This window comes from Vulpes vulpes, chromosome 15 (genome assembly GCF_048418805.1).
Source record: "Vulpes vulpes isolate BD-2025 chromosome 15, VulVul3, whole genome shotgun sequence".
In the NCBI taxonomy this organism is placed as follows: Eukaryota; Metazoa; Chordata; class Mammalia; order Carnivora; family Canidae; genus Vulpes; species Vulpes vulpes.
In genome coordinates, this window is record NC_132794.1 from 81079447 (window position 1) to 81147427 (window position 67981).

A 67981-nucleotide genomic window follows, 5' to 3' on the forward strand; every position below is an offset into this window, starting at 1 on the left:
TTGCCCTGATGAGGAAATGGTCAAAGGGCATCCATGCAATATTGCCCAGTATCACCCAGCCCACTTGCAGTCTTTTGCTAAGCAAAAAAACAATCAAAAAAACAATTCAAGCAAGTAACAAGCTCAGAGAGGTGCCATAATTCCTCTTTCACTGTTTAATACAAAGTACTGTTTGAAATAACTGCAAAACCCCAAGGGTCCAGCCTTCTGGGGTGGTGACTTCTTGAAGCATTGGTGCTGCTTCAAAGGTGCATTTTTCTTTTTTTTTAAATGATGTAAAATTGGCATATAACATTATATTCATGTCAGGTGTACCACATAATTCATTGTTTGCATATACTACAAAGTGAAAACAATAAGTCACCATCCAACACCATACAACTGACCTTCTTCACAAAGGTTTATTTATTTTTTTAAATTTTATTTATTTATTCTTGAGAGACACACACAGAGAGAGGCAGACACATAGGCAGAGAGAGAAGCGGGCTCCATGCAGGGAGCCTGAGGTGGGACTCCATCCCAGGACTCCAGGGTCACGCCCTGGGCTGAAGGCCTTAACCGCTAAGCCACCCAGGTATCCCACAAAAGTTTATTTGTCTGTATAGATCAAGAAAATTTTCCAGATGAGGCAGCTGAACTGGCTTTCATCCCACCTGGGTTCTTTCATTGTCATCCCTGCCTGCTAGAGTACCTGGGTTCAAGGAGAAACATTACATCTGGACAGGTTCCATGCTCCTGCTGGGTAGTTCAACTTACCTTTTTTACATCATTCTTTTCTTCTCTCAGTGGGAAAGGAAGCCAGAAAAGGGGCTTGTAAGCCAGCCCAAGTCCCTCTCTCTTGGGTTCAAGGGTGCGGCAGTTAAGAGTGCATACCATAGGACGCCTGGGTGCTCAGCGGTTAAAGTGTCTGCCTTCAGATCTGGCTGTGATCCTGGAGTCCCTGATAGAGTCCCAAGTCGGGCTCCCTGCAGGGAGACTGCTTCTCCCTCTGCCTTTGTCTCTGCCTCTCTCTCTCTCTCTGTCTCTCATGAATAAATAAAATCTTAAAAAAAAAAAAAACAAAAAAACGAGCACATACCGTAGAACCAAAGTGCCTCAGCATGCCAACATTTACACCTGCCATCTACAAGCTGAGTGACCTTAGGAAAATTACCTTAATGACTCTGTACTTCAGTTTCCTTCCACTAAGTGGTGATGGTAGTTAACACCTGCTGCTAGCTTGCTATAATGTTTAAATGAGATTTAGTATTCAAAACCAGTACAAACCACAGTGAAGGTGTAATACATGCAAGCTATTGTTACTGTATTGCTATCTGATAGATACTGTAGCTTTGAATAAAAGCCATCTCTGAGCCTCAGGGATCCTGCTCATTGGCACTCTCCTAGGGAAGGGGGTGGGCAAAACTTAATGAAGTTTTCTTTCAAGGAGTGTTAACTGGAAAATTTTAATAGACTCCAGACAATACAAACTTCTGTACCATTTGTTATGGATGAGTGGCTTCCACAGAGGAGCTTATTTTTGAAACTTAAAAATATTTGTGGAAAGGCATTAAATTTGTGATAATCTATTTACATAAATAGGAAATTAAAAGGCAGGTCAGTCTCTCCGAGAGGATACATTTTGGGGTGAGCTTCATTTGTGGTGAATTCAATTGTTTTTAAATCACAAACCTTAAAGGTGCATGTTTCTGCAGGTACTCTCAACAACAACAACAACAAAAAAACAAAAAACCTACAACCATGTGGGGGTGGGGTGGGTGGCTCAGCCGTTTAGTGCTGCCTTCAGCCCAGGGCCTGATCCTGGAGACCCGGGATCCAGTCCCAAGTCAGCCTCCCTGCAGGGAGCCTATTTATTCTCATGAATAAATAAAAATGAGACACACATAGAGAAAGGCAGAGACATAGGCAGAGGGAGAAGCAGGCTCCATGCGGGGAGCCTGATGTGGGACTTGATCCTGGGACTCCAGGATCATGTGCTGAGCCGAAGGCAGATGCTCAAACCACTGAGCCACCCAAGCGTCCCAATAAATAAAATCTTAAAAAAAAAAAAATGTCTCTTTTAGATTTCTGAGTTTAGGTGAGACATTTTTGAGGTGAAAAGAATGGAGGTCCCTATGACCCCACAACTGAGGTGGTCCAGGAAGACAAGTGTGGGCAAATATTTTCCAGTTGGTGAGATGAACTGGAAATTGTGGGCAAGGCTTGGATTTGTGGTACCAGTATGAACAATTTCAGGCCTTATTGTGAAAGAGGGTCTACCTGTAATGTTGCTGGTTCTCATCTCTGAAAAAAACATTAATGGGCACCTAGGATTACTCCCAAGACCAGAGAGAGGCTCATAATCAGGCCAAGGCTCTAATCTTTCATTCAGGGAAGCCCTCAAAGATTATTGCATTGTTGGGCAGCCCGGATGGCTCAGCGGTTTAGCACAGTCTTCAGCCCAGGGCCTGATCCTGGAGACACAGGTTGGAGTCCCACATCAGGCTCCCTGCATGGAGCCTGCTTCTCCCTCTGCCTGTGTCTCTGTCTGTCTGTCTGTCTCTCTCATTAATAAATAAAATTTTAAAAAAAGGATTTTTTTTTTAATTTTTTTTTTAATTTTTTTTTTATTTATTTATGATAGTCACAGAGAGAGAGAGAGAGAGGCAGAGACACAGGCGGAGGGAGAAGCAGGCTCCATGCACCGGGAGCCCGATGTGGGATTCGATCCCGGGTCTCCAGGATCGCGCCCTGGGCCAAAGGCAGGCGCCAAACCGCTGCGCCACCCAGGGATCCCCTAAAAAAAGGATTATTGCATTGTTGATCAATAATGAACAGGGAGCCCCTTGAAGGGATCAAAGAGCCCGTGTAGTTTGAGTCTCTCTTAAGGGACTACATAAACATATCTTCTTGGACCTGGCTTCACAGTCCCTTAATTCTGAAGCACTATTTTTTGTTACCATTTTAATATTTGCCTCAGATTGGCTGCTTGCATTCTCTCTCCAGAACCAGACTTTTCTACAGTCAGCTATGATGAAGTCATTGTGGAGTTTTGTGGGAACACCTACCTGATTTTTGTAGGACTCATTTTCAGTAATTTTGCTTTAATTTTCTCCTTGTACATTTTCACCCCCTCTAACAGCTCTTCCTTTCACTTTTCCCATTTTTCTTTCCTAGAATCAGCTTTTGACAAACTGCTTTTTACTGTCATCCTCATAATCTGCCACTACTCCAAACATTCCCTTAGTTTAACCAGTGATTTTAAAATTATCTGTTCTGTGAAACCTGTGATGAATGCCTTGATCTCATCCTCTTTATAAAGAGTCTCCAAAAATTAAAATGGTGATAATTACTAACTCCAGAACACATCAAGAACAGTCCCCACTGCTCTCAAGCTGGGTAGCCACTTCCACCCAGCCTTTAGTTTCAGGTGTTCCCTTGGGTCTTCTGGGTCACCTTCAGAGACTGGGGGCTCCTCAACCCAAGCAATCAACATGGGGGCAACCTCAGTGAACATGTTAATCCTTCCCTAAATTCTGCAATCGGAGCCGCCTTTATCCGTCTCGCTGTTTTCGGTTCCCTATTTTCTCCTTGGCAGGAAATTACTCTTTTTTTCTCTCACGCTGATCTTCAATGCCGGCGTCCTGTGAGGTCCCTGTCTAGGTGGGAACTCTCCTAGTCAGTACCTCCCGGGGCTCAACACGGCGGCGGACCAGACCCTCCCCCGCACTGGGAAAGGGCTGGCCCGAGGCAGCCGCTCTCCTCTCAACAGCGTCCCCTTCCGCAGGCCCCGGCCCTGCCCCGCGCCCTGCTGACCAATCCCTGGCTCCGCTCCGGGAGCGGCACAATGGCGCCCTCGAGGCCCCGCCCCTGGACGCACGCCGCCGAGGCCCCGCCCCGCCGTGCTCCCCGCGTCCTTCCGGCTCCGTGGTGGAAGTAGCCCTTCGCCGCGTCTTCCTGGAGAAGAAGGTGGGGTTCCGCGGGGAAACCGGCCGGCGGTCACGCCAGCAGCCGGAAGTGGGGTGGGGGCGCGGGCTCTCCGGGCAGCGGCTCTCGGGGACTGGGGTGCGGCCGAGCGGGGACTGGGCGAGCCCGGAGCGAGCGGGCTGCGGGAAACGCCGCGTGCGCCCGACGGGCGGGAGTTGTGCGCTGGGGCCGGCCGCGCGCCAGGCCCCGCCCCTCGGGGCCCCGCCCAGGGCGCGCTGCCAGGGGTTTCCATGGTGATGGTAAACAAGCCTCAACTGCCTCGGCTACAACTGCCAAGTTCCCCGCGTTCCACCCTCCTCTAGGTGCTCAGAGGGACGATCGAGGTGCCGGATGTGAAGAGCGGGAGCGTGAGACCCGGAGCCCGAGGTGAGGGGCGGGACGGGCGGCGGGTCGGAGGCTGAGGGCCGCACCGCTGGGACGGACCGAGAACTGGGCCCTCTGGGGTGGGGACGGCGGGGCTGAGATACGGCTTTGGGGGAGGCTAGGTCTGAAGTCAGGGGCCTCACCCACGGGGACCGAATGGGCATTGGGCACACAGGGGCTGCGAGTTGGGGTCGGGAGAGGCAGGGTCTGAGGTCAGAGGCCGCTCACTCGGGTACGGGCCAGAGACTGGGCCCCCTGGGGCTGAGGGAGGTGGGGCTGAGAGTTGGGGTCACGGAAGGTGGGGTCAGGAGTCCACGGCCGTAGAGTCGGGGACTGGACCGCCGGAGGCCTGGGCGGACTCCAGGGTTGGCAGAGCTTGAGCGCCCCTGCCAGAAATAGCGCGCGGGCACCTGACGGCCGTGGGAGAGGGGCTTCATTTAAAAATGAAAGCAGTACTTTCACGTGGTTGAGTTGCGCCAGACTGGTTGGCAACTGACTCCTCCCCCCTCCCACGTTCCCGCTCGCTGAGCCTCCGCTTTCGGTCTTTGAGGCCTTTTCTTCCTCTCGGTGTGGCGTGTGAGCCCTGAGCGCCGGTCTCCGTTTTGTCTCCTGCTTTTAGAGGTATTGTGCCTGGTTTTGGGGTAGAAACTCTTTGGTTCTCGTTATCTTTGCCGGGTGACTACACTTACGCGAGCTTAATCGGCCGTTTCTTTTTCCCTTGCCCTTTATTTCTTTGTATCCTTGGATGTATTTTTTGCTGATTCTTGACTGCGCCTAAGAAACTTCTGGACTCTGCCTGCGCTTGCGCTGCGCCCTCTACCTTCGGTGTGCCCGCGTGGGTCACTGAAAGTGACGCCGGCGAGAGTCCGGGGACTCGCCCGACCCCCGTCTTTTATAGACCGGGTTAGGAGGCCACAGGCCCCTCCCCGTTGATCTGTTCCCTTCAGGAGCTCTCCGGTTCTCACCGGACAAATCCCCAGACCCCGGAGAGCCCCTTCCCCAGCTCCAGCAGGAACCCCCTCCCCCGCCGCCCCGCGTCCCTCGGGCCGGGCCCGCCCGCCGGCCGGACTCTCCTCGCAGTAGTTTCCTTCCCCCGAGGCCTTAGGACGCAGGAACGTGCTTCCTTGAGCTCTCACAGCTACTTGGGGGGTGTCCGGGCTCCTGTCTGCCGCCGCGGGCCGCGTGCGTGGCGGGAGCGGAGTCCGCGAGCGGCTCGCTGAGTGGGGGGAACCGCCGGGAAGGGGGCCCGGAGGTGCCCAAGGTTAACGCCGCGCCTCAGGTCTCCGGAAGTTGGTGGCGCTGGAAGAGCTCTGAACACTTCAGATACTCTTTCAGTTCACAACGTGGTCGGAATTCCCTATCTTAATGTAATTCTATTACTTACAGTCATTTTTTTAAAGGTTAACGGTTTCTGAATTTCTAGTAAAAAAAATGAAACTAGAAACCGGGTTCTCCGGTTAGACAAAAAAATGCGTTGGGGTATTTCAGTGAAAAGTGATGTTTTCAGTGTTAATTTCTAGTCAAGATTCTTCATTTTGGAGTAAATTTCTACTTATAATGAAGTTTGGGAGAGGTTGCTGATGTTACTAATTAATAGTCTTTTTTTTTTTTTTTAAGATTTTATTTATTTATTCATGATAGTCACACACAGAGAGACAGAGAGGCAGAGACACAGGCAGAGGGAGAAGCGGGCTCCATGCACCGGGAGCCCGATGTGGGATTCGATCCCGGGTCTCCAGGATCGCGCCCTGGGCCAAAGGCAGGCGCCAAACCGCTGCGCCACCCAGGGATCCCTAATTAATAGTCTTTAAGCAAGCCCATCTTTAGTCATCTCTTGTGCCTGTATGCATTTCTGTAATTTGATTAGATTTATTACATACTAGGTCTTTTTTATTTTAGGTTTTAAAATAATTTTTTTAAAGATTTTATTTATTCATGAGAGACAGAGAGGCAGAGACACAGGCAGAGGGAGAAGCAGGCGCCTCACGGGGAAACCGATGTGGGACTTGATCCTGGATCCTTGGATCACGCCCTGAGCCGAAGGCAGAGACCTTCAACCTCTGAGCCCCCCTAGGCGTCCCTAGTTTTTTAAATTTTAACATTGTTTTTGTGGGGGGTTTTTTTGATAATTTTTAAATTTTATTACTTTTTAAATTTTTATTTATTCTTGAGAGACATAGGCAGAGGGAGAAGCAGGCTCCACAGAGGGAGCCCCATGTGGCACTCCATCCCGGAACTCCAGGATCATGTCCTGAGCCAAAGGCAGACGCTCAACTGCTGAGCCAGCCAGGTGTCCCTGTAATTAAAAAAAAAAAAAAAAAAAAAAAAAGCAGGTGACTGGTTTTCATTTAAAAGTCTTGCTACAGGGCAGCCGGGGTGGCTCAGGGATTTAGTGCCGCCTTTAGCCCAGGGTGTGATCCTGGAGACCTGGAATCAAGTCCCATGTTGGGCTCCCTGCATGGAGCCTGGTACTCCCTCTGCCTGTGTCTCCGCCTCTTTCTCTGTGTGTGTCTCATGAATGAATGAATGAATGAATGAATAAATAAATAAATAAATAAATAAATAAAATCTTAAAAAACAATGGCCTTTATCAATGACAATTTGCTCTCCTTAAAAAAAAAATAAAAGTATTGTTACAAAGCTCACTGTAAACATAAAATATTCAGGTAAAAAATGTGAATTGATTTAAGTGAAAAGGTTGATCAAAATAGGTTAGTCCTCAGCTATGGCCAAAACTGAAGGTGAGTGTGGAGACATCCCGGGTCCATCCAGGATAAGTGCCTGCAGGAGCTGCAAAAATGTGAAGGGGTCTCCTCCTCAATCTGAGCTCTGGCACTCACTTTTTGGAGAGCACATTAATTGCCCCTTATTGGGTCCAGGCACAGAGCTAGGAATTTGACCATATTTTGATGGCACAGGCTCGTGACCAGTCTGTAAGAGGGGAGGGTATTGCTGTTATCCCTGTTGTACAGATGAGAAAATGGAGGCCGAGTGGAAAATGAAGTCACTTGGCCAGGGATAGAATAGGATTCAGATCTGGCTGACAGGGACAGCCCTCCTCTGCCAGGGACCCTGCTCTCATCTTACTGCCCTCATTTGGGGTTCTTGTGGAAAACCAAGAAGCTGATCTGAAGGAAAATCAGGCTCATCTAAGGCCAGTCTGGCTTACTTGACAGCAAATCCCAGACATAATGTTTATATCCATAAATATTGAAAGATTTTATTCATGAGAGACAGGAGGCAGATACATATAGTTCAGAGGGAAAGCAGACTCCTCACAGGGAGCCTAATGTGGGACTCCATCCCAAGACCCCAAGATCATGCCCTGAGCCGCTGAAGGCAGACGCTCAACCACTGAGCCACCCAGTAGTCCTATATCCGTAAATATTTTAGCTTATATTCTGTGGATTTAAAAAATACAACTATAGTACCATTATCACACTTGAAGAAATAATAATTCCTTGAGATCATCAAATACCCTGTGTTCAAATGCACCTGACTGTATAATTTTTTTTAATGATCTTTTTTTTGTAGCTGGCTTGAACCGGAATCCAAACAAGGGTCATACCTTATATTTGGTAGGTACATCTCAAATTCAGTTTATCACAGCAGTGCTGTTCAATGGAAATATAATGCAAGCCATGTGTAATTTCACATTTTTTAATAGTACAAAGAAACGTTCTAATAATTTAGTTTAACATATTAACATATATTCAAAATATTTCCTCGTGTAATTTTTAAGTTACTTTTTTTTTTCAAATTAAGCTTTCAGAATCCAGTGTGTATTTTATATCTACAGCACATCTCAGTTTGTACTAACCACATCGTAAGTGTGGTTAGTACAATCTAGAGGTTCTCTATCCTTGTTTAGTAAATTGGGTTGAGTGTCACATAGAGTTCCTTTCTTGGCTTTGGGGTTTTTTTCTGATTATATTCAATGGTGATGTTTGAGTCTCTGACCTCTACATTTCCTCTAAAGGCTGTTCGGGTTCCCTTGAGATTTTTTTTTTTTTTTTTGGAAAGAATACTTCATTGGAGGTGCTGGCTGTGGACTTCTTTGGAGAGAGGTACTTAACTCCCGTTGTGATGTTAGCAGCCTTTGATGGTCTTTCCCTGAATGCATTGTTTTGTTAATGTTTCCAAATTAGTGACATTTTAAATACTCCTCATTTATTAGTAGGAATACTTCTATAGAGAGGAAACTTTGTTAATCATTTGGTTATTCTAAGCTGTACTTTATAAATGACAGGTTGCTTTTGATTTCATTATTCCTGGCGTTTACCAGTATCCAGCATAATTTAGTGATCTCTAGCATGTGCCAAAGACACTTTTTCTAGTATCATTATGAAGTCGGGGGTTTTAACATATAGGATGTATTTTAATCCACTGTGGCTCTTATTCTCTTTGGTGCACAAAATATTTTTTGTGGCCAGTGGGAGCCCTTCAGATTGGTTTCTGACTTTTCTTGACCCAACCACAGTGATCTTTGATGCCTTCCTTAGTAAGGTGTAATACTTCCATTAAGTGTGTCCACTAGTTTATTCAACTGGCCTTTAGTGGTGGGCAGTTGGGTTGTTTCTAGCCTTTTCCTCTTAGAAATAGAGCTGAGATGAATGGCTTTTACAGGTGTCTTTGCTTTTTTTTTTTCACCATTGAATATATCCACAAATGGTAAGTGAAAGTGCCACAAAAGGTATTTATAACCTTGCCAAGAGGATGTGTTTTCAGACTTCTGTATTTTTTGCCAGTATGGTAGGTATTTTCAATGTTACTTCATTTTATTTTATTATTTTATTATTTTTCAAGATTTTATTTATTTATTCATGAGAGACACAGAGAGAGGCAGAGACATAAGCAGAGGGAGAAGCAGGCTCCATGCAGGAAGCCCAATGTGCGACTGGATTCTTGATCCTGGATCCTGCATGCTCTGAAAGGCAGCCGCTCAACTGCTGAGGCTCGCAGCTGTCCCAATGTTACTTGATTTAAAATTTTAATTTATCTTAGATGGGAAAGGTGGAACATCTTTTCATGTTTAAGGTCATTTCTTTTTCTGTTGACTCTCTATGCCTCTAGCCCATTTTCCTTTTTGGGTGGTTGGACTTTCTTATTTTAGATACTCTATAAAGGAACATATGTTAAAGCTTTAGGGAAAAAATTGGAAATATCTTTCCCTTTTTATCGACATATTTGCTTAGCTTGGTGTTCTTTTAGCTATGCATAAGAGGTGTGGAGGTTTTATATTTTATTTTTGTTTTTTATTTTGAGGTTTTATTTTTATTTATGTAATGAAATTTTTCGGTTTTTTCCTGTGTTACGGGTTTTGGGTCATGGTCAGAAAAGTTTTCCTGTTCCCAGTTTATCCATTTTCCTTGCTTTTCTTTATATTGTGTAGGCTATTTCTTAGCATTTCTTATAAAACATGAAAAATTCTAAGTTAACTTTTACCATCATAAATATGTCCGTGTGACAGATTGCAGGGACTGACTTTGAAATGATGAACTACAATTGCATTTTTGGAATAAACCCAACTTGGTCATGATTATTACTTTGTATATAGCTAGATTTGGTTGGCTGATAATTTCCTTAGGAGCTTTTCATCTTGAGTTCATGAGCAAAATTAACCTGTGAAACTCGATAAACTAATTTTAACACTCTTGAAAATGGAAAATCAATTCCAGGTTGATTGTAGATCAAAACAGAAATGTAGATGAAAATAACGAAGCTTATAAAGTTACATATAGGAATGCCTGGGTGGCTCAGCGGTTGAGTATCTGCCTTGGGCTCAGGGCATGATCCCGGAGTTCTGGAATTGAGTCCCACATCGGGCTCCCTGCATGGAGCCTGCTTCTGCCTCTGCCTGTTTCTTTGCCTCTCTCTGTCTTTCATGAATAAATAAAAATCTTTTAAAAATAAAAGTTAAATATATATCCATATGGCCTTGGCCTAAGAAAAAGATCTCTTAAACCTGGCACAAAAAGCAGTAATCCTTAAGGGGGGGTGGGGTGGCGCACAGGACTAAAATGAAATATTCTGAATGCCTATTAGGTTTCTCTGTATGCTGCTTTTACAAAAATTCTCACCTAGTGTGAATATTACAAATTCCTGGTCACACTCTCGTAAGTCTATCTACATTGCAAAGGCGATCCATTATTGACATCTCCATAGGTTTTTGTTTTGCTTTCCATAACATTTGTTTAGAATTAGGCTGTCCAACAGAGTATGAGTAACAAATGTAATTTGTTTCATTTTTTTTTTTTAATTTTTTTTTTTAATTTTTATTTATTTATGATAGTCACAGAGAGAGAGAGAGAGAGAGAGAGAGAGAGAGAGAGAGGCAGAGACACAGGCAGAGGGAGAAGCAGGCTCCATGCACTGGGAGCCTGATGTGGGATTCGATCCCGGGTCTCCAGGATCGCGCCCTGGGCCAAAGGCAGGCGCCAAACCGCTGCGCCACCCAGGGATCCCAATTTGTTTCATTTTTTAATCAAGATATAATTCACATACCATACAGTTCACCCAGTTTAAAGGGTACAAATCAGAGGTTTTTAGTATATTTACAACATTGTGAAAACCATCACTACTATCTAATTCAAGAACGTTTTCTTACATTGAAATACCTGTAAGCATTCCTGGGATGAATCCTATTTGGTCATGGTGTATAACCTTTCTTAGATGTTGGCTGGTTTCAGTGTGTAGTATTTTATTGAGGAATTTTACACCTTTACTCATAAAGGATATTAGTATGTAGTTATCTCTTCCCGTGATGTCTGTCTGGTTTTGCTATCAATATATGAGTTTACTATGGCTGCCATAATAAAATACTATGGACTGGGTTGTTTAAACAATAGAAATTTATTGTCTTGCAGTTACGGAGGCCAGAAGTCCTAGATCAAGGTATCAGCAGGGTTGGTTCCCTGTAAAGGCAGTGAGGAAATGATATATTCCAGACCTCTCTTCTTCGTTTGTTAGATGGCTGTCTTCTGTGTCTTAACGTCATTGGGTCTATGTCCAAATTTCCCCTTCTAAAAGGACACCAGTCATAATGGAATATGGCTCACTCTGATGGCCTCATTTTGTAAAAAGGCTATCCAGATTTCACATTTTGAGGTGCTGGGGTTAGGACTTAAGCATCTAAATTTTGGACACACATTTCAGCCCATAAAACAGGGTAATACTGACTTTTGTAGAATGAATTGGGATGTTTTGATATTTTTATTTAGTATTTTTAAATATATTTTGATAGGCTGTTATTCAAAATATTTCGACGTGTAATCAGTATTTTAATGTTGAGATCTGTTACATACTTGTTTTAATCTTTGCAGTTCAGTGTGCATTTTATACTTACAGCACCTCACAATTCGTAATTGTCACTTTCAAGTGTTCAGTAGGCACATGTGGTTAACGATCATATTTTTATCCTTTGTACCCAGTTTGTTCTTTTTCCAAATCTTTTTTTTCCTCTATACTTTAAATTTAGGAGTTTTAGCAACATATGCTTAGGTTGTGTCTTTTAAAAATATCTGTTGGGAACTACATGACCACGTTTATCTTAGCCAGGAAAATCTCCTTTCCATTCTTTATCTGTTCTCTTGCCTCCATTTGTGTCTTTTTCTCTTACTGGAATTCCTATTATTGACAAGTTACTTCTTTTGTCTCGTGTTACATCTTGTGTCCTCCAAATTTCATATATTTTTTCCCTTTATTATTTCTTTTTTTTTTTTTGAGATATTTTTTCTACTTGGTTTTTAGTCCACTATGCCTTCAATTCATTACTAACTTTATAAATTCAAAATTCAATTTTTAGAACTAAAAAAGTTTAGTATTCTGTAATTGAGTATCTGAAAGTGGTCGTTATTTTTTTCTCTTAAAAAAATTAGTGTTTCGTCTAGCACTTCTCATTCCCTTAAAACTGCTGTTAATAAGCTGTTGTCTGAATGCATGGTATTCTTTCTGGGTGCCTGAGCCACTCTTCTGTGCATTGTTGTGTTTCTTTCCTCTTGGTTCTGTTCTCCACTCTCCCAGGGCAGTATACTGTGGTCCCCTGAGGAGCAAACATTGAGCCCAAGATGCTATAGTAGTCTCAGCTCCTATGGCAACTGCATGGGGCCTGACAAGGTGTCAAGTCTCCATAGAGCCCCAGGAGGAAACTCTAGGCCCCTTGAGGGGCTGTGGGTTTGTACTACAACCATCTCTCTGGAGACCATGAGTGTAACCCACAAGGCGTCCTGAGGCCTTTGCCCAGCTCTAGGATCTTCAGCAAGGGACATCAAGTAGCAGTGTTTCTATTTATGAAAACTTAACCTGGTAACTTAGATTTTGATTCTTGAGTCACCTGCAGTATGCAATCAGTAGTACCATAGAGCAACAGTTGCTTGTTCTATGTTGGGTAAAAACTTGTCCCTTGTGATAACTTTAATACAGGCATTATAATTTACCTAATTTCACATACTAATTTTTGCCTTTTAGTTAATACAGCTTTTGAGAAGTGAATACTGAGGGAAAGTGTATTATTACCTCAGATTTAGCTACAGTATATAAACTAAAAGGCCTAATAATGAAAAGATCATGGAAAACAGCTTTCTTGTTGCATATGGATCATATATATCCTCTTTGATGGATAAAAATGTAGTAATAGCAATAAACATCTAGAATGTTAATAATGTATTTAATCCATCTACAGCTTCTCTCTTTTTTTTTTTTTAAAGATCTTATTTATTTATTCGTGAGAGACACAGAGAGAGAGAGGCAGACACAGGCAGAGGGAGAAGCAGGCTCCATGCAGGGAGCCCGACGTGGGACTCCATCCTGGGTCTCCAGGATCACGCCCGGGGCTGAAGGCGGTGCTAAACTGCTGAGCCACCCGGGCTGCCCAGCTTCTCTCTCCTTAATAGCTCTGAGGGAGCTTTATGTATTGAATTTGGGTTGTTATACAAATTAGGGTCAGAGTTCTCATACTTCAGATGCATGAACCCCTTGAAAATTTTGATACAGCTGTGGGAGTGTGCTTTCTTGAAGTGGTTGGTTCAGAACTTATATTCTCAAGTGAGTATCTGACAGGAGAAAAAGTTTAAGAGCCACTGAGTTGGGACTTCATAAATTGTTGGGTTGGAAGAGACTTTTGTGGTTTCCAATGTAATTTCCAGTGGAACAGGAAAATTATCCATCACAAATTAAGGGTCTGGGCTTTGCTCACATACCATCCCTAGACAGGGAATTTGCTTTTTTCCTAGGCCCATCTTTGCTCCTCAAGTGGAAAACAGACATAAGCAGCAGAAATATATCTAAAACTCTCGTGTGAATTTTCAAGATTTTATTTATTTATTTATGAGAGACACACAGAGAGGTAGAGACATAGGCAGAGAGAGAAGCAGGCTCCATGCAGGGAGCCTGATGTGGGACTTGATCCCGGGACCCCAGGATCACGCCCTGGGCAAACACAGACTCTTAACTGCTGAGCCACCCAGGCATCCCTCTCCCGTGAACTTATTAAGAACTGAGTGTGAAGATTAAAATAATTCACCATGGGTCACCTGGCTGGCTCAGTTTGGTAGAGCATGGGACGACTCTTGATCCTCGATGTTAAGTTCAAGCCCTGTTGGGCGTAGAGATTACTTTAAAAAATAAAATCTCTTAAAAAATAATAAAAGGACTCACCACAAAGTAAAATATTTATACAAAGCAACACAAAAACAGACACTGGCAAAAGGGCTGCATTTAAAACATATAAAGAGGGACACCAGGGTGGCTCAGTTGAGTGTCTGCTTTGGCTCAGTGTTATCCTGGAATCCGGGATCTGAGTCCCGCATCGGGCACCTTGCATGGAACCTGCTTCTCCCTCTGCCTAGGTCTCTGCCTCTCTCTCGCTTTCTGTGTCTCTTATGAATAAATAAATAAATTCTTTAAAAAAAAAACCTATAAAGAATTTGAACAAGTATTCAGGGAGGAGGAAGTAGGATAACCTACAAAGGAACAAAAAAATAATAGTCTTCTAAAATCTACTTTTTATACCTCAGGTATTTACCAGGGGAAATTTTCACCCCCCCTCCTTCTCCCACCCCTGCTTTGTGTCTGTTTAAATGTCACTTCCTCAGCTCCAGTGTAAGTTGATCCCCATTATTTAATTTTAGGTCATTCAGAATTTGTCATCATACATTTATTTCTTCCTTTCTTTATGGATTTCCTAGTCCACTGTTTTGTGGACCTAGCACAGTGGCTGCACTTTGTAAGTGCACAATATTTCTGAGTTAGCGAATAACTCCCAATTTCGGATAATTTTATCTATTGCACATCACTCATCCTTGAACAGTAGCTTCATTTCTACCACAGTGAAGGGCACCATTTATTTATTCATTCATTCATTCATTCATGATAGGCAGGAGACACAGGCAGAGGGAGCAGCAGGCTCCATGCAGGGAGCCCGATGCAGGCCTCGATCCCAGGACTCCAGGATCGCGCCCTGGGCCAAAGGCAGGCACTAAACTGCTGAGCCACCCAGGGATCCCCAAGGGCACCATTTTTATTGCAGGTTACCATCAGTTTTCCCAAACTTGTCTCATTGCTTTCCCATCCCCTCTCTATGCATCTGTTCCCACCATTTCTTTTCCAGATAGCTGCTAGGCTGTCCTGTTGAAAAGCAAAAACAAATTACACCACATTCCATTTTGAAACAAATGACTTCCCATTGGCCTTAGACTAAAGTACAAAATACCAAACCAGGCTTTCAAGGCTATGGAGGATCTTCCTCTGCTTTTCCTCTTTCACTGGTCTCAGTACAACATGCTCCCCCGTGTCTTGCGTACATGTTGTTTCTTCACCGGGCAGGAACCATATCATGGCTGATCAATTATTAACAGTCACCTCCCCAGTGTCACCAACCAGTTAAGCCAAGAAGGCATATGTAAGACGTAGTTATTTACTGCAGGAAACTAAAATAAGTGAGAAAATGCATACCAATTATATAAATTAACAAAAATACATTTTGAAGAGGTTTTCAAGAAGTTATAAATGCTTATGAGGTAGTCAGGGTACTTCAGTTCTGTAGAGATACTCTTTCCAAAAACAAGCTAATCTTGTGGCTTAATTTTTCTAAAGAGTATTGTTTTCTCTTGAATTCATGAGTTGTGTCTTTCCATGAATGGGTGGATTTTGAATCTTGTCGCCCAGCTTCCACAATTACCAATCAGGTAATGTGACAGTTTTTCTTTATATCCCCTCCTTCTAATAATTTTCAAGCAAATTCTAGCCAATGTATTCTTTCATTCACAGATACTTGCAAGTGAATGTCTAGAAACTAATTCCCTTATATTTAAACATACCTACAGTTATATATCTAAAACAAGTAAATACACTTTAATATGAAAGATTTTAATAACAAATTTTTAGTCAGTGTTTAGATATAAAATGTTTATAAATGTCTCAAAATCCAAATATGCCCCATGTATTGAGAATCCTTGATAAATGTCTTAAGTTTATTTTATTCGGTTATGTGCTTACTTGGTCTTTTCCCTTGGAGCTGTTTTGTAATGAAGCACTGAACTCACTTGTTCTTGTAGAATTTACAGTCTGGGTTTGCCTACTCTCATCTAGTAGGTTCCTCTTCCTTGTAAATCCTATTAATTTCATAGTAAGTAGATTCATTCGGCTTTTCTTAAATAATTTCATTACTTAAAAGTATTTAGCATACAGAAAATACTCACAAAAGTATAAGGAAGCTCGACGTACCCTCTCACCTAGTTTCAAGTGTGTGAAACTAGGGGTGTTCACCTAGTTTACTAAATCATCACCCTTTCATCTGTAATCCTACTCCATCCACTTAGAAACTAGACCTTAAATATATTTCTTAAGTATTGACTCCAAAAATAAAATCACAGCACCATAATTAAAATTAAAGAATTTAAATTCCTTAATATAATTGTCCGTTTGAACGCGGATTCACGGGTTCATGGAATTAATTCTTTGCTGGGTATTAAAAATTGCGAGTTTTAAACTGATGCAAAATATTTACACGAGTTTGTGGCGAAATATAAAAAACAAGGTACTGTATGTACAAAGAAGTTCTACGTTTTCTCCTTTAGTTTCCATTCTAAAATCTTCCTACTTTCAGAGATTTTTTTCCCCCAAATAAACCGAGCCTGTCCACCCCTCCCCTGCGCTGGGACTCTGGACTTTTCCCCATCCTGGCACCTTTCCTGAGAACTCACTCGGAACGGTCTTCCTCGTTGCTGCTCTTCCTTCCCTCCGTCCTCCCACTTCCTGCCTGGGCCGACCGCGCGGGCCGCGGGCCGCACCTGCAGGACGCGTTTCCATTGGTGACATCTTGGCGGGCCCGTCGGTGGCACTTCCTCCTCTACACCCCGTGACCCACGTCCGGCCCGCCGCCCTCAGTCACGCGGCCTCTGCCTCCGGGACGCAGCCCCGCGCGTCGGCCTTCCGGACTCGGGACCCGTCGTGGTGAGCCGCCGCGAGCGGACGACCCCCCCCCGCCCGCCCGTCCACCCCCCCAGCCCCCAGTCCACCCCCCACCTCGGCGAGCCCCGGGAACTCGCCCCCTCCCCCGCGGCCCCCCATCCCGCCCGCTCCAGGAACTCTTTCTTTACCCTCAATATCGTAGCAACTCTTCCTCTCTCCCCCCCCCCCCCCCCGTAGCCCCGCTGCCCCAGGAAGTCCCCCCGACCCGACAGCTCCGCCCCCCACGGTCCCGGGAACTCTTCCCTGGTCGCCCCAGAAAGCCCCCCCCCCCGGCTCGGGAGCTCCGCCCCCTCCCTGCGGCTCCGGGCAGCCTGGCCTGGAACTCGGCCCCACCCCCACCCCGGCGGCAAACTACCCTCCCCCCTCCCGCTCGGCCGCCGCGCTTCTCCCCCCACCTCCGCTCGTTCCGCCCCCGCCCCGGAAGCTCCCGCTGACCCCGCCCAGGCCCCGCGGAGAGGCGCACTGGGCTCCCATTTTCCTGTGGGGCCGGGTGGATCGTACGTTTTCGGATCCACCAAGTAGAGGCCTGGTGGGCCCCCCGCCCGGCGAGCTCGGCGCCTGCGACCGCCGCTGCGCTTCCCGCCGAAACCGCTCAGGCGCGCCCCTGGCGGCCCGCGCGGCCGCGAGCTTAAGAGCGCACTTTCCACCCTCGCTGGAAGCGTTTCCCCACGGCCAGTTTCGTTTTCAGGCTAATAACAAAAGGAGACGCACCTGGACCCTGCCCGGAGCCTTCTGCGTTTTTAAGCGTCGGGTGGAATTAGGGGTCCTTTGGCTGTAAACTGCGTTTGTTTGATGAAAATAGAAATCAGTCCTGATCCCCTCAGCGGTAAGTCTTAGAGCAAAAAAGAGCTGCGTAGTCCTGAGGCAGTGTCTCTCGCTCACTGTGATTTAAGAGTAGAACTTTCTGAGTAATTAAGACATTCGGGACAACCTGCCTTTTGCGTGCTACGAGCTGCAGGTGAATATTTATTTACAAATAAGGGTGAACATGCGCTAGGTCCTACTGCCAACACAAAAGAGGGTGAAGCCAGGGTCCCACTGAGTGCCCCTCCCTGAACCGAGAGGATGGGATGTTAAGCCGCCCTTGTACTGCTGAGATAAATCTAATCAGTCGTGACACTCCGAGGCGCACCCTGTTTATCTTGATTGGATCTACCTGAATCCAAACTAAATCCCGTCTAACCAGTAGAGTGAAGGAGGGCCTTACAGGAGCCCTAGGACTTTTTTTTTTTAGAAATGCGGACTCTTCCCTATTCACATCTATTGTTTCAGAATCTGCATTTTAACACATCCATGGGTGGTCTGTGCACGCTCAACTAGAATCCATGCATCTGGGGGAGGGAGTTGTGCAAAATCCTTGGCTATATCCTGTAGGGTACGGTACAGTTAAATTATCTTTAGGTGTGGGACGTAAAGAGCATTATTTTTTCACACTGCGGCGATTGCAAGGTGGTGGCTCTGGTGAGACCCATGCTCTATCAGTGCTTCGGCGTGTGTACACGTGCCCATTTCAGTCCTTTGAAAATTGGCTGCAGTGTCTCTGGCCGCCCCTGCACATGCTTGTCCAGGGAGGGTCCCCTAGGTGTTGGTTTGCAGACAACTTCTGGAAGGAGCTGTAGTGAACCAGAGAAAGGAATCAAGATACCTGGGTTCTTCTACCTTTTGGACTTCACTCTTATGGGGGTACAGGGTAAGGACAGTGAAGCTTTCTGAAAGCCATCTTCCAGAGATTTTGAAATTACTGCTTCTTAAACTGTAATACTTTGCATTTATACGGGGCTCCCCACCATCATCCAGATTGTATTTAATAATAGAGAAAACTAGTAAGACGGCAAATTTAAGACTACGTGCTCAGCGAAATTCACTTGAGTTTCCCAGTAAAACTTTTCCAAAATTAAGAATGTGGTTTAGTTTCTCCGATGTACCCCGTGGATTTCACATATCCTGGTCTTTGGGGATATTCTCATCACTTGGCTGTGAGTGATGGTAGTGATGTTTTTCCTGTTGAAAAACATATTTCAGAATTTCTTCCCTTTATTCTCAATGTCGGAGCAATTTCAGGTCACAAGAAAAGTTACCAAATAAAACTGGGAAGGAAAAACTTTGAGTATCTCCACCCTAGGCCGCTGCCCCCGCCCTTCTTGTAACTTGTAAAAATTGTAAATCCTGTTGAACAATTCTAGCATACTTGATGGAGCTCATCCTGCTCTCCCCTCCTGCCTCTGTGGTCCCTTCCCTACCCACAACAGTTGTGGCCTTGCTCCACCCCCTCCCTGAAGAAACCCCTCCCACCTTTGGTATTTAGATTTCTTCCCTGAGCTTAAGCGCCTTCTAAGTCTCATCAAGGCTGGTGGGATGTTTCCCTGCTGTTATCCCCCGTATTACCCTTTGAAAAGATAAACCTTTTAAATATTGTGGGGGCAGTCTTGGGTATGTGCTTTAATTTTGGAAGCCTTAGGACTTTAAAGGCCCTCCTGCAGTCCCAGTCCTGACTCTTCAAGGAGAAGGGGAGCAGAAGCCCATCCTGACCCCGGCGCCACCACCTCTGGTTGCTCTGGTGTGTGCTGGGGGACTGAGGCAAGACCGCCTTATTGCTCTTTTTTTAGGACAGTTCGTTACCTACCAGGAGTGTCTCCGACTGTGGGCATCCCCCCCTCAGGTGGTTCTTTAAGGTGAGCTCTTTTAAGAAAAGTAATTTCTGTTTTGTGTGTGGTATATTTAAACAGGATGTTTCTTAGTGTGAAGTAAAAATTATTGTTGCTAGTTTTAAAAATCTAACGAGCAGAAACCAACAGTACTCTTCTGTTGAGTTCTAGTTGATGTCCTAGGTACTGCAAAACTCCAAGGAATTCAAATGTAGAAGGTTCTGAGGATAAAGTGGAGATACTGAATTATATTTGCACCTAAAGTTAAATTTGAATTCCATCTGAAGTTTAGAAGAATAAGGAGTTAGCAGGATCTAGGACTTCCCATGAGAAGTGTAAGAGAAAATTAATTCTGGAGTATAAATAAGCGATAAGTTTACATGTAGACCTGTTTTTTAGAAAATAGTCTTCACCTTGCCTTCAGAGAAGTCCCTTTGTTTTTCAGACTTTCTCAAGCAAAACATTTATAACCTGTATTGTTAGGTGTTTTAAGTAATTCTTAAATGCCTGTCTATGTAAGTAATTCTTAAATGAAATACCTGTGATCCTTTATGCTTCCTGCATGTCTTTTTCTGCCTAGACTGCCTTGTTGTGGAGGGAGGTGTTGACCTCACTTGGCCAATCAGTTAATCTCTCCCTAATCTTGGGCCTGCTGTGCTGGGGGTGGGGCCACAGTGGCCAACGGAACAGACTGTCCCTGCTAGGCTCTCCGAGCAGTTTTGAAGACACATTTTAAACAAATCAGAACAAGAATGCTACAGAGTGTAGAAATAAGATAACTTACAGAAGAAGATCTTGTGGAAAGAGGTCCTATGTTTGAACTGAGGCTTTAAGGATTAGTAGGATTTAGCTAGGCAGAAGGTTGGGTGGGGAGTATATTTGGGGAGATGATTACTACGTGTAGTCAAATGCAGCAGAAAGCCTGGCACAATTCAGGCATAATGAATCAAAGAGGGCTTTTTTTTTTCCTTTTTTTTTTCTTTTTTTATTGGGAGCAATGCAAGCTAGATAAATGCGTTGTAGGCCAAAGTTGCAAGGTGTAAGTACCCCCTTAGCTCTGTGGTTTCTGTTCTAGTGCCGGTGGGAAGCCACTGATTTGGAACAGGAGAATGACATAAAGTGAGTTTAGGAGAACACTTGAGCTGCAGATTGAGTTGCAGTAAGGGCTAGCCATTACACTTGGAGAAGTTTAAGAACCAGATGAGAATATCCTGGCATGGGCTGTTGGTGCTGGAATTAGAAACGAGGAGGTAGAAAGGGATAAGAGGGCTATAGAAAGAAAAGGTTTGACAATTGAAATCACGGAGGAGGAGATTATTGAGCTCTTTATATTGTTGGAAATCCAGAGTAGTTGAATAGAATTTAGGAATGTGGTTGAGGGTGATGAATGGGACACTCCAGAATGGTAATGAATTCTTTAGATTTGAGGGCTTGGGTGAAGTTGTCCAAGGATTACTTCACTTTTCTTTCTAGAACCTCAGGATGACAGGTAAGGCTATCTATACCTGCTGGTGAGGTGCTATAAAAGTGTTCCAGAGAAAATACTGCTTTCGCTTGTAGTGTATCAGAGCTATGGACTCGAGTTTTTTATACCAGTCTGGGCCTCCGGAAGCCTGAGGAAGCCAGGCTTCCTGAGGCTGGGTACTTAAGTGTCCTGGGCCCAGACCTAGTTGACCATGGAGGGAGATCACTTAAGGCTGCCTAGAAAAGAATTCACCCAAGCTCAGTGATTCCCAGCAGTTGAATGTGGAAGAAGGACTCAAAGGAAACAGCTAGGAGAACCAATCAAAATTAATAGGAAAACCAGGAGAAGGTTGCATCTTCTTTAAGAGTTAGAGGGAGAAAGGATTTCCAGGGGGAGTGGTTAAATTCTGTGGGAACAAGTAAAATGGTATATAATGGCGTTAGTTCCGAATGGACATTTTTTTAATTACTAAGAAGGTGGTCTTCAGTGAAAAGACTGAAGAGAAGTTTCTCTTGGCACCTGGATAGCTTGGTTACTTAAGTGTCCAACTCTTGATCTCAGCTCAGGTCTTGATCATGCAGGGTTGTGAGCTCAAGCCCCACATTAGGCTTCATGCTAGGTGTGGAGCCTTAAAAGTTTTTTCTAGGGTGAGTGGAGTTGGGACCAGAGCAGGATTGTGATCCTGCTAATGATATCAGCTAACAAGAGAAGCAACTGCTTGTTTATAAATTCCTAGACTTTGTGGCATGTGGCAGTTCCTTCACGTAGTCGCTGTTCTTTGAATCAGCTGATCAGCTGCAGATGGGGGGAATGAGAAAAGGTGAGGTTGCCTGCCACAGACAGCTCAGGGCTTTGGGCAAGTGTGTGTATGTGTGTGTGTGTGGTAGAACTGTAGGCAGTATTGAGGGCCCACTTTAAGGTTGGTGATCCTGATTCTACAGTCATTCTCAGCTGGGAGTAGGTTTTACCCTCAGGGAACATTTGGAAATATCTGGAAATCTGTGGGGTTGTCACACCTGGGGGGAGGGTATTGCTACTGGCAGCTTGTAGGCAGAGGCAAGGGATGTTGCCTTCCAGCCTATAGTGCACAGGCCTATTCCCTACAACAAAGAACTGTCTGGTCCACAATGTGAACCATTTGGCTTGGCTCTGTGACACTGAGCTACCCGGTACAGCCAGGAAATAGATAACTTAAACTTCCTGGGCTGTTTTACTTCACATGTACAAAAGAGGAGGAAGAGCATATGAAATCTGTTATAGGGGGATGGGGCCAAAGTCATTACAAAATCATCCTTTTGCACGTTGGCAGTTTTTAAAAAATGATTAGGTGCTGCATAGTGACTTCATCAAATACTGAAATTACTGTAATTTATTAAAATTATGAGCCAAGGGACACCTGGGTGGCTCAGTCAGTTAAACATCTGCCTTGAGCTCAGGTTGTGATCCCAGAGCCCTGGGATTGATAACCAACATCAGTCTCCTGGTCAGCGTGGAGCCTGCTGCTCCATCTGCCATTCCCCTGCTTATATTATTACAAATTTGCTCTGTCTTTTCTCTAGTAACAAGAAAATATTCTTTTACTTGAGTGTGTCATAATCTCACTTTCCTCCTGTTCTGAGAAGTTCTCTATTTCTAAATATTGGCTTATTTCATTCTTTTGTCTTCCCTTTTAGAACTTAAAATAACTGACCATTAGAATTGATAGGCTTTGGCTTACTGACAGAGGCTTCTAGATCACTAATTGTATTTTTTTTTTTTTAGATTCCTAATTCTTTTTCAGTCTGTGAGTAATATGTACATTTTAGGGGAGACCTGGGATTGAATCTCAGTTCAAATGTATTTGGTGTATTTCTTAACATTTTATTTTTTCATCTGTAAAATCAGAAAAATAAGATTTACTGCATATTCTTGTACATAATAAATGAAAAATTATGTAAAGTTTTTGCTTTCTTTTCAGCCACAAAAAGCTGCACCCAAGCTTGTTTGACGTCTGTCCTCTCAAGTGTCCATGATGCTGGGCCCCGAGGGAGGTGAAGGCTTTGTGGTCAAGCTCCGTGGCCTGCCCTGGTCCTGCTCTGTTGAGGATGTGCAGAATTTCCTTTCTGACTGCACAATTCATGATGGGGCTGCAGGCGTTCATTTCATCTACACTAGAGAAGGCAGGCAGAGTGGTGAGGCTTTTGTTGAACTTGAATCAGAAGATGATGTAAAAATGGCCCTTAAAAAAGACAGGGAAAGCATGGGACACCGGTACATTGAGGTGTTCAAGTCCCACAGAACCGAGATGGATTGGGTGTTGAAGCACAGTGGTCCAAACAGTGCCGACACCGCCAATGATGGCTTCGTGCGGCTTCGAGGACTCCCATTTGGATGCACCAAGGAAGAAATCGTTCAGTTCTTCTCAGGGTTGGAAATTGTGCCAAACGGGATCACATTGCCTGTGGACCCCGAGGGCAAGATTACAGGGGAAGCCTTTGTGCAGTTTGCCTCCCAGGAGTTAGCTGAGAAGGCCCTCGGGAAGCACAAGGAGAGAATAGGGCACAGATATATTGAAGTGTTTAAGAGCAGTCAGGAAGAAGTTAGGTCATACTCAGATCCTCCTCTGAAGTTCATGTCTGTACAGCGGCCGGGGCCCTATGACCGCCCTGGCACAGCCAGGAGGTATATTGGCATTGTCAAGCAAGCAGGCCTGGAGAGGATGAGGTCTGGTGCTTATAGTGCAGGCTATGGGGGCTATGAGGAGTACAGTGGCCTCAGCGATGGCTACGGCTTCACCACTGATCTGTTCGGGAGAGACCTCAGCTACTGTCTCTCGGGCATGTATGACCACAGATATGGAGATGGCGAGTTCACCGTCCAGAGCACCACTGGACACTGTGTCCACATGAGAGGGCTGCCGTACAAAGCTACCGAGAACGACATTTACAACTTCTTCTCTCCACTCAACCCTGTGAGAGTCCATATTGAGATTGGTCCTGATGGAAGAGTGACCGGTGAAGCTGATGTTGAGTTTGCCACTCACGAAGAAGCTGTGGCAGCTATGTCCAAAGACCGGGCCAACATGCAACACAGATACATAGAACTTTTCCTGAATTCCACAACTGGGGCCAGCAATGGGGCATATAGCAGCCAGATGATGCAAGGCATGGGAGTGTCAGCCCAGTCGACTTACAGTGGCCTCGAGAGCCAGTCTGTGAGTGGCTGTTACGGGGCTGGCTATGGAGGCCAGAACAGCATGGGTGGATATGACTAGTTTTGTAGGAGCATTTGAGTTATTGCAATCAAATTTTCACAGGCAGCCAGCAAGCAGTGAAAAGCAATTATTACTCTAGAGGAAGCTGTGGGACCCATTTTGCACCATGAGTTTGTGAAATCTGGATTAAAAAATTACCTCTTCAGTGTTTTCTCATGCAAACTTTCTTCTAGCATGTGATATTGAGTAAAACTAAAACTATTTTCAGCTTTTCTCAATTAACATTTTGGGTAGTGTACTTCAGAGTGATGTTATCTGAGTTAAAGTAGTTTTAAGTACATTAAATGGATCTTTTACACCACATCACCGTGAACACATTGGGGAGACGTGCTTTTTTGGAAAACTCAAGGTGCTAGATCCCTGATTCAAAGAGGAACATTTCTCCTGTTTGTTCATTCTAGTTTATTTTCATTTAAAATCTTTTTAGGTTAAGTTTAAGCTTTTAAAAAATAAGTTAGTTTTGAAAATTGAGACACATTACTAATACTGTAGGAATTGGTGAGGCCTTGACTTAAAACTTTCTTTGTACTGTGATTTCCTTTTGGGTGTATTTTGCTAAGTGAAACTTGTTAAATTTTTTTGTTAACTAAATTTTTTTCTTAAAATAAAGATTTTTTCACAATGACTGGCACCGACTATATACTCACCAAAAAGTAGCAAAATGGGTGGTTGAAGAGAATTTGTTTTAATACTGCTGTATTTCAGTGTGAATTTCAAAACTAATTTAGCACATGGAATCTAAGATTTCCCTTATTCCTATACCAAGGCTAAATTAAAAGTTTGATTTTTAAAAATGTTAAACATGAGCGGTAGAAATGGTGACTGGAAACACGGGAGTATGAAAATAGAGGCAGCATGCAGGCCTAGCCTCCTTTGAGACTGGACTGCTCCGCTGTAATGTCCCGCTCTTCTCTTATACTGGAGTCACATTTCATTTCTCATAGCTAGAGACCCTTAATTTTGGGTGCCACATACTTTGGCAGTCTTTAATCACAACCACATTTTGTTTCAGGGTTTTTTTGTTTTTTGTTTTTAATATGAAATGTACTGATTTGAACATTTTTTTCCATGCTAGCTCTGATAGTCCTGGATTAGAAATCACAGGTTATTACTGAATACACATAATCTTGGGACAGACCTGTTTCCAAATTAGAAAGTCATCCTCCACCTAGCAAGAGAAAACAGTGTCCAAATTCCAGGCAGCTCTGCACACAGCATATTGCCATCACTATTAACTTTGACATACACTCAAACAGACTTTGAGATGTGAATGGAGGTTAATTTTTGACTGATAAAGCTTTTTTTCCCACCGACCCCCCCACTTGTTTTTGATAACCATAGAATGTAGCCTAGATAGCCTAACTATACACCACTTCTGGGATCATCCGTAGGAAGATCCACTGTGAAGACTAGGCTTCTCGGGAGGCAGAGATGTATCTGGTCTAAAGCTTGCTCACAGGGTCTCTCCCATCCCATGGGTCCACCATGTTCCCAAGTCTTCCAACAACAGTCCACCAGAGGGAAGGGCTCTCTGGGTTATGAAGACCCAGAGAAACCTAGGTAGAGCAGCACCTGGGAGCTTAAGAAATCTGTAAATGGTTAAGATGCCATGAAAGACCAACATCTGATAAGGTAGTGAAGATTTAAGGAGTATATTCACCCCCTAAAAGCCTCCCTACCTCAGTTTAGAGTCCAAATAAGGAGTGGGCTCCAAAAACCTGGGATGGGATACCCAGAGGAATGTGCTATATTATCTGAAATTGCTGGGCCAGCAGCAGTGGCTCCCTCAACTATCTGGAGGCCTCACCTGTGGTAGGCGATTTAGAAGATGTCTGCCTCAAAGCTTGCTCCAAGTACCATTTCTAGAATAGACTGGCAAACCCCCCTTCAAATCCAGTCTGCTGTTTTTACATGGTCTGTAATTTAAGAATGTTTTACAGATGAATTGGTTTAATGTTTGGGAACCCCAATGAAAAATGACTCCCCAAATGAGTTCCATTCTTATTAGTAGACTTGTACTACAAAACATTGCACTTAAATTTTGAGTTCTGTCAGTAAATACTGGAAATTTCAAATATGCCTCAGCTTGCCAAACAAAACACTTGCTATCTAGCACCTTCAAGAAAACTGATTTTCATGTTCCAGAAAACTAGTATGAGGACTTAGCATGACAGAAGGGAGAGGCCCCAATATAGAAAAGAGCTGCAGGGCTTCTTTTGTGTGGACAAGACTCCTAGCACCCCAGGGGACCTGGAGGATGCTGGACCAAAGGGTTAAGTGTAAAATAATTTGTAATGGGCATCTCTTGGGACTCAAGGTTTAAATTAAATGCTTAGAGTCCATCCTAATAGTCTGCTGGGGTCAACTCTTGAAGCTTGGAGATTGTGACCTACAGGAGGGTTGTATGCTGGGTGTTGAGAAAAGGGGTCATCCGACTCCGGTGGGCATGGTAGGGTTTAATATGTGAGGTTGGGGGGAAAAAAACAGCTAAAAATGTTCTGTGGAGGGTGCCTAGTGGGCTCAGTCAGAAAAGCCCACATCCCTTGATCTTGGGGTGGAGTTTAAGCCCGATGTTGGGTTTAAATAAAAGTTCCTGTTGAAGGGCCCCAAGATGCTTCCAATTTGATAAAGGAATGTGCTAGTAAAATGTACCAGCATCTTAAGTTTAATGGATATTCTCAGCCATGGTTGGCAGTATGAGAAAATAGGGTTAAAAGGATTCCAGAAAAGCAGCCAGTGGGTAGTGGCACCATCACATGTAAGGTAACCATGATTGCCCTAATGGACAGTAAAGCCCATAAGGCAGAATAAGGGCTTCACCTGGCCAGATCAGCAGTGAAGACTAATAGACCTCTGTATGGCCAGGGGCCACGCATAAGCACAGCCATAAGGTCTATCAGCTTTCTCCTCGCAGCTATTACTCTGGCTGTATGAGCGGAAAGCTAATTGAAAATCATGATCTTATCTTAGAGTGGGAACATGAGAAGGCCAGGTGACAAGTGGATTTCCAGGCCAAGTTCATCTCACCATAGGTCAGATAGGCGTGCAGACTCCTTAGGTTATTGCCCTGAGTGAATTGGTATGAAGGGGCACACTAGGTAGCTGACAAAGCACCCCCTCCCCCGCCTCCCGCCTTACTCTGGATCCCTGGCTTGTGAAGTAAGAGTCATAATGGTAGGAAAGACCAAGTCCTCTTGGCCTCTCAAATGTCATTACCCATTCAAGACCTTGAATAAAGAGAAGTGCCACATCTGAGGTTTGGGCCGTGCTCATAGACTTTGCAAAGGCAAGGAAATACCCTTTTAATTGTCTGGTTTTAACAGATGAATTCTGGTAGAGGAGAGCAGATGACTAGGACCTTAACCACACAGCTCAGCTTAATGTGTCTTTGCCAATATAGGCCAACAACTCTCCAGCACTTGAGAAGCTCCTGACCTTATCTGAAACTTTCAGGAAGTGAATACATTCTCTTCCATCAGCATCAAGGAAATTAAAAAATATTTTATGTTCTCATAACATGGATATTAGAACACATTCCCTGTCTTTCTCCAGGGCTCTGATAACTCCTGCTGTTACAGTAGAGTCTGAAGAGACATTGATCACCTTGCCATGATCCACTATATTAATGTCCTCATTGGGTTTGTTGGGGAGAAAGCACGAGTGCTCTGGTTGACTTAGGAGGACAGGTGTGCTAGAGAGAGGAAGAATTCAGGGCTCTGCCGCATTAGGGAAGTTTTTAGGGTCTAACAGTCTTGGGTGAGATGGGCAAAGTAGGGTCCTAGGGCCAAATCTGGCCTGCTGCTTGGTTTTTGTTAAATGTCTTATTAATATACAGCCATGCCCATTTGTTTTGTCTGGTGGCTGCTCTTGTACTACATTGGCAGAGATGGGTAGTTTTAACAGAGACCGTGTGGCCCACAAAACCTAACATCTTAGTGTATGTACAATCTGAGCCTTTATAGGAAGAGTTTACCAATTTTTGGCCTTGAGCAGAACTAGGACATTTCCTCCAAGGTAAAGGCCAAGATCATGCATCACTAAGAGGCAGAAATTTTGGTAAGACATTTTGGATTTGGGAGAAAGTTTACCTTACAAATGAAAATACAGCTCCTACCTAATTATTAGGTGACCAGAAGGCTGCAGGGGTTCTGCAAGCTGCCCAGCCATCTGCCAAAAAGGACAGTAGGCCCCATCATGGAGGTATCTGTTCATAAATGGTTTTGTGTGGTGTCTCTGACAAGTCTCAACAGTCACAGCTTAGACCCTGAGTATTACAAATCAAGGCCATGTCTCCTCCGTCACAGAGCTATTTACTATTCATAAAGCAGCTCCTGGAGCGCCTGGGTGGCTCAGTCAAACATCTGCCATTGGCTCAGGTCATGCTCCCAGGGTCCTGAGATGGAGCCCCATAAGGCTTCCTGCTCAGCAAGGAGTCTGCTTCTCCCTCTCCCTTTGCCCCTCTTCCCCAGCTCGTGCTTTCTTTCTCTCAAATCTTTTTAAAAACAAAAAACCTCCAAAAGCAGCTCCTAGAGCTCCTGAGTTCACTCTGCACTAATACCACCCATGCTGTAGGATGTTGGCAGATGTATCAAGTCATAAGGCTCTTTTTTATTTTTTTATTTTTTTTATTCATTCATGAGAGACATGGAGAGAGAGAAAGAGGCAGAGACACAGGCAGAGGGAGAAGCAGGCTCCATGCAGGGAGCCCGACACGGGACTCGATCCTGGGTCTCCAGGATCACACCCTGGGCTGAAGGTGGTGCTAAACTGCTGAGCTACCCGGGCTGCCCTCATAAGGCTCTTTTAAGGCATCTCAGTTTTGTTTTTCGTTTTTGTGTAGAAATTTTTGCATATATTTCATGAGATTTGTTTCCAGGTATTTTATTATATGTTACATGTGTGTGGTTTTTTTTTTAATTCATGAGAGACACAGAGAGGCAGAGACCCAGGCAGAGGGAGAAGCAGGCTCCATGCAAGGAGCCTGATGCAGGACTCAATCCCAGGTCTCTAGGATCACGCCCTGGATCAAAGGCGGTGCTAAACTGCTGAGCCACCAGGGCTGCCCTATATGTTACATGTTGTCTCGGATTTGATTTGCTGCAAGTGTTTTTTTTTTTTTTTTTTAAGATTTTATTTATTCAGGAGAGACACATAGAGAGGCAGAGACATAGGCAGAGGGAGAAGCAGGATTCATGCAGGGAGCCCGATGCGGGACTTGATGCGGGACTCGATCCCAGGACCGCGGGATCATGACTTGAGCTGAAGGCAGACGCTCAACTGGTTTTTTAAAAAGTAAACTCTGCACCCAAGTGGGGTTTGAACTCACGACCCCGAGATCAAGAATTGCATGCTCTACTGACTGAACCAGTCAGGTGCCCCAAGAAATACTCTAGATTTAAAAAATATATATTTATTTATTTATGAGAGACAGAGGCAGAGACGGAGATGGAGAAGCAGGCTCCCTGCGGGGAACCCGATGTGGGACTCTATCCTGGGATCATGCCCTGAGCTGAAGGCAGACACTAAACTGCTGAGCTACCCAGGCTCAGATTTTTTTTTCTTTTTCTTTTCTGTTCTTTCTTTTTCTTTTCTTTTTTTTTTTTTTTAAGATTATTTATTTGAGAAAAAGAGAACTGTGAGGGACAAGCAGACTCTGAACTGAGCACGGAGCCCAGCATGGGGCTTGATCTCAGGACCCTGAGATCATGATCTGAGCTGAAATGAAGAATCAGATGCTTAACAAACTGACTCACCCAAGCGTACTCAAAAAAGATTTATTTATTTTAGAGAGCACCAGGGTAGGGGGCAGGAGAGGGTGAGAGAATCTCCAGAAGACTCCCCACTGAGTACAGAACCTGACATGGGGCTCAGTCTCATGACCCTGAGATCATAACATGAGCCAAAATTGAGTCGGACCTTCAACCAACTGAGCCACAAAGGTGTCCCGAAATACCATGGATTTCTATATTGATTGTGGCCTTGATAAATTGACTTAGCTATGCTAATTTAAATGTAAATTTCTACATAAAAAATGTTTGCAAATGATAGTTTTATTATTTTTTAAGATTTTATTTATTCATGAGAGACAGGCAGAGACAGAGGGAGACAGGCAGAGGGAGAAGCAGGCTCCATGCATGGGACTCGATCCCAGGTCTCTAGGATCAGGCCCTGGGCCGAAGGCGGCACTAAACCGCTGAGCCACCGGGGCTGCCCTTTTATTGATTTTCTAATCTTTATGTCCTTTATTCTTTTCTTGCTTTGTTGCCTGCTCTTAGATCTAAGTTTGTTTTTTATCATTAGAACTATGATGCTGAAAAAAACAAAACAGAACAAAACAAAACGACACTGAACAAAGTTGGGGTCAGAGGACATCCTTGTCTTATTACCAAATTTCAGAGAGAAAGCTTTTGTTATTTCTCCCTCAAAATATTGTTAGGACTGGCTCAGTCAGTGGAACATGCAACTCTTGATCTCAGGGTTATGAGTTCAAGCCCTATGTTGAGTCCAGAGATTATAAGTAAACTTAAGAAAAAGAGGGGCACCTGGGTGGGGTGGCTCAATCAGTTAAGCATCTGCCTTCAGCTCAGGTCATAATCCCAGGGTCCTGGAATTGGGCCCCACATCGAACTCCCTGCCCAGGAGGGGAGGCTTCTCCCTCTTCCTGCTCTTATTCTGTCTCTTTCTCTCAAATAAAATCTTAAAAACAAAAAAACCTTTCACAGTTCTAAAGGGAAGAAGTCAAAATCAAGGTGTTGGCAAGGCCACACTCTGAAGTTCCAAGGAAGAATCCTTCCATGACTCTAGCTTCCATGGTTGCCCACAACTTGTTGTTCCTTGGCTTGCAGCTGCATCATTCCCATCTCTGCATCTATTGTCACATGGCCTTATACCTGTGTCCAGATTTTTTTCTTATAAGGACACCAGTCATTGAATTAGGACCCAACCTAATTCAGTATGACCCCATCTTAAAATGATTATATCTGCAGGAGCTCTATTTCTAAATAAGGTCATACGTAGTTCCAGGTACTGGGAGTTACAACTTGGAACATAACCTTTTTAAGGTACACAGCTTAACCCACAATGCATACATTCAGTTTTCTTCTGAGAATCTCCATACATCATCTCATTCCTTGAACATATTTGTCATAGTTTAGTCTTGCTCTGATCACTCCAAAATCTGCATCTTCTTTCTCTGTGTCTATGTTGTCTGGTGTCTGGTTTGTCTTTTATGCCTGGATATTTTTGATAAGGACACATATCATGTATGTATATCAGAGGTATAGGATAACCAGAAAACTGATGTGGTGGAATGCCTGAATGGCTCAGTGGTTGAGCACCTGTCTTTGGCCCAGGGCGTGATCTTGGGGTCCTGGGATCAAGTCCCACATTGGGCTCCCTGCTTTTCTTCCTATGTCTCTGCCTCTCTCTCTCTCTCTCATGAATACATAAAATCTTAAAAAAAAAAAAAAAAAAAAAGACCCATGTGCTATTATCATTTTTGAGGGGATGGTGGCAGGAATGCAGCCATATTTTTAAAAATTGCCCTAAGAACATAAGCTCAAAATGGCCAATATGTACTCAATGGAAACCATAAAATGGCAATTTGAGAAGAGCCAAGTCAGTGAACAAATTTGGAAAATTCTGTAGGCACCAATTTGAATGTACATTCTGGTAGGGGTGGGAGACCACAACAAATCAATAAAACATCAGTAGTATGAGAATTAGGGCTGAATACAAAGGAGCAGCAGCATACAGTGATGAGAAGAGAATCCTGGTGCAGTTGTAGTGTGGTCAGGAGGCCTCCTAACAAGGGCCTAAAGGAAGGGAGTTGATAATGCAAGGATGCTGGGGAACTGGGAGAATGGCCAGTAGAGGGAAGGGAGTGCAGTGCCTTAAGGCTGAGGCTGGAGCCTACACTGTGTTCAGACAACACCTAGGAGGCAGGGCGAGTGTAGGAGAGAGTGGGTGAAGATAGGAATATTGGTAGGGCCTGGAGTCAGATGTAGGGCCTATAGGCCATGTTAAAGGGATTTTTCTCTAAGATAAATAGGGTATCTCTGGTTCATCTGGAGCAGAGTTGATCTGATCTTGCCTTAAGAATATTCCTCTGATGGCTGGGTTGAGACTTGAGTAATAAATTCATCTACAGAGCCAGGCATAGGACCTAACCAGCTATCTACCCAGATGGCTCCAGTCATGCTCCCTTGTGTTAGCCGTTGGCCTTACTTCTTACCCTAGGTTTTAGAGCATTTTACATAAAAATTGAGGATAAGGGGTGCCTCACTGGCTCAGTCACTAGAACATGTGACTCTTGATCTCAGGATTGTAAGTTTGAGCCCCACATTGGGTGTAGCAATTACTTAAAAATAAAATCTTAAAAAAAATGAAGATAAGGTGCTGCTACCTTTTGGGAAACAGAAATATTACAATGTTTAAGCCATTAGTCTTAGAATAAAAACTTACAACTTTTTCTTAAGTTAGTAGGCCCTTATTTTAAAAACTCTGATGACTACTCAGCAATACAAAGTAATGAACTATTGATTAATATAACAACATGGCTGGATCACCAGAGAAATATAGAATGCTTTATAACCTGTATATAATATATAATATTACTTATATATAAAGTTATAGAATATTATATCAAACTTTCCCCTTGATTGTTTCTGAATGCTGGGTTAAAAACTGATTTACCTAAATGAGACATCTCTGTAATGTTCAGGCTTTCTGTAATAAGCATGAAAAATGTGTGCAATTGGAAAAAATAAGATGGGGCACCTGGGTGGCTCAGTTGGGTAAGTGTCCGACCCTTCGTTTTGGCTGAGGTCACGATCTCATGGGTCATGGGATCCAGCCCTGAGTTGGGCTCCACTTTCAGCAGGGAGTCTCCTTGAAGGTTCTCTCCCTCTGCCGCTCCCCTTACTCTTGCACCCACATACTTTCCTTCTTCCTCTTCCTAAAATAAATAAATAAATAAATAAATAAATAAATAAATAAATAAATAAATAAATAAATCTATCTTAAAGAGAAAGAAAAAATAATAAGATTATTTACATTTAAAAATAGGGAAGGGGTGCCTGGCTGGCTTGGTAGAGCATGAGACTCTTTTTTTTTTTTTTTTTAAGTTTATTTAAGTAATCTCTATACCCCACTTGGACTCAAATTCAGGACCCCAAGATCAAGAGCCTCATGCCCTTCTGACTGAGCCATCCAGGCAGCCAGAGCATGCAGCTCTTGATATCCAGGTCATGAGTTAAAGCACGACGTTGGGCATAGAGCTTACATAAAAAATAAATACACATACATACATATATACATAAAACAGGGAGGGATATAGATAGTCCCCAAGTAGGCACAATCACTGGGTTCTTTCTCAGAGTGATAAATACCAGAAAGGCAGTGTAGCCCAGTCCTTGAGAAACACTTCAGGAGCAAGATGGCCTCCGAGAACCTCTGAAAACTTTGGTCTCATCCTATGCACAGATGGAATAATACAAGTTCCCATAAGCTCCTGGGAAAATTGAGTTAACACGTGTAGTGTTTGTAACAGTGACCATCACATACTGTGTTCAATTAAGTAGAAATTACCCTTTGCTTACTCTGGTTCTTTCCTAGGCAAACTCCTCCTCTGGGAGAAGACAACAAAAGGAGGAATTGTAGCTAAAGCCAAGAAGAAACAGGCCCAGGGAAGGGGGCTCTGGGGCACCGGGAGTAATTCCACAAAGGGAAGCCTGGGCAGAGACTCCTCTCATTTTATGGCTACCTTTCCCTCTCCCTTCCAGGGGGTTGGTGGTTGAAATGGGGAGTAAGGATGGGGGTAGAGGCAGGACTTGTTCTTCTTGGGAATCAGCAGCCCAACTCCAGGGCCTAGCTGCCAAACTCACAGGCTAACATGGATTCCACCCCCTACCGCCTATCACATTCCCTGACTTCTACCTGTGATTTTTTTTTAAAGGTTTTTAAAAATTTATTCACGTGAGACAGAGAGAGGCAGAGACACAGGCAGAGGGAGAAGCAGGCTCCACGCAGGGAGCCCAATGAGGGACTTGATCCTGGGACCCCAGGATCACACCCCGGGCCGAAGGCAGGTGCTAAACTGCTGAACCATCTGGGCATCCCTTACCCATGATTTCATCCAGACCCCAGATATTCTCCACGAGCTCCTTACCCCAGCCTTGGACAGGCAGAACCAGCCTAAACCACTAGGTACCACTTGGACAAAGTCAGGCTCACTGATGCTGGCGGATGAAGGAGTCCCACGTGCTGGGGTAGTGGGGTCATGGCGTCCTCCACCCCAGAGTGGTTACTTATGGACCATTTGTTCAGATGAAGTTAGAATAAAGCTGTGTTTGGCCGGCAGAAAGGAAAGCAAGCCTGGGACTGGTGTCCACCTCAAAGTGGAGCCTGGGCACTAAAACATTAAGATGGAAGTGGAATGTGTGCAGAAACCCTTTACCAGAGTGGGTGCCCAGGTTGGAATCGCTGAGTCTCAGGTCAGAGTGTCTTAGGTCCCACTGTACCTGGCAGGCTTAGTCAGTAGGGCATGTCATTCGTGATCTCCTGGTGAGTTCGAGCCCCAGGTTGGGTTTTTGAGATTACTTAAATATATAAACTTTTAAAAAAGCAGTTCGGTCACCCAGAAGGTAGAGTTCTGACAATGTCACCATGGTGTCTGCCACCCCAACCTCACAGAAAGCCATAGCCTTTGCTGTTCTAAGCACAGCTCATTTTTACTTTCTCAAATGTGATCCACTCACACTAGCATCCCCCCATGCCCAAGGAGAAGAGGACACGCATGTACCCCACTCCCCAGGATAGCAAAGCAAGTCTGGTAGCTGCTTTTCAGGTGCTCTGGCTTAGCAGGCGCTTCTGGCTGCTTCCTCACCATGGGCTCCGCTGGCCTGGACGCCCCAAGCTCTCCTGCCTTTCTCCTGCTCCCACCTCCTGTGCCAGCTCAAAAGGGCTAGTGGTTCTCCCTGCAGGGGCCGCACCTGCCTCCTCTTTGATCTCATTGCCTATGTTCCATTCACACTGACTTTTCTCTGGTCCTCAAAAGGCTGACTGCAAGCACTGTTCTCTGTACCAGGAAAGAGGTTTGTGCGCTGGCTCCTCTAATCATGCACTTTTGAGAATTCAGATGTCCTTTTTTTTTTTTTTTTTAAGATTTTTAAAATTCATTTATGAGAGAGAGATAGAGAGAGAGAGAGGGGGGGGGGGTAGAGAATGAGAAAGGCAGAGAGGCAGAGACACAGGCAGAGGGAGAAGCAGGCTCCATGCAGGGAGCCCGACGTGGGACTCCATCCTGAGTCTTCAGGATCACACCCTGGGCTGAAGGCGGCGCTAAACTGCTGAGCCACCCGGGCTGCCCCAGATGTCCTCTCTTAACCCAATCACATCACCCATTGCTGCACATGCACACCTGCTGCTGAAACACACTCATTTTGTTTTCTCCACAGGATGCACAAGCTTAGAATGCTGGGCCTTATAGCATCAGTCCTGGTGGGTGATGAGCTTGGCACAGCCACCGACATCCATGGGTCCCTGCCACCCTTGGTCATCCACTTAGACAGTGGCTGCACTTTCAGCCAGGTGTCCCGAGTCTTGCTCAGGTTCTTGGAATTTCTGCTGCAGCTCTGGCCCCACCTTGGAACCCTCCCCGACCCCCATCTCCTATGTGTCCTGTTTCAAGGGCCCTAAGCAGATCTCTGAATCTCATTTTTATACCTAGGGGCCTGGGATGGCCTGGCAACCAGGAGTCAGCTTTCAGACTCCCCTCCTCTGGCCTCCTAACCCAGGTCTACAAGTCAGGGGCTTGAAGTGCAGGACGCATCAAAATTTCCACAGGACCCAGCACCACCCTGAGAAGTGGAGGGAGGGTTTGGAAAAGTGCACCATTAGAGAGAGCTGGCTTGAAGCAACACCAAGATGCACCAAAATGGCTGTCCCATCACCCCAGATCTGGTGCACCCCAGACTCTGCACCACTATCTGGCAGAGACAGGGCAGATCTCTGCTGCTTCAGCCTGCCTCTAATCCAGGGTCAATGCAGGGATCAGGGGCTGGACTCTGCACCTTAGCTCCTTCCATCCTGGACTATGGAAGTTGGCATGAAGGATGAGGCTGCAGGATAGACAGGCTGACGAGGTGGGAGAGGCATTTCCCCAGCTGCACCCCGTACATGTAGGGACCTTTCAAGTGAGGTGTTTCAGGAGTGGACTTTGGACATACCAGGGGACCTAGATTTGTATGGATGGCTTTTGGTTCTAGATGCAGGGTTTCTTGGGATATAGCGCATAGTAAGGTCCTACAGGATATTATTTGGGGTGGATAGAGAGTCCATGGGTTTGTCTGAGGTTTATATAGGGTTTTACTGGGGTGGGTTAATGAAAGAATTGCTTCATTTTCTGAGCTGTGTGAAAGCTATAGAGCATTCACTGAGTGAGGTGGCATCTTAGTGGAGTCACCCTCCTGGGGTGGGATCCCCTCCTGGGGATCATTTTAGGTGAGAGAATGTCATGGGTACCCAGCTCACTGGGACTTCTAGGGCCTCTAGGCAAGGTGTGGAAATGGTAAGGTCCTTTGATATAACATTGAGGTATCCTGCACGGTGCATGGATGAGACAATTGCAGAAGATCAATTATCCAGAAGTTTTCAAAGTGGGGGGCATGCTGGGAGTGGGCCTCAGGACAGACATGTGGCCACAAGAAGCATTAGCAATTCACAGGAACCCCTCCCCACTAGCCACTGAGGGGCCAGGGCATTCCTGAGCAAGATGTCAGAGACCCTGCCCAGCCTGCCCAGCCCTGACCAGCCCCACAGAAAGTCACAAGACCACTGGAGGGGGGAGATGAGACAGTTTAATAGAGAAATAAGCTTTGGACAGCCTCCTGATCAGAAGGGAGCCTTTCTTGGAGTGAAAGGCCATTATGGAGGCTAAGGGCGCCAAGTAGGGAGGGAACAGCATGGGAGATGGTACCAGGAGTGCCTGTGCTCAGCAGGTACTGGCAGAGCCTGAGGAGAGAATGGGGGTCAGGTCCTCACAGACATGGTCACTACAAAGACAACCAACCCCCTCAGCCTCCCGAAACCCCAAGGCTGGGCTGGCTCAGGACAGCCTTATGCATGGTATTTAGTAAGGCTTGAATACTACGGCCATCCTGCCTGAGTGCCTGGAAGTCTCTTAAAGAGGCCAAAGAAGCCCGTCTCACCTGGAGTGATGAGTGGAGTGGCTTTCTCAGGTAAGGGGCTGAGAAAGGAACATATCAAATTAGCATCCCCAGCCCTTCTGTCCTTATCTCCCAAGATGACGCCTGGTGTTCCCTCCCAGGGGGCACACGTACTTGCTATTCTTCCATTGTCACCTTAAACAATACTAAGGGTTCTAGCTTTCCCTGATGTGGGGCACTTCAGGGTTGATTATCTGTGAATAACAAATCCCATGGCAAGCCCAGGGAGTAGCCAAGAGGCTGTCCTCCTTAGCTAAATTGCCGGACTTTACCCCACATAGGTGTGCTCAGCTCCAGGGGCATACAATTTCCGGGCTCCCCACATTTACCCCATCTCACCTGTGCTTCTGATTGTATTTGCATTTGCATTTTCCACCTGTGAGAGGAAGAGATTGTCAGTGTGGAGAACCTGGGGAGCTTGGGCCATCACACCCCTCCCCTTGTGCCCACCACCCTACCAGCCCCACCACTCACTCAGGGCTATCAAGATTCCAGCGATGCACAGGAGCCCTCCAAAAATCATCCCGCCCAGCTGCAGGCTTTCCCAGTCTGGGGGAGCAGAGAGTGAGCTGGCACCAGCCTGGCTCCAACCCCCTCATTCATTCAAAAGATATTAGTGATCATCTACTTGTGAAGATGTGCTTACATTTCAGGCAACAAGAAAGGCCAGTAAACAGAAACACCGTATACTAAATGCTGTGAACAGCACTATGAAGAAAAGATAAGCAGGAAAGCACAGAATAAAGAAGGGAGTTGAAAGGCTTTTTGATTAAGGCAGGCTTTTCTGAAAGGTCGCATTTGCAAGGAGGCTAGGGGAAGAGGAAGGGTGTGCAAGGTCCGTGGAGGATGGTGGCAGGCAGAAGAAGAGGAAAGCTGCTGGGGCTGCAGGGCGACAAGTAGCCGGTGCTGGGCTCTGGCAAGTTAGAGAACTGAAGGAATGTTAGGGGAGATAATATCCTGGGGGCCCAACAGCCTCCAGCCCCTTCCCCAGAAATTTTCCTAAATGTCTCATGGGTACCTTCCCTCCTTTTGGAATGAAGCTCTCCCAAAGACCATGTTGCATGTTGGCCTCTCTCTCGTCATAGTCCATGCTGACTCTGTAATCCCCAGTCCCAGCCCTCACCAAGCTCTAGCCAAGAGGTCCAGGAAAGACAAAGGTAGGAGTGGGGGATGGGGGTATCAGCTCTTACCATAGTAGAAGGGACTGTCTTTATCTGCAGGAAAAGGGGAGGAAAATAAAAAGAATAAAGACCAGAACCAGGAGGCAGGATGTGGGGTCTTTTTTTTTTTATAATTTTTTTTAAATTTTTATTTATTTATGATAGTCACAGAGAGAGAGAGAGAGAGAGAGAGAGAGAGAGAGAGGCAGAGACACAGGCAGAGGGAGAAGCAGGCTCCATGCACCAGGAGCCTGACGTGGGATTCGATCCCGGGTCTCCAGGATCACGCCCTGGGCCAAAGGCAGGCGCCAAACTGCTGCACCACCCAGGGATCCCCGGATGTGGGGTCTTAAAAGGAAAATGTGGGGTAGCAGGAGCAGGGCAGTTTGGAGTCCTACTCACCAACCAAGTCATTGGCTTCCAAGGCAGGCAGGCCTGGGTGGGAGAAGCAGAGGGAAATGGGTATTCATTCAGGACACTGGTTTCAAAATGAATTAGCAGGCATGTCCTCAGCCCAGAGCAGGCTCCTGGGTGGGGGACCGGGGACCCTCACACCTTCCCCAGCCCGAAATAGCCCTGGAATTTTGCCTCTCACCATAGCCTTTGTGCCCCCCTGCCAACCGCCAATCAATCTTCCCACCATTTCTCGGGCTTCCAGCTATTCTTCCTTGCATTGAAATGGGATGGTATATTGGTATCTTTTTACCCTCTTCTGAGAAGCTTCCTACACAGACCCTGGCTAATGCCCTATCAGGGAATAGGGAATGCTTCTCTCTTTATGCCAACAGATGGTTACTGTTTTCCAAAGTTCAATTATTAAGGACAACTTTTGCAATACCCACTTCCTCCCTACACTATTATTTCCTTAGTGTCACTCTTTAAATTGACAGTTTATTTTATTTTTAAAGATTTATTTATTTATTCATTCAGAGAGAGCAAAGAGAGAGGCAGAGACACAGGCAGAGGGAGAAGCAGGCTCCATGCAGGAAGCCTGATGTGGGACTCGATCCTGGGTCTCCAGGATCACACCCCAGGCTGCAGGCGGCGCTAAACCGCTGCGCCACGAGGGCTGCCCTAAATTGACAGTTTAGATGAAAATCCATTTGTTCGACATCAGACCCCCGATGGGAAATGCTGCCCTCGTTTTCACTGCCTTGGTTGAGAGGGTGAGTGGCAGGAGGTTCATTCTGGGAGGACTCACCTGCCAGTGTGAGGAGCAGGCCCTGGGTCATTCTCTTCATGGTACGGCTGCAGAGGGGAGCTGCAGGGGAGGAGGGCAGGTTGGGATCAGACAACTGGGATCTGCCCCAGGTTCCGGGGCAAAGAGCCAGGGCACAGATCCTGAGGGTGCACTTGGTTTATGAGGTGGTCTTGGGAAAGTTACTAATTTCTGTTTCCTTATCTAGAGATGGTAATAGTAAACGCCTAGTGGAGTTAATACTAGTTAAGTACTTAGAACCTTGCTTGCACATAGTAAGTGATTTGTTAAAGTCTTTAATCAGATGTTTGACCCTAGGTCAGAGGAGCAGGGGTACTGTTCTAATTCAGCCTTTGGTTCCTAACCCCCAGTCAAAAGGCTAAGGTACCCTGAGCTATTGTTCCCAAAGGTCTGGGCCCCGGGCAGTATCAGGATGAATTCCAAGATAGTCTCTGCAAAGGGCCAGGGTATCCAGGGCTGTGCAGCAGAGTAACCAGCAGCTGAGCAGGGGAAAGGTGGTAGCGGGAGCATGTGAGAGCCTCCCATCCCAGTCCCAGCCAGGGATCCTACTCCAGGGCAGCCCCAAATTCCATAGCAGGAAACTGCCTGGTGGTTGGAAGGAACATTGCTTCTTTCTTTTTCCTTGGGGTGGGAACTATCCCACGAGTTTCTAGTGGCTGCTTCCTTGAGATAAGACCCCTTCCAGCTCTCTGCATGTTGTTCGCTACGGGCAAATTTAGGGATTATCAGCTGTTGCAAACTAAAGCCCCTATTATCTACTGGGCCCAACGGGCTGGAACTCTAATCCCCTCAAAACCACCTAACAGCTGTGTGACTCAGTGGGTTACTTAACCTCTCGGTGCTTCAGTGTCCTGTAAAACAAGGAAAATTAATAGCAACTGCATAAGGTTATGACTGAATTAAATGAATTACTAATGTGAAGCCTAAGTATAATGCCAGGCACATACTAAGTAATGAAATGTGTTACAATAAATACATAGCCCTCTATTTGCTAAATGGGATGCTGATTCATGAATGACTTAATAAGGCAAATTTGATAGGTAGATAGTTACATACATACATGGGTCCTTTTGCCCTAGATGGGAGGGACTAGTAATATGCAGCTTCTGAATGTGAGAGTTTATCGGCTTTTAGCAGTCTCCGAAGCTGGCCTCCTTTAGACTCATCCCCTCTCACCACCCTAGGATTCCTGAGTCATGGGGGTTGCAACTCCACTTTACATATTCTTTAGCCAAAGACTGGTTCCTGTTTCCTCCTGCCCCTAACCCACTGTCTATATGATAGTGGTCACAGAGCAAGTGGCCTCCAACCGTCAAACACCTCAAACATGCATCCTGTTACTGAGAATACCTGGGCACCCACCACCTCTTCCTCAGACTGGTACCCCTCCACCCTCACTCTTCTTCTGTCACCCTTCTGCTTAGCAGCCCTGAAGTCCTAGAAGACACTTACCTGAGAGCAGAGCGCAGATCTGGAAAGGCTGCTGGGGCTGGATTCAACTCAGGTGGGTTCCAGCTCTTTAAACCCAGCAGCTCCGCCCAGGGCAACAATACGGGCAGACAGGAGGGAACTGGTCAGATTCCTTAAGATTCCTGTAGCTCCTTCTCTCCCTGCCTCCTCCCCCACACTGTGCTCTTGAGACAGCTTGCCCTACCACACCCAGTGCTGAGCTGAGCTCCTGGAGGCCCCAGGGCCATCAGAGGTGGTGGGAGAGGTGGTGGGAGAGGGCCGGGCTGGGCCTCAGACATTTCTCTAGAGAAGATGGACTTTCAGCTTCTTCAGCTCACCTAGATCCTAAAAGAGGAGTCCAGAGGGGTGCTGGAAGGGGACAGGATGTTTCTGGGTTATTGTGCCAGCAGTGGGGGTTCCAGGACTTGTGTGTGGGGTATCCTGGGGACAGCTGAGTTGATTAGGAGTCAGGCACTGGTGCTGAGGCTCCATTTGCTCAGTGGTCCCATTGTTTTTCCTTGGACTGGGTGTTTATTGAGGGGGAGGGCTGGGGCTGATGGCACCCTTCAGGACTGCCCACCCTCTGACGAGTCCCAGACACCCACTTAGCCTAGGGAAACTGATGGCTGGGATTAGAAACCACCCTGGCCCAGACCCTGGTTTCCTGCCTGCTCCACAGAGTGTCAGGGAAGGGGTAGTGCCAGGAGGAGGACTGCAACTCCAGGCTAAATAATGGGCTGCTTCCCTCTGTGGACCCCCATATCTGCATTATGTGCTTCTGGCCAAACTCCCCTTTCATCCCTCCCTCCACCACATGCTTTTAGCCTGTGCCCCTGGGTCTGGATGACTCCAGGCCTCTCCTTCTTCCCCAATTCCTGTGTTCACTGCTTTTGCCACTGGATGGTGATCAGCTGAAGGCAGGACTGTTGCCTCTCTTATTCCCAAAGGCCTCTCTTTATTCCTGGACACCAATAAATAGATTTTAATTGAATTGTTGAGTCAATGAAGACAGGAAGCCATCAGACGCTCCCAGTGCTGGGGATCAGGGAGGGAAAACAAAGCCCTGAAAGGCAGGGTGAGGAGAAAGGGTGAGTAGGAAGGGGGAGGATATTCCTAGTGTGAATATGTTCACCTTCTCATGGAAACCTTCCATGGTGCTCCCTGCCTTCAAGATTCAGTTTCTGGGATGCCTGGATGGTTCAGTGTTTGAGCGTCTGTCTCCCTTTGGCTCAGGGTGTGATCCTAGGGTCCTGGGATTGAGTCCCCCACATAGGGCTCCCTGCGGGGAACCTGCTTCTCCCTCTGCCTGTGTCTGCCTTTCTCTGTGTCGCTCATGAATAAATAAATTAAAAAAAAAAAAAAAAAGGATTCAGTTTCTGTGGAGTTCAAACCCAGGGGCTCTGGGGCCAGGAAGAGCTAGAGTTGAAGCACAGCCTGCCATTTGCTCACTGGGTAAGCTCAGGTAGCTCCTTCATCATCCGGAGCATCCGTTCCTTCTCCTCTAAAATGGAATAATGATAGGACTGACCTCTGAGGTTTCTGGTGTAGGTTCTGCAGGAGCATGGAGCTGCTCTGTGGTCAGCCCTCAATATGTATTTGTGGAATGAGTGCCTCCCAGACCTGGTGTGAGGAAAGTTTGTTAACCTTGAGATCCAGAAGAACCATTAATTGCATATACTTTGAAGTCAAATCCAGGCTCTGTTAGTTACTTGCTATGTGCACCCAAGCAACTAATTCAGCCTTTCTGCCTAATTATTCATCCATAAAGTAGGAACCATGACCGAGCCTACTCTGAAGGTTTGTGGTGATTGTAACATCTGATTATGCTGCTCAGTTCCCTGTAACTGTAGCTGGGAATGGCCCTGATATACACACAAAGAAATCTGTGCAATATAAGAGAAAGGGGGTCATTGGTAGAGAGCCCCCCATGGAGAAAGCACATTCCAGAAAAGAGAAAGGAAGTATAAAAAGGACCTTAGGTCCACTTCTCCAGAAGGCCCTAGTGTCTTTGCTCTGCCCTGCAGCTTCTGCCCTCTTCAGGGATCCTCCACTCCTAGCCCTGGCACCATGAGATAGCATCATCTTTAACAGATAGGTAGAAAGAAGGGGCAACTGGGTGGCTCAGCTGGTTGGATCTTCAACTCAGGTCATGATCCCAGGGCCCTGGGATTGAGCCCTGCATTGGGCTTCCAGCTCAGCGGGGAGTCTTCTTCTCCCTCTCCCTCTGCCCCTCACTCCACTTGCGCTCTCTCTCAAATAAATATATATAATTTTTTTAAAATAAAGATTTTATTTATTTGAGAGAAAGAGTGAATGAGAGATTGAGCATGAGCAGGGGTTACCCTGGTTTGAGGGGGTCTGGTACCCAGCTACCTGTGTGTGACTTCTGCAAGCACAACGGTAAGTCACTACCTCGTTTCTTCATTTTGCCAAAACTGGCTGTAGGTGTAGGCGCACCATGGCTGAGTAGTGCATCTGCCCCTCTGGGGGGCCTCAAAGGCTGGACATTCCCTCAGTGGCAGGCAGCAATGCCTTCTACACTGGAAGTGGTGCAAAGTCAGTTCCCAGGTTAATGAATTTATCTTCTTAGATATTAAAAGCAGTACTTATTGGGACACCTGGGTGGCTCAGAGGTTGAGCGTCTACCTTTGGCTCAGGACATGATCCAGGGGTCTGGGATGGAGTCCCACATTGGGCTCCTTGCGGGAGAGCCTGCTTCTCCCTCTGCCTATGTGTCTGTGTCTCTCTCACTCTCTCATGAATAGATCAATAAAATCTTAAAAAATAAAACCAGTAGTTATAAATGGTCATGAAAGTGGGTGTTGAAACCTTTAGAAGTTTGGCATATTAACAAGTGTTCACTAAATTGTCCGTTCATTCATTAGCAGTGTTTAGGATGAACAACCGCTCTCTCAAAGTATAATACCTGAGAGGCTGGCCTGGCAGCGAACTGTTTTCAGGAAATCAGTTTCAAGTAGGGCTGGTCATAGCCCTGCTTCTTGGACATGCATTCCTCATCAGAATCTCTGGAGCCATCTATTTGGGTCTGATTTCTTATCTACCAAATGGAAGAGCTGGGTAAGAGGCACTGAGGCTTACAGGGAAATCAAACCTTGGGGTGATGGAAGGCTGGGAAGAGTGGGTGATGGACAGCCAGACTTAGAAGGGTGGGTGCAGATGACAGCTGGGAGGTATTAAGAGTTGAGAGAGAGAAAACTGCAAGATCCAGTTCTAAAGTCCTTCTTCCCCTTCTGGAGTCAGTGTTGCAAAGTATACAAAGGACCTCGTGTAGAAGGAGGGAAGTCTGTTGCCAAGAGTGGCGGCCTGAAAATCAGCGCTGACTCTCAGGATCCTGCCTCTGCTCATGTCAATCACTGCCCCACCTCCTCACACTCCCAAACTGTGATCTTCCCTCTTCTGCAAGCACCAACTATTGCTCTGTGGAAAACAGAGATGCATCCTCAAAGCCATTAACTTCCCTGAGGAAAGGCACTAAAACAGGAATCATTTCTAAGATCGACCAGAAATAAAAGAGAAGTGACCAGCATCTTGCCTGGCACGTAGTGGGAGCATATTTTTTTTCTTACTTTCCAAGATGGACTGAATATCAGTATCAGCAGAAGGCTGGGATTGTCTGTTTTGAGGGGGTCTGGTAGAGGGGGGAGAAGACCCCGTTCGTGAGGGGAGAGGTTATCTCTCTCCTCTGAGGCTTTCCCCAGGTGTCTCCGATGTTTCATCCCTATGAGAAATACATACTGAGATCCCACCCGGACCCACCTCCTGGGCCGCCTCTCTCAGGGGTCTCGCTGCTCTTCTTTCTGCCTTTCTGCATTCTGGCAGGTCCCGCCATGTGTACTGAGGGCCAGTCTGGGCCCCCAGATCTGGGGCTCACTCCCTTTGAGGATGGGGTTGGGGGGTGAAGGTTGGACAGGAAGAGATGCAGCCTGTGCAGGCGGTTAGCGGCTGTACGACAGGGTGCGAGGGCGGCCCTCTGAGGGCTCTTCTAGGCCTTGGCCGACTCTCGGCCTCAGGAAGGCAGCAGGAGGGGCCCTTCGCTGCGGATCCCAAGGGCCATCCGGAAGAGGGGATACGGGCACGACCCGGGGGCGGGGGTCCCACGAAGGGGGATAGGGGCCTCCGCGGCAGCCACTCCCCTCAGCACTGTAGTGGGAGCCGGGCTCTCACTGCTGACGCCGGGTATCTTTGGCGGCCCCCGGCCTCCAGAAGCTACTCCCCGAGCTCTCGGAAGCCCAGGCCAGGAGGCCCTCCATTACCAGCCTCCCCCTTCGCGCAGAGGACCGAACGGCAGCCAATTGAAATAGGGTCGTGTGGCTCCCGGCCAGTCAGCGCTAAGAGACGGCTGCCGAGGCGGGGCCGCGGGTGCAGCCGCCTGTGAGGCGACGGCCCAGGAGGCGGGGGCGGGGCTCTTCTGTCGTCCGTCCTCGCGTGGATTGGCTGCTCCGGTTCAACGGCGCGCTCGGCCAGCCCCGTCCTCTTGCGCACGCGCAGCCGCTCGGCCATCTCGTCGCCGCGGCAGGGCCGCGACTCGGTTTAAATCTTGCCGGTCCTTGTCCGTCTGTTGGTACGTTCGTGCCCGCGTGATTGTCACGGTCTTCCGGAAGTCGCGGTCTTCGGCACCTGGGACCCTAGAGGCTGTGAAGAGTAGCTAAGGTTGAAGCGACTGCCCAGTTGCTGAGTCCAGAGCAGGCCCGGAAGGAGGAAGACCGGAGCGGGGCGGCCTGAGGGACGGGCGGGAGGCGGCGAGCTGCAGGGAGTGAGGCCAGGAGGAGGCCAGGAAGCCGGCAGGGACTCGGGCTCGGGGAGGGCTCGACAAGGCGAGGTAGGAGGCTGCAGACCCGTGTGAAAGGGGAGAGGCGGAGACGGTTCACCGAACGGAGGCCGGGCGGCGTCACTTCTCAGTGACTGTCATTCTGCTTCTGTTAGTCAGTAATGCTTCCCTCCCACCCACAAGCGCCCTGGCACCCTTGTCCAACTACTCTAGGTGTCTCGTCCACCGGATTTCTCAAGCCCTCCATCTTGTAGCCAGAGGGTCTCATGGACGCACCTCCTCTTCACTTCCTAGGGGTACCTGACACTCAGCAAGTTACCAATAACTAAACTAACTACCTTCCCAAGTGCCTGGCTGGCTAAGTCGGTAGAACATATGACTCTTGATATTGGAGTTGTGAGTTCGAGCTCCACTTTGGGTGTAGAGCCTAAGCGGCGCCTGGGTGTCTCAGTTAAGTGTCTGCCTGCGGGTCAGGTCATGATCCCGGAGTCCTAGGATCGGAGCCCCCTGGAGCCCCCTGTCGGACTCCCTGCTCAGCCAGGAACCTGCTTCTCTCTCTCCTGCCCCACCTTCCTGCTGTCTCTCAAATAAAATCTTAAAAAAAAAAAAAAAAAAAAAAATCTTGGGAGGCCTGGTTGCTCAGTGGTTGGGCATCTGCCTTAGGCTCAGAGCATGATCCTGGAGTCCCAGGATGGAGTCCCACATCGGGTTCCCTGCATGGAGCCTGCTTATGTCTCTGCCTTTCCCTCGCTCTCATGAATAAATAAATAAAATCCTTAAAAAAAAAAAAATCTTCCCATTGTCACAACATATTTCAGAGTTCCCTATCTCAGGGTACCCCTTTATCCACTTGGTGGATAGACCACCACTAAGTGTATAAGGAGATGCCCTACTGATGTGTCTGCTCCTCAGGCTATGACCTCAAGGGCAGTAGCACCCCTGGGTGACAGCACCTTTGTCCACAAGAGTAGCCTAAGGGAATGCTTGCAACCTGGCAGGCTGCTTTCTAGCACTTTACATGTGTTAACTCATGTTATCCTCACAACAACCTATCAAGAGGATTCATCATCCAATTTCAGATGAGGAAATGAAGTGAATGGTTAAGTGAAGCTCAGGGCCACATCTCTAGAAGTGGCCATCCAGCCTCAGAGCTAGCTCTTAACCCCACTCTCCGCATTAAACTCTGCATGTGATTTACTTTTAATATGATTTTAAAATAGCTCTGTTGAGAAATGATTTACCTATCAAGCAATTACCCCACTTAAAGTGTATAACTTGGGGTGCCTGGGTAGCTGAGTTGGCTGTGTCTAGCTCTTGGTTTCTGCTCAGGTCATGTCTCATGGGTCAATCTCACGAGTCCTGGGATTGAGCCCTGATTTGGGCTCTGTGCTCAACAGGGAGTCAGCTTGAGATTCTCTCCCTCTGCCACTCCTCCCAACAGGTTGTCCATGTATGCTCTCTCTCTCAAATAAATAAAATACATCTTTAAAAAATATATATGTTTCTCTTTGGTGTGTGTGTGATCTTTATGCAGATAATATTAAGATATTTAAAACAAATTTTTTATTTTTATTTTTTAAAGGTATCATTTTTTAAGATTTTATTCATTCATGAGAGCAGAGAGAGAGAGAGAGAGAGAGGCAGAGACACAGGCAGAGGGAGAAGCAGGCTCCATTTAGAGAGCCCAATGTGGGACTCGATCCCAGGTCTCCAAGATCACACCCTGGGCCAAAGGCAGCGCTAAACCGCTGAGCCACCCGGGCTGCCTCCCAAAAAATTTTTTAAGATTTTATTTATTTATTCATGAGACACACACACACACACACACACACACACACACACAGAGGCAGAGACACAGGCAGAGGGAGAAGCAGGCTCCATGCAGGGAGCCCGATGTGGGACTCGATCCCGTGACTCCAGGATCACACCCTGGGCTGAAGGCAGGCACCAAACCACTGAGCCACCCAGGGATCCCCTAAAACAAAAATTTTAAGTAATTTCTATACCTCCTGTTCAGCTTGAACTCACAACCCTGAAATCAAGAGTTTTATTTTTTGGCATTCTCTACCAACTGAGCCAGCTAGACACCCCAATCTCTTATTTATTTATTTATTTATTTATTTATTTATTTATTTATTTATTTATTTATATTTATATATTTTAAAGATTTTATTTATTCATAAGAGACACAGAGAGAGGCAGAGGCATAAGCATAGGGAGTAGCAGACTCCCCACAGGGAGCCTCATGTGAGACTCGATCCCAGGACCCTGAAATCACGACCCAAGCTGAAGGCAGATGCTCAACTGCTGAGCCACCTAGGTGCCCCTATTTATTTATTTTAAAAGTAAACTCCAAGCCCGATGTGGCGCTTGAACTGTCAATCTCAAGACCAAGAGTCAAATATTCTACAGGCTGAGCCAGCTGGGCACCTCTAGATATTCTGAATCAGTAAGTGTACTTTTTATTTTCACTAGGGTGCCAATTGTCAAATTTTTCACCCTAGTGAAATTTTCACCCTAGTGCCAATCACTATATATGTACTACGTGTGCCATGCTTTTTAAAATAAGTTATAGTGGTTCCTGGCTGGCTCAGTTGTTAGAGCATGAGACTCTTTTTAAAATTTTTTAAAGAAGAGTTTATTTTATTCATGAGAGACACAGAGAGAAGGCAGGGACATAGGCAGAGGGAGAAGTGGGCTCCTCGCACCAATGTGGGACTTGATCCTAGAATTATGGGATCACACCCTGAGCCAAAGGCAGACACTCAACTGCTAAGCCACCCAGGCATCCCAGAGCATGAAAATCTTGATAGTAGAGTTTACTTACTAAAAAAAAAGAAAGAAAAAGAAATGATAAAATAAGTTACAATTTGATTTTACAACTTTTCAAAGTATTTTCATTCTAATATAATTAACCTGTTATCTATTTAATAATTCAACACACATTTTGAATCTCACCCCAGTTCCAGGAACTGGGGATTCTGAACCAGGCAATGCGAAGCTCCATCATGGTGAGGACAATGAGTTGGAAAAAGAAATAGATGGTACAATATTTCAAGTATTGATTGATAGGTGCACTGAAGACACATAAAGCAGCTGAGACCTAGAGAATGATGGAGGAGAGAGATCGCTTTCTTAGACTGGGAGGTCAGAATTGGTCAGTGATAGAAACATAGTTTTAGGGGTGCCTGGGTGGCTCAGTGAGTCTGCCTTAGGCTCAGTCATGATCCCAGGGTCCTGGGATCAAGTCCTGTGTTGGGGTCCCTGCTCCACGGAGAGCCTGCTTCTCCCTCTTTCTCTGCCTTCCTCTCCCCCTGTTTGTGCTTTCTCTCTCTCTCTCTGTAAAATAAAATCTTTTTTTTTTTTTTTTGTAAAATAAAATCTTAAAAAAAAAAAAAAAGAAATATAGGTTTAAAATATTTGTATGCCACAAATTGCCCTTTGCTGTTCTTTTTTTTCTGGTTAAATTGAGCCAGTGAAGTCAAACATATACCCAGATTTTAGATTAGAGCATAATTTACAAAAAGGGTTTTTTAATCTAGAGCCAGTGGCTCTGATTCCAAGAAATGTCTATCAAGTCTGTTTATCTTGTTAAAACAAGACAACAGGCCCTTCAATGGAGTCACTCATGCTATGCCCCACATCACCAAACTTAGACTTAATTTAATTACAGTTTTGACCTTTTCCAAAATGGAATCTTAAACCAGTCAATCAGGAACTACCTGATCATCACTAAAGGGGTAATCTGGCTGATAGACCCCTACCATCTCCTAAAGGAAAGTGACCTTACCACAGCCAATCCACTTTTGCTAGTATAACTTCTTTGTTCCCACTCCCTTTTGCCTATAAAGTCTTTCATTTTGTGCAGTGCCTCAGAGCTCCTTTCTATCTGCTAGATGGGATGTTGCCAGATTCATGAATCATTTAATAAAGCCAATAAATAAGATCTTTAAAAATTTGCTCTGCTATTTTTTTTAGACAATCTATATTTTTATGTAAGTTAGTTATAATAAGTGTCTTACAAGGAAAATTAGTTATTGTCAGTCATAGAATAAAAGAATGTTTTTACTGGCACTGTTGAAAATCAAAAGACTAAAAATGGTGGTTCAAGAGACCAAATGCACTATGATTGGAAAGATTCTGCATTGGAGCTGACTTTAGTTTTGTGATAGCACAGAATGTTGACTCTGAATGTCAGTAGTTTCCAGAAGCTTGTCTGTGAAGTTAAAGAATGCATTGAATTTGTGGCCGCTTGAAATCTGAATGCAAATACAATCAAAGCTGGACAAAGTCTTTGTTGTCTCCACTGCATTAGCTAATTTAAAAACCCTGCAACATTTTACTGTCATTTGTTATGCAGTTTTACCAGTGGACAAAGGGAGTTAGTGTTATATTCTACTCCAATCAGATTACAAAAGAGAATAACAAGTTCCTCCAAGCAATGTTTACCAAACTAAAAAGAACTATTGAGAAACTGAAGTTTAGTAAACAATGGGAAATAAATCATATTGTAAAAATTGAGTAGCAGTGTTAACTTTTTCCTGTAATGTAAAATTAAAATGCCTTGTAGGTTGGTGTATACTTACCTTAAGTTCTTAAGAAACTAGTAAAATATTAATGTATTAACGTCTAATGATCAACATTGGGATTTTCCACAGCGAGAGCTGAAGCCATTCCCTCCACCACACGCCCTTGGAGAACCAGTTTTGCTGCTAGAGGTGGGTGGAGTTTGCTATATTCTACTCTTTCCTCCAAAGGACTGAGACCTTCTGGGCTTCTAGGTCTGAGCACAGTGGGGTACACAGATCTCAGCTCCATTTTTAAAGGGGTACACCTGTCTTAAAAAACAACATTACTTATGAAAACTGAAATTGTGTGAACCTGGTGCCCAGCGGTGATGCCCCAGGTATGTCACTCAGAGAATAAGCACACCTGCCCCAGAACACCCCCATGGGCAGATCCCAGAAGTGGAAGCTGAAGCCGCACAATGCCAGAAGTTCTCTCTAGGAAGAGAACGCAAAATTATGAGCATAATGTTTGTGTGATATATATTATTTTTAAAGTAATCTATATACCCAAGGTGGGGCTCAAACCTACGACCCTGAGAGCGAGTGATACGCTCGAAAGACTGAACCAAAAAAAAAAGAGACTGAACAGCCAGGCAGCCCTGAAGGTTTATATTTGCTTATTTTTTTTAATTTTTATTTTAAAAAATATTTATTTATTCATGAGAGACACAGAGAGAGAGAGGCAGAGACACAGGCAGAGAGAGAAGAAGCAGGCTCCATGCAGGAAGCCCGACACGGGACTCAATCCCAGGACTCCAGGATCACACCCTGGGCCAAAGGCAGGCACTAAACCGCTGAGCCACCCAGGGATCCCTTATATTTGTTTATAATGACAAAGCAAAGCAATCACAAATTTTAAAAAGCTGACAACAAAAATTTTAATATAACAAATTTTAAAATTAATTGCCTGTCAATATTAACTTTACTGGTAATATTAACTGCATAATCATAGCCACTACTTCATATGATAGTGATTTTCAATATTTTAAGTTAGAATATGTAAAATTAGAATAATTTCTATGAGAAAGAAGGGAAGATAACTGAGCCTTCTATAGAGTGATTAACCCAACTCTTCTTTCAAAGATTTTTATTTATTATTTGAGAGAGAGAGAGAGAGTGCACGAGCAGGGGAGGGGTAGAAGGAGAGAGAGAGGGAGAAGCAAACTCCCTGGTTAGCCGGACAGGGGGCTAGATCCCAGGACCCTAAGATCATGACTTCAGATGAAGGCAGACCCTTAACAGACTGAGCCATCAAGGTGCCCCTAGAGTGATTAAACTACTCTTCTAAAAACATTTTTACTGATAATTTAGAAAATTTGCTTTCAAAGCTTCACAATTTATCATTGCTAATGTCTTATAAAAGTTTTGGGTGCTGTCAAATTTGGGAAAGCCTCTATGGAGTGTTTTTTATGTATGAGCAGCCAGATGGCAGGATGTTTCACATTTTCCTGTGCATTGACCAGTCTTCACCATACACTTCTGCCACCAAACCTCCAGAGGCCTTGGAAGAGGCCCTGGGAGTATGTGTGGGAAGGAAGGATGGGGCCAGGCCTAGAGCGTCTTGGAGAAGGAGGAAGGGGTCTCTGTGGAGCCTGCATAGTGTGTGTGGGAGGTCTGGGCATGGAGGGGGGAGGATAAGGGTGGATGAGGGGAGCGAGGGGGTGGGGCTGGGCAGACAAGGTCTGTGTGTGTGTGTGTGTGTGTGTGTGTGTGTGTGTGTGTGTGTGTGGTGGGGAGAAGCCACTCATGAGGAGGAGACTGGGCTGTGGGTACACAGAGTAGGAGAGGCCCAGAAGGTTGTGGCCAGAGCTTGGGGAGATGCAGACTTGGGGTGGGGCTTGGGGACCTGGGAGAAGAGGACCTGGGCTTGTGTGGGGGAGGGGCCTGAATGTGGGTGTAGGGACACTGGGGGACATAGGAGAGGGTGTTTGGTTGTGGAAGGAGGCCCAAGTGTGGGTGCAGTTGGGTGTTGGAGGAGGGTCAGTCCCTGGGGTGGGGAGTTGTGTTCCAGCCTGCCCTGGCTTTGGGGAAGGGGCCCAGATGTGGGGCTGACAGACATGAGGGTGGATCCCAGAGCTTGTGGAGTGGCCTAGGGTTAGGGGGACAGAGCTTTGAGGTCATCTGGTTGTGGGAGATGTGGGGGAGGGGGTCTGGACATGGGCAGGGATCTGGGCAAGGGAAGCTGTAGTGGAGGGTCATCTGACTGTGGACAGTGGCCTGGCTTGGGTGAAGTTGGGGGTTGGAACCCAGGCTTAAGCATTGGTAGCTTTAGTAGCTCAGAAATGTTCCCATCAGGACTGTTTGTGATAGAAGGAAACCCAGAAACAGTGTTAATATCCAATGACTGGAGAAAGAAAATTATGGCATTTCTTGGGTTATTTGGTGGTGAAGTGAGTGATTTAGTCATGGATTAGGGTAAATACCAGAGTATGGAATGAAAAAAAAGTTGTAGAAGAATGCCATTTATATATAGATTAAGACTGTATAGTGTAAAACTATGAATGAAAGTACTGGAATAGATAATATAAAAAGTAAGTGCACAGTTCAGATAAGGTTGCCTCTAAAAAGCAAGGAACAGAGTGAGGTCATGTGTATACAGAGAGGCTTCACCTGCCCCAGTAATAACAGGTCTGTTAAACAGGACTTGGTGCTAACTTGTTTGACTATCGTACTTTATGTTGTGCAAGAAAAGCAACCAGAGCACAGGTGAAGCATAGTTGATGCTTGGCAGGAGGAAGCTATGAGGGAGCAAAGGGACTGCTAATTTAAGGAAGGCCTTCCAGGTTTTTCATGGAAATGGTACAGCTGGTTTCTGAAATGGGAATAGAGGGATTATTCTGAGGACCAGCAGCTGTTGTTCGGACAGCCTGGGATCAATGAGGAATGGAGGGAATGTTCTGAGGATTAGCAGCCAGTAGGCTGGGCAGGCCAGACTTTATGGAGAGGGATGAAGAGGAAGAGGTGGAGGCTAGGTTGTGTGGATGGATGAGGAGGCACAGCTGAGGGGATGGGACATTTGATAGCCACCAGAGCCAGGTCTCACATCTCAGGTCCTTTAGAGTCTCTCACGACATTTAGTTGGATACTCACAACTGACGAATTTAGAGTCACTGTACCCATTTTACAGACAAGAAACTGAAGTTTGGAGAGATTAAGTGAATTTCCCCAGGCCAGTGTGACTCCAAGTTTCCTTGTCTTTTTTTTTTTTTTTTTAAAGATTTTATTTTTTTTATTCATGAGAGACACACAGAGAGAGGCAGAGACACAGGCAGAGGGAGAAGCAGGCTCTGCGTGGAGCCCGATGTGGGACTCAATCCCAGGACCTGGGATAACCACCTGAGCCGAAGGCAAAGGCTCAACGGCTGAGCCACCCTGGTGTCCCCCAAGGTCCCTCATCTTAACACTGTTCAGTATTACACTTTGCAACATGAACTCATTGACTCCTCACCACACCGCTGTGAGGTGGACCCTATCAGTATTCTGTTTTATAGTCAAGGAAGTGGAAACACAGAGAGCCAGATGGTAAGTGGTGAGACCAGAATGAGAATCCAGGTCAGGTGCCATTATCTAGGCCTCAGGGCCAGTGACAGTGGCAGTGGTGGTGGTGGTGCTTGAAGAAACTGAATGTGGCCAGGGGCTGACAGGCAGTGGGGAGTGTAAGAAGGGAATGCAGGAGGATAGTGGGTGGAACATGTGAGTTCCCATCTACCCTCTCCATCCCTCCACAGTTACTGCACCCCCAGTTCTCCCAGAGCCTGCCTGGTGCCACAGGCACGGATGGAGTCCTGGTTCTGCTGGTGAAGTGGTAAATGAGTGGAGTGCTCGGTGCAGGTGAGGAGGTGGGTTGGGACAGGACCTGTTTTTTGTCAGCCAGGCAGAAGTCTTCACTGAAACCCAGGGAGGATTAACGGGCCCTCCAAATTCACAGCTGTTTATCAGCCTCAGTAAGAGAGCCAGTTGGGAGAAAGCCCACAGTAATTTTTGTTTTCTCCCAGGCAAGTGCCGTAGGCATTTTTATGTATATGAAAATGCACATCATGTATACGAAAGAGGATAGGCAAACACTGGCTAGAGGAGAGCTGGGGTGAAGGTCTGGGAAGCTGGACAGCTGGACCTACTGCAACAGGGCAGCATCCTAGTCCATCCGGGGAATGCCCTGCAATAAGCTCCCTTCCTTACCCCCCTCTCTTTCATCCTTCTGGGTCTCTGAGGTGTTTGCCTCTCTATTTCTGTATCTTTGCTATGTCCAGGTGTCTCTCAAAGCTTTGCTACATTTGTTCTTGTCTGACATTCCTGTGACTCCAGATGTCTCTGTGGTACCTTTCAGGCCAGGCCCAGCCACTCGCCCCTAGGTAGGCACCAGGCCTACCCCTGAGGGGTTGCCTCATCATTTTATCCACCCAGGGACCTTCCTGGGGCTTGACCTCTGAATCAGGCAAGTAAAGGTGTGGGATTTCCCTGCAGTTTTCATTTGTGGGAGACAGGGACGAGTCCACCCCGCATAGCCACAAGGTGGCAGTAGAGGACTGTTGCCGCGTTACTTCCTTGCCGAGACCCTCCCAGGTTAGGAGGACTCCCAGGTTTGGGATTTGGGGGCTTTTTGTTTTGTTTTATTTATTTTTTTTTAAAGATTTTATTTATTCATTCCCGAGAGACCCAGAAAGAGACGCAGAGGCATAGGCAGAAGGAGAAGCAGGCTCCATTGTAGGGAGCCCAATGCGGGACTAGATCCTAGGACCTGGGAATCACGCCTGAGCTAAAGGTAGATGCTCAACCCCAGAGCCACTCAGATGTCCCAATTTGGGAGTGTTTGTTCAAATTTGAAGTTTTCTTTAAAAGTCAGGACTAGCCCACCAATTCTCATGACATTTAAAAGGTTTATGGGGTTCCTACTGTGCCAGATGTTCTTTGTTGGTGCCCAGGTTCCTTTATTCTAAACTGGGGTTGATAGAATAACCTACCTAGTGGAGGTAATGTGACATGAGCCCTGCTACAGACTTAGTGCCTAGTGAGCACCATTATGGTCACATGCTCCTATCCATGTTCACTGCTGACTGGTGCTGCCCCCCTCCCGGGTCAGGGATCCCCTGGGTGCACTAGGGCAGGACCATCTTTGGCTTGACATTACTAGGATTTTAGTGGGAAAAATTTGTCTTCATATAGTGTCCAGGTGCCTTGACAAGTATACTTAACTAATCATGAAGGATCTGAATATGTATTTTTATCACTGAATACATCTTATCTATCTAGAAATGTCAAAAAAATTCTGTGTAAACATTATATTTATACATTTCTTAACCACTGTACAGCTGGAAATGCCTATCTTTACCTAACTACAAAGAAAAATGTGTATATTTTTATACGTTTTACCATTTTTCCACCTGGAATCAGTTTAAGCACCATTGTATACTTTTTCTTCATTTTTTCAATATTTATGTAGCCACTATATTTGTCTAACCATTCTCCATATTTACATATAATTTTTACTAAAACAGTCTACAGTCTTCTGTAGGAAGATGGTTGTATAATACCCTTCATAGTTGGCACATCAGATTCTAAGTTTTTTTCTTTTTTTTTAAGATTTTATTTATTCATTCATGAGAGACACAGAGAGGCAGAGACACAAGCAGACCCCATGCAGGGAGCCCCACGTGGGACTCGATCCCAGGTCTCCAGGATCACATGCTGGGCTGAAGGCGGCACTAAACTGGCCACCCGGGCTGCCCCTCCGCCTCAGTTTTACAGAATGTCTTATGTACTACATGCTTTATATCACTGACATGTGCACACCTTGCCAGTGCTCTTCATGAGGACCTTTTTAAGCAGACTGCTGTTTTCCATCATTCTGAGCAACCGTTTTCTGGGAGGACCTGGTAGGTGTTTGGATCCAGAGTTTGTGGTCAGAGAATCACCTGGGGATTCAGAGAATCAGCCTGGGGGAAGGAATGGTGGGCTTTGGTTTTCTCACCAGCAAAAGGGGCCTGCAAGTTAGGATTCGGCATTATTCGACACCCAGGGTTTAATAGATAGATGTTTCTGCCCCCTCCAAATTCAACTGCTAAAATCTAATTCCCAATGTGATTGTATTAGGAAGTGGAGCCTTCTGGAGGTGATTACGTCATTGAGGGTAGGGCCCCCATGATTGGGATTAGTACCTTTATATTTTTACTTATTTATTTACTTATTTATTTATTTATTAAAGATGTTTATTTATTCATGAGAGACAGAGAAAGAGAGAGGCAGAGACACAGGCAGAGGGAGAAGCAGGCTCCACACAGGGAGCCTGACATGGGACTCGATCCGGAGTCTCCAGGATCACGCCCTGGGCTGAAGGAGGCCCTAAACCGCTGAACCACCCGGGCTGCCCTAAATATTTATTTATTAAAGTTTTGTTTCATTTATTTATTTGGAAGAGAGAAAGAACACAAGCAGGGGGAGTGGCAGAGGGAGAAGCAGACTCCCTCCTGAGCAGGGAGCCAGATGATGCGGGGCTTGATCCCAGGACCCTGAGATCATGACCTGAACTGAAGGCGGACACTTCACCAACTGAGCCACCCAGGTGCCCTTGGATTTGTATGTATGTATGTATGTATGCATGTATTTATTTGAGACACAGAGAGAGAGAGGCAGAGACATAGGCAGAGGGAGAAGTAGGCTCCCTGCGGCAGGAAGCCCGATGTAGGACTCAATCCCAGGACCCTGGGATCGTGACCTGAGCCAAAGGCAGATGCTCAACCACTGAGCCACCCAGGTGCCCGATTTGTACCTTTTTATTATTTATTTATTTATTAAAGAATAACATCTTTATTTATTTATTTTTTATTTATTTATGATAGTCACACACACAGAGAGAGAGGCAGAGACATAGGCAGAGGGAGAAGCAAGCTCCATGCACCGGGAACCTGATGTGGGATTCGATCCCGGGTCTCCAGGATTGTTCCCTGGACCAAACGCAGGCGCCAAACCGCTGCGCCACCCAAGGATCCCCATTTGTACCTTTTTAAAAGAGACCCCCTGTTGCTGTGGAGGTGGCCCAGTGCATTGCAGTGATGGTTGTGCTGGGCAGCTGTGTGAGTGACTTTCACCCATGCCTAGCAGTCTTGGTGGTGGCACCAGAGAGAGGCCATGGTGGAGGGGGCAGCTGTAGCAGGCCAGAAAAACAACAAAAAAAAAATTCTAGAGAGCTTCCTTGCCCTTTCCAGTGTATGAGGACACAATGAAAAGACAGCTGTCTCTGAACTAGGAAGCGAGCTCTCACTAGACACCAAGTCTTCCAGTGCCTTGATCTGGGACTTCCCAGCCTATAACACTGTGAGTTATAAATTTCTGTTGTTTATAAGCTACCCAGTCTGTGGTATTTTTACTATAGCAGCATGAGCAGACTAAGTGCCCATTTGGGAGACCCTAGACTAAGAGTCCTGTTCATGAGCTTGTGACTTTAAAAATAATGACTTAAAAAAACTTGTTATTGGGTCACCTGGCTGGCTCAAGCAGAAGAGAATGAGACTCTTGATCTTGGGTTTGTGAGGTCCAGTCCCACCTTGGGTGTAGAGATTACTTAAAATAAAATCTTAAAAAAAAAACCCCTCATGCTTGTTATTGAAGTGTAATATACACATAGAGGAGTGCAGCTGAGGGTGGGTGGAGCTTGATGAACCGCTACAAAGTGGGTGCACCTGGGTATCCATTGTGCAGCCCAAGAAAATGTTCCAGGCCCTGGAAGGCCGCTCATGCCCTCTCCCACTCCACCCCAGTAACAACTCTTCCATCTTCTAACCCATAGATTTGTTGTTCTGGCCTTTGAACTTCATATAAATTGAATCAAACAGGCTGTACTACTTTAGGCATTGATGAGCTTTTCTGCAGTCAAGGCCTTTTTATTCTCATTACTTTATGGTATTGCTGTGGTGTCTATTCTTCAGTTTATCACTTTTGTTGCTAATGAACATGTAGACAGTTTCTGGATTTTGCCAGTTAAGAATAGTGCTGTTGATGAACCTCCATCCACTTTTTTTTCTTGGTTCTATTTCTGACAAATGCCAGTCATGAGGACCCCAGGTTTTGCGTAGATTCTACCAAACAGGTTCCAAGGCATTGTTCCATTTCGCACTCCCTCTCCTCTGGAGTCCTGTCTGTTCTCTTGTACCCCTGCGGGTCTTCCAGTGTTTTTGTGTTAATCTTTTTGGTATGTGTGCAGTTTTTTTTTTGTTTGTTTGCTTTTTTAAGATTTAAGAGAGAAGCAGAGAGAAAGCACAATCATGGAGGGGAGGGCAGAGAGAGAATCTGAAGCAGATTCCCTGCTGGGTGCCAAGCCCACCTCATAACCCATGAGATCATGACCTGAGCCAAAATTTTGAGTCAGTCACTTAACTGACTGAGCCACCCAGGTGCCCCTTGATATGTGTGATTTTATTTTTTATTTTAAAGATTTTATTTATTTGAGAGGGAGAGAGAGCCTGAGCAGGAGGAGGCGCAGAGGGAGAGGGCAAAGCAGACTCGCTGCTAAGAGGGGAGCCCGATGCAGGCTCTAGGACATGATTGGATCTCAAGACCAGAATCATGACCTGAGCCTAAGGTGGATGCTTAACTGACTGAGCCACCCAGGCAGCCCGGTAGGTGTACTTTTAATCTGTATTTTCCTGATGACTAATGAAATGGAGCTGCTCCTCATATGCTTCATGGTCATTTGCATCACCTCTCAGGTACTATGGGTTTTCTGTCTCTCTTCTGTTAGATCATGTCTTTCCCTTTGATTTGTAGGGATTCTTTAGATACATTCTGGATGCAAGTATTTTACCTTCTCACTCTCTTAATAATATTTTCTTCTGAAGAGAAATTATTAAGTTGAAAATATCCGATTTATCCATTTTTTCTTTTATGGTCAATGCTTTTTACTTGCTATTAGGAAATTTTTGCCTATTTTAAGGTCATGAAGGTGTTCTCCTTTGTTTTTTTTTTGAAGCTTTATTATTATTATTTTTTTACCTTTGCATTGAGATCAACACTCCATCTGGAAATGATTGTATGGTGTCAGGTAGGAGTCAAAGTATATATATGTGTATATATATGTATAATATATATATATATATATTTTTTTTTCCCTATGTGGAAATCCAGTTGGCCCAGTACCATTTATTAAAAGGTATATCTATACATATTTTTCTCTTAAACAGATTGAGGATGCTTCTTTCTATTTCTTCCAGGTGTTTTATGTATCACAAATGGACATTGTAATTTTGTAAAAATGCTTTTTTTCTCCTGCATCTGTCTATTGCAGTAAGTTGCATATTGATTTTCTGGTCTTTGTCCAGCTTTAGAGTCTGCTCTGCCCATTCAGAGAGCAGGTCAGAAAGGCCTGGGATTTGTTGCTGCCCAGGAACAGCCCTCAACAAATGACTGGGGTGAACTGGTGGAAAAACATCCCCTTCTGTGGGACAACTTGAGGTGGATGCTTTCTGCACTCTCCCAGAGTTCTCTAGCAGGATTGAGTTCTAGTGTTTGCAGTGATAACTTACTTTATAATGCATCTTCTTTGGGTCTATCTTGCTTCTGCTTAGCTTCTCTACCCTCTTTGTGGGATCAACTCCCAAATGGCTTGTACTGAAATCTTGTTTTAGGGTCAGCTTCTGGGGGACTGGAAATCAAGACATGGTCTAATACAAATGATCACTTTCTTCAATATTCTAATACTGCTAGACCTATAGAATATTTAAACTCTGTTAACTCCTTGTACCTTTCTGCATTATTGCTGTCATGCATTTTAGTTGTATGTGTACACATAAGATTTTTTCTTTTTAAAAAACAGCTTTATTGAGACATAATTCACATAACTTACAGTTCACCCATTTAAAGTATACAACTGAACGTTTTTAGTGTATCCACAGGTATGTGCAGCCATTACCACAAATGCATTTTAGACTTCTATTACCTAAAAAGAAACCTCATACTATGTCAGCTATATATCAATTTTAAAAAATGAGATACCATTATAAAAAAAGCTCAACTCATAGCCTTTATTTATATATTTTTTAAAATTTTTATTTATTTATTCATGAGAGAGAGAGAGGGAGAAGCAGGCTCCCCCAGGAGTGGGACTTGATTCCAGAACCTTAGGGTCACCACCTGAGCCAAAGGCAGATGCTTCATGGACAGAGCCCCCTTAGCTGTCACATTCCTGACCCCTTGTCCTCTCAGCTCTAAACAACCACTAATCTATTTTCTGTGTCTATTTTTCTATTCTGGACTTTCTTTTCTTTTTTTTTTTTTTAATATTTTATTTATTTACTCATGAGAGATACACACAGAGAGACGCAGAGACACAGGCAGAGGGAAAAGCAGGCTCCATGCAGGGAGCCCGACATGGGACTCGACCCCAGGTCTCCAGGATCACACCCTGGGCTGAAGGCGGCACTAAACCGCTGAGCCACTGGGGCTGCCCTATTCTGGACTTTCATATGAATAGAATCATATAGTGTGTGGCCTTTGTGATAGACTTCTTACATGTAACCATTTTTTCAAGATATATATATATATATATATATATATATATATATATATATTTTAAAGATTTTTTTAAATTTATTTATTTATTTATTTATGATAGTCACACACAGAGAGAGAGGCAGAGACACAGGCAGAGGGAGAAGCAGGCTCCATGCACCGGGAGCCCGACGTGGGATTCGATCCCGGGTCTCCAGGATCGCGCCCTGGGCCAAAGGCAGGCGCCAAACCGCTGCGCCACCTAGGGATCCCCCCCCTTTTTTTTTTTTTTTAAAGATTTTATTTGTTTATTCATAAGAGACACACACACAGAGAGGCAGAGACACAGGCAGAGGGAGAAGCAGGCTCCATGCAGGGAGCCCGATGGGGACTCAATCCTGGGTCTCCAGGATCACGCCCTAGGCTGAAGGCAGTGCCAAACCGCTGAGCCACTTGGGCTGCCCATTTTTCCAAGATATATTTGTGTTGTAGCATAAATCAATACCTCATTCCTCTTTATGCTCAAATAATACTCCATTGTGTGGGTATATCATATTTTGTTTTCCATTTGTCCATTGATGGACATTTAGGTTGTTTCCACCTTTTGGCAGTTGGGAATAATGGTGCTATAAACATTTGTTTACAAGTTTTAGTGTAGAAATTGGTTTTCGTTTCTTTTGAGCATATACCTGTGGGTATAATGTCTGGGTCATATGGTAACTCTTTAATTGCTTGAGAAATTCACAGACTGTTTTACAAAGTGTCTGCACCATTTTACATTCTCATCGAGTATTGTGTTATAATTTCTTCACATCTTCATCAACATTTATTGTTAGCTGGCTTTTTTGATACTAGACATCCTAGTGGGTGTGAAGTGGTATCATTGTGGTATTGATTTGTATTTCTCTGATGACTGTATCAAGTTTCTTTTCATGTGCTTATTGGCCATTTTGTATATCTTCCTTGGAAAAATTTCTATTCTGATTCTTTGCTCACTTATAAACAGGGTTATTTGTCCTTTTATTATTTTATTCTTTTTGATGCTATTGTGAGCATTTTTTGAAGTAAATTTTTGGATTTTTCACTGCAAGTGTGTAGAAATACAGTAGACTTTTGTATATTCTTATTTTATCCCGTAACCTTGCTGAACTCATTTTTTAGTTCTTATAATAGTTTTTATTTTAAGTGGATTCTTTAGGATTTCCTATAAACAAGATCATGTCATCTGTGAGTAGAGATGGTTTTTACTTCTTCCTTTAAAATTCAGATGCCTTTTAATTGTTTTTCTTGCTTAATTGCCCTGGCTATCATCTCCAGTACAATTTTGAATAGGAGTGGCAAGAGCAGACATCCCTTGTCTTATTCCTGATCTTAGGAGAAAAGCAGTCAGAATCCTGATTCTCCACCACCTGTTCTGGCTTGCTTCTGTTGTTGTTTGCTTGCTTATTGATTTGCGACTTCACTTGTCTGTTTTAGTGGAGTCTATTTTCTCTACAACTCGGAGCCTCTGGGATCCCTGGGTGGCGCAGCGGTTTGGCGCCTGCCTTTGGCCCAGGGCGCGATCTTGGAGACCCGGGATCGAATCCCACGTCAGGCTCCCTGCATGGAGCCTGCTTCTCCCTCTGCCTATGTCTCTGCCTCTCTCTCTCTCTGTGACTATCATAAAAAAAAAAAATTAAAAAAAAAAAACAAAAAAACTCGGAGCCTCTGATGACACTCCTCAAAGAGTGTAGTCTTAGGCAAGTGCACCCTGAGGTGATCATATTTTTAGCAGGGTTCTTTTTGACTCTTTCCTTGATCTCTCTGTTTAGCTGTCTGCCTCATTTGGTATTACAACAATATGTTAGGTTCCAGTGCCCTGGGCATAAATTGCTCATTGGTCTGATCCAATTAAATTCAGGCAAGGGAAGTTTCAGAGGCTGCTTTTTTTTTTTTTTTTTTTTTAAGATTTTATTTATTTATTCATGAGAGACACACAGAGAGAGAAAGAGAGAGGCAGAGACACAAGGAAGAGGGAGAAATAGGCTCCATGCAGGGAGCTGGATGTGGGACTTGATCCCTGGTCTTCAGGATGACGCCCTGGGCGGAAGGCAGTGCTAAACCGCTGAGCCACCCGGTCTGCCCCAGAGGCTGGTTTTTGAGTAGGTGGGCTATTAGCTGTCTTTTTTTCCTGGTTGTCTCTAGTGAATTAGCTGGCCTATGCTTTAGTTTGTTGCTCTTAATCAAGAGGAACTATTGTTTTTAAGAGTGTCCTTAGGAATCCCTGGGTGGTGCAGCGGTTTGGCGTCTGCCTTTGGCCACCCAGGGCGCGATCCTGGAGACCAGGAATCGAGTCCCACGTCAGACTCCCGGTGCATGGAGCCTGCTTCTCCCTCTGCCTGTGTCTCTGCCTCTCTCTCTCTCTCTCTCTCTGTGTGACTATCATAAATAAATAAAAATTAAAAAAAAAAAGAGTGTCCTTAAACTTGAACTTCTCTACACTCCATTTCAAATAAAGTCAATTTCTTTGTGGAGAGCTTTGAAGCTCTTTTCTAAATGGCTGCCTCTCTCCCCAGGCAATATCTGTGATCTATTTAGGGAGCCGAGTGGGTGTGGTAGCCTCTGGTCTTCTCAGTTTACTTTCCCAGGTAGTGTCAGAAATGAATTGTAGGATAGCCAGCTGGTGTTGCAGAATTGTATCATGGGTAGAAAACACACATATCTGGTGTCAGGAGTGTTGTGAGTTAAAGTAGTATGAGAATAAAGAGAAACACGAGGGTGTTTTTCATTTTTTAAATAATATTTTAGTTTTAAGTAATCTCACCCAGCATGGGGCTGGAACTCACAACTCCAAAATCAAAAGTCACATGCTCTAACAAATGAATCAGGAATGTTTTTCTTATGCAAAGGGCTACTGTATTTCACCAGGAGAAGCAGGACACCAGCACTTCTCGCTACCTGGAGTTAGTGTCAGATCCCATAGTCTAAGGGTTCACCCCCTCAAGACTACAACACTTCAGATGCCAATTGCAAGTTCCATATTGCCATCCGTACTTATGACTAACTGTCTATAAATTGGGGTTCCTATGACACCCTCCTAGGGGCTTATAATTTGCTAGAGTGGCTCACAGAACTCGAGGGAATACTTACTTATGTTTAGTATTATTAAGGGTATAATTAAGGATATAATGAATAATCAGATGAAGGTATACCTAAAATGAGGTCTAGAAAAGTCTCAAGAGCAGGAGCTTCTGTCCTTATGGAGTTGGGGTGTGTCACTCTCCTGGCATAGAAGTGTGTTCACCAACCCAGAAACTCTCCAAATCCCGTATTTTCAGAATTTTATGAAGGCTTCAGTATATACATGGAGGCATGATCTATCATTAACTTGCTCCTCAGCCCCAGAGGATGGGGGATGAGGTTGAAAACCTCAAATTTCTAATCATGGCTTGGTCTTTCTGGTGACCAGCTCCCATCCAGAAGCTATCCAGGAGCCCACCAAGAGCTGCCTCATTAGAATTAAAGACATTCCTATCACCCAGGAAACACTAAGGGATTTAGGAGCTCTGTGTCAGGAACTGGGGTCAAAGACCAAATATTAGAAAAAAGATGCTCTTACTGCTCTTATCACTTAGGAAATTATAAGGATTTTAGGACCAGCCAGGAACTGGGGACAAAGATCAGTATGCATGTTGTTAATTATTTTACACCCTTGTTGGGGCCTGAGGGAAGAGGGAGACTTGTCTTCTTGGCTACATCTGCCCTGAGTAGAGCTTTTGTCAAACTAAGCCAAGGAAAGGAGAGGAAGGACAGAGCAGGATGCGGTTCAAATCCAGACTCTCATTCTTCTTACTGAGTTTTAGTAGATTTTCTTGAATAAATGTTTCTTCACTTATTGAATACCCTTTGGACAATTGCCAGAGACTTTATTTTTTTATTTTTATTTTTTAAAACTTATTTTTATTTATTTATGATAGACATAGAGAGAGAGAGAGAGAGAGGCAGAGACACAGGCAGAGGAGAGGGAGAAGCAGGCTCCATGCCAGGAGCTCGACGCGGGACTTGATCCCAGGACTCCAGGATCGCGCCCTGGGCCAAAGGCAGGTGCGAAACCGCTGAGCCACCCAGGGATCCCCTTGCCAGAGACTTTAAATGGTGTGGTAGTAAAAAAATAATTTTTAACAGCTTTGCTTGTTTCTGTAGGGATTGGGCTCCTCATGCAGCCATCCTGGAAGTGGAATTCTATGAATGGGATTTCTTAACAAGTGCTGTGGTCTTTGCAGAGACCCAGAGAAAGGCCCTCCAGTTTGGTTCTGCCCTCAGCCACTGCCTCCCATTCTCCCACCGTGGTATGGAGGAGTTGTTTTCATATATCACATGTCTTTATTTAGCTTGTATGGATGTGTGTCCTCATTTTGTTCCACAGTTTTTACCAAAGTCCTTCAAGCAGGGAGGTGGCAGCAGCTTGGCAGGTCAGTATGTCTTACACATGGATCACTGCTGCTCCAAGGATTCCCCATGTGGTCCACTAACAACCCACCTTCCAAAGCTTACTTGTACTTTTCACTTTTCACTGCCTTGTTTTTTTCTTTGGGAAGATTTCTTCCTTCCTGGGGAGGTGGCGGGATGGGGGGGGGGCGGCGGGTTCCCAGGCCACAAATCACCTTGGAGCCTAAGGGCAGCCCCTACAGATGGAGGTCTACAGAGATAAGCCCCAGGTAGCCTGACACTTGACTGGCCTCATGGCAGGGGAGTGGGGCCAGCAGCTGAAGGAAGCTTTGTGCTCTGTGTGGCTGTCATTGGCAAGTGCTTGACAGTAAGCTTTTGAGAGCCCAGGCACTCGCTTCAAAGGCATTCATCTCGATCAACAGACTGCCACCTACATGGCACAGCTACTAGCTGTAAGACTAGATAAGGTGCCAGGCCTGCACCACCCACGAAGTTCCCCTCTTACAAATCCCTGGGGGATCTAGATAACCCACCACTTGAGTGACCCCACTTTTCCCTTCCCACCCCAATTCCTGCTCTTATGTTTTAAATTGGCCAATAAAGAGTGAACCTCTGAAGCTCTGAGCAGCCCAGGCACCAAGGAGAGGCAAGTGGCTGAGTATGACTTCAGAGCCAGGCTTGCCTTGCCGTCCTGCTGCAGGGGGGCACTGGGACCATGAGGAAGGATTTTGGCTGTGCTCATTCCTCCCCCTTTCCAGAAATTCTATTTCTTTTTCAATTTCCCCATCCTGGGAAAGCCTTCTGACTTCTATAGCTTTATCTGGCTTATGTCCACCTGCTCCCCCAGACCTTTGTCATGCCCTTCTCCAAACTTTGCCCTCCACCTTCTGCTGCAGCTGGTTGGCTTCCTCTGTGTACCTCATCTAAACCTGTCCCTGGGGGGAAGTGCCTTGCCTTCCCTGTGCCACAGCAGTCCCGGAGCTGGGGGCCCAGCAGCCCATGTTCACAAATGTCTGCTCAGTGCCTGCTCACTAAGGCAGCGAAGACAAGGTGCCTGTGTACAGTGGGCCCTGGGGGTAGACTTCTCCATCAGCAAGCTGGGGGAAGGCTCCCTGGAGAGAAGCAGCAGTAAGCACAGCACCAAGGCCACGCCCATCTGGGACACAGGTTTGTAAGCCTGTCACCAGAGGGAAGTTTGGCCAGGAATAAAGTTTCAGAGGCTGATTTTCTGCTCCTGACCTGATGCTCTGTCTGCCCCTGACCTGATGCTCTGTCCAGGGGTTCATGGGCAGATTCGACAGGCAGTGAGCCACAGCCTGAGGCTGGGAGGCTGCTGCTGCCCCAGGCTTCTATTAGGGCTGCAGGGACAGGGAAGCAGCTGCTGTTTGCTGCCAGAACAGTTGATGGAATCAACTGGTGTCAGTGGGCACCCACTGAGATGTCCTGCTCTAGAGACCTGGGAACATCTAGGGAAACCTGGGGCTGCCACATTGTTTTCTGTGTATTTGGGGAAAAAAATTGTGCTCGAAAAAATGAATAGCTGAGACAGTGTGCAGTGAGCAAATAGAAGCCTGGGAACCTTTCGGGGCACAGCAGGGTCTTCTTTCTTGTGGTTTATGGTGCGATATCACAAGATGAGGCCAAAGGTCTGGTATCCAGAAGGAGGCAGACACTTGACTCTAGGCCCCCTGCGTCCAGGCCAGGACTTCAGGGGCTGCTCACTGTACCTGGAGCAATAAGAGAAGCACCAGTCCTAAGACCTGGACGGCCCCCTCCACTCCCCAGTCCACACCCAGGCTGTTCAATATAAAAACATAATTCAGGGGTACTGGATGGCTCAGTGGGTTAAGCGTCTGCCTTTAGCTAGGGTCGTGATCTCAGGGCCCCAGGATCAAGCCCTGCATGGGGCTCCCTGCTCAGTGGGGTGCCTGCTTCTTACTCTGCCTCTCTCTCTGTCCCTCCCCTGCTTCCCCTCACTTGTGCTCTCTCGAATAAATAAAATCTTAAAAAAAATTCAAGCTAAGGTAGACTGGCAGAACTGAGAAGAAGGTTAATGGGGAACAGATAAATAATCATCTATCTGGTCCAGGCTGGTACAGCAGCTCTTATTTCTCCAGAGCACCGCTAGTGATGGGATGTCTGCGGGCAGGGGAGCGTGAAGGGAGAGGGTACCACCCTGGTCTCGCCCTCCCAGCATTGCTGCTGGAGGTTGTCCTTGCTCTAACCAGCCCCTGCTCTGCCTTCTTCTGTTTCAGAGGTGCATGTGTCTATGTGGAAGGTTAAAAATGTAGCCACATCAGGCTGTGGATGGTGAGCCTGCCTGCTACTCCCTGCAAGGCTGAGTGGTGCTGAGGAGGAACTGGGGAGAGCCACTGCTGAGCTCAGCCTGCTGGCAGCCACACCTCTGCCAGAGAGCCCTTGGCCCCAAGGAGCAGCATCTCTTTTTGAAGCCCGTCCCCCTGCTCTCTCCACAGGCAAATACTGGTCTGCTTTCTGCCACTAT

The 67981-nt window shown here is 45.6% G+C and overlaps 2 protein-coding genes across 20 annotated transcripts; one reads left to right on the plus strand and one right to left on the minus strand.

Annotated features, from left to right (window-relative positions):
* The first annotated feature begins 3851 nt into the window (after nucleotides 1-3851).
* On the plus strand, nucleotides 3852-24785 carry HNRNPF (heterogeneous nuclear ribonucleoprotein F). Of its 18 annotated transcripts, none has more exons than XM_072739435.1 (8): nucleotides 3871-3948; nucleotides 4269-4332; nucleotides 7864-7907; nucleotides 8309-8396; nucleotides 16433-16779; nucleotides 17486-17623; nucleotides 19404-19469; nucleotides 22865-24785. In XM_072739435.1, the coding sequence occupies exon 8, from the start codon at nucleotides 22916-22918 to the stop codon at nucleotides 24158-24160; it is 1245 nt and encodes a 414-aa protein (XP_072595536.1). In that variant the 5' UTR covers nucleotides 3871-3948; nucleotides 4269-4332; nucleotides 7864-7907; nucleotides 8309-8396; nucleotides 16433-16779; nucleotides 17486-17623; nucleotides 19404-19469; nucleotides 22865-22915; the 3' UTR covers nucleotides 24161-24785. The 18 variants fall into 18 exon arrangements, with proteins under 18 accessions (XP_025846041.1, XP_072595536.1, XP_072595533.1 ...); XM_072739432.1 differs by having other exon boundaries at nucleotides 8353-8396; nucleotides 13035-16779; XM_072739434.1 differs by having other exon boundaries at nucleotides 8353-8396.
* A 12214-nt stretch (nucleotides 24786-36999) lies between these two features.
* Nucleotides 37000-45795, minus strand: LOC112913542 (uncharacterized). Of its 2 annotated transcripts, XM_072739444.1 has the most exons (7): nucleotides 44992-45795; nucleotides 41218-42834; nucleotides 39748-39807; nucleotides 38949-38981; nucleotides 37861-38600; nucleotides 37369-37762; nucleotides 37000-37171 (listed from the first exon to the last, which is right to left on the minus strand). In XM_072739444.1, the coding sequence occupies exon 1, from the start codon at nucleotides 45733-45735 to the stop codon at nucleotides 45442-45444; it is 294 nt and encodes a 97-aa protein (XP_072595545.1). In that variant the 5' UTR covers nucleotides 45736-45795; the 3' UTR covers nucleotides 37000-37171; nucleotides 37369-37762; nucleotides 37861-38600; nucleotides 38949-38981; nucleotides 39748-39807; nucleotides 41218-42834; nucleotides 44992-45441. The 2 variants fall into 2 exon arrangements, with proteins under 2 accessions (XP_072595545.1, XP_072595546.1); XM_072739445.1 differs by lacking the exons at nucleotides 37000-37171; nucleotides 37369-37762; nucleotides 37861-38600; nucleotides 38949-38981; nucleotides 39748-39807 and having other exon boundaries at nucleotides 41499-41583; nucleotides 42743-42834.
* Nucleotides 45796-67981: the final 22186 nt, after the last annotated feature.

Coding starts and splice junctions, on each gene's coding strand:
- LOC112913542 (XM_072739444.1), bottom strand. CDS start 45,735: ATGGCCGAGCGGCTGCGCGTGCGCAAGAGGACGGGGCTGGCCGAGCGC.
- HNRNPF (XM_025990256.2), top strand. CDS start 22,916: ATGATGCTGGGCCCCGAGGGAGGTGAAGGCTTTGTGGTCAAGCTCCGT.